The following is a 62,602-nucleotide window of genomic DNA, read 5'->3' as shown; positions in this document are numbered from 1 at the left end:
AGGAGCATCTCCTTCAACAACAGTGCTGGGGACTTTGTGTCTTTTGATGAGAATGGGGAATTGGCAGCTGGATTTGACGTTATTAACTGGGTTACTTTCCCCAACCAAACCTTCTCACGAGTGAAAGTAGGAAGGACAGAACCAGAGGAATCACACTATGTGGACTTCAGCATGGTTGAAGAAGCCATCACATGGCACAAAACATTCAATCAGGTGCGAGTGGACTCTTGGTTTTCAAAAAGGGGAGCAGTTTTCTAACATTATGAATACAAATACAAAAATGAGGTCCGATATTAATAACATACTTAAGTCCAGTAAATGCATGAAGGGGTTCTTACAATAGAGTAAGCTCTCCTGCCAAGCTTAGCTAGGTCACATTAATGTCAGAGTAAAGGGGAAGGGAAGGTCAAGGACCCCTGGAAGGTTAAGCCCAGTCAAAGGCGACTATGGGGCGCAGCACACATCTCGCTTTTCAGGCACAGGGGCCTGACATTTGTCGGTAGACATCTTTCTGGGTCATGTGGCCAGCATGACTAAACTGCTTCTGGCGCTATGGAACACTGTGACTTCAGAGCGCACAGAAACACTGTTTACCTTCCCACCACAGTGGTACCTATTTATAAACTTGCACTGGTGTGCTATTGAACTGCTAGGTTGGCAGGAGCTGGGACAGAGCAACAGGAGCTCAACCCGATAGAGGGATTCAAACCACCAACCTTCCAATCAACAAGCCCAGGAGGCTCAGGGGTTTTGACCACAGCATCACCCACATCCCTAATGTAGGAGTAAATCAGTGATCTTTCCCTGTCCTCTTTCCATCCACTGTCTTATACAGATGAAAAATTAAGTTTCCCTTCTGCTTCTACCCCAATATTTATATTACAATTTATTCACACATAAACCACCTTTCTGGAATAAGATGAATCTGCCAAATGATCTCATCTCTTTGGTTCAAACTGTGTTCTTTACCATGCAAAAGGGAGATTCCTCTTCTCCTCTCTTTCTGGCTAGGTGCTGCCCCTTGGTTTGTGCAATGATCGGTGCCAGCCAGGCTACAGCCGGAAAAAGAAGGAGGGACTGCCATTTTGTTGCTATGACTGTGCTTCATGTCCAGATGGGATGATTTCAAATCAAACAGGTAGGAGACATCATCTGCTCTTTTATAATTTGCTTTCTAGTCTAGTTCAACATTTTTACCTTATTAACAATTCAGTGCTCCTAAACAGGACAGCAGTTGCACTCAGATCTGGAAAAAAGAAGAGAAACACAGAGACTGAGGCAAACTAGAGCCACATCTTTAACATTGAGCAAGTAGATCTGTGAAAATAGGTGTGGATCATGTCCAGTGTTCTCTGCCTGCTCCCCACCTGCCACAGCTTGCGAAGTCAGGGAAGTCTTGCCTCACCCTCCATCCCCATAGTTTTAGGGCTGAGAGCCAGAAACACAAAATGAAATTCTGCTGCTCCAAGATATCATAGTTGGTTTTTCACTTTTCAGCAGACACGAGTCTTTGCTCTTTCAATGACACCATATGTACATTCGTCAATACATTGCATCTGAAACTCCTGGTGATGTGATTGATACCACCTCTATGGTTTATGAAGATAATCTACCCGTTGCATTTTACTGGTTTAGACTTATCTTTGATATTTGTTTCCAATTAATTAGTGGCTCAGAATTGTGTGTTAGGAGCAGAAGCAATATTTCTTTCAAAGGAAAGTTGAAAGGCCATTGGAGATGGAAGAATCCATTTCATTACAAAAAAAAAGGTTGACTTGTTTATTCAAACTCATATATCATTTATTTGACTTTTTTAGATGCGGATTATTGTTTCAAATGCCAAGAAGGTCAATTTCCAAACCACAACAGAGATCATTGCATTCCCAAGACCCACAATTTTCTTTCCTACGCAGAGCCTTTGGGAATCACATTAGCTGCCTTAGCTCTGCTCTTCGCTCTGGTCACAGCCTTGGTCCTTGGCGTCTTCTCTAAGAACAGGGACACTCCCATTGTCAAAGCCAACAACCGGGACCTCACCTACACTCTGCTCCTTGCCCTCTTGCTCTGCTTCCTCTGCTCCTTGCTCTTCATTGGCCAGCCTCACCCAGTGAGCTGCTCTTTACGACAAACGGCCTTTGGCATCATCTTCGCCATTGCGGTGTCTTGTGTCTTGGCCAAAACCATCACGGTGGTTCTGGCCTTCATGGCCACCAAACCAGGATCCAGGGTGAGGAAATGGGTGGGGAAATCTCTGGCCAACTCTGTTCTTCTGGGTTGTTGCTCACTTCAAGCCAGTATTTGTGCTGTTTGGCTCTGTACGGCTCCTCCCTTCCCAGATGTGGACATGAACTCTCTGGCGGAGGAAATCATCGTGGAATGCAACGAAGGCTCTGCCCCCATGTTTTATTGTGCCCTGGGGTACCTGGGATTCCTGGCCATGGTCAGCTTCACCTTGGCTTTCCTGGCCAGGAAGTTGCCCGACAGTTTCAACGAAGCCAAGTTCATCACTTTCAGCATGTTGGTGTTCTGCAGCGTTTGGCTGTCCTTTGTTCCCTCTTATCTGAGCACCAAAGGAAAGCAGATGGTGGCTGTGGAGATCTTCTGCATCTTGGCCTCCAGTGCAGGCTTGCTCGCTTGCATCTTCTTCCCCAAATTGTACATAATCATTCTGAGGCCCGACTTGAACAGCAAAGACCACTTGATTCTGAGGAGCAAATAAGAGTCAACTTGCGTTGATGCCTTTAATTGTTGCATTATGAGAAAATACAGACATTTGTTGGAAGAAAACTGGCCAAGGAAATCCCTTGTGTGTCCCAATTCTTATCTTTTCCATACTCAGTTTTTTCAGCCCTCTCTCATCATTTATATACAGCATTTTTCACAATCTGTGCTCAAAGTGGTTCGCAGAGAAATCCAAGTCTAAAGACAGTAATACATAAGAACATAAAGATAATTTGCTGGATCCAGCCCATGATGCATTTAGTCCAGCATCCTGTTCTCACAGGTGCCAACCAGATTATCATTAATATTATTATTTTTTAAATTTGTATACCATCCATCATTTATGGTTATAGTTATGGTTATGGTTACTGTTCCCCGTCCCTTTGATTGGGTTGTCCCAGGCACTCTTGGTGGCTTCCAACATATATAAAAATATAATAAAACATTACACATTAGAAGGCTTCATGATACTGGGCTACCTTCAGACGTCTTCTAAGGATATATGGATATTCTTCTCCTTGACATCTTACAGTAGGGCATTTCACAGGGAAGTGCCACTACTGAGAAGGCCCTCTGCCTGGTTCCCTGTAATCTCACTTCTCATAGCACCAGGGACTCAGCAGAGGAGGAATGGTGGAGCCTGCCTCCCTATCCTGACCCCTCCAGGGAGGGGGGAGAGGAAGAAAGTGTAGATTTGCAACAGGGGTTTGAGGGAAGTCACAGCTCAGAGGCAGATGAGGGAGAAAGCTGGGAAATAATGGGAGAGGATGAGGAGGAAGCAGCAGGGGGTGACAGCTGATGGATACAGTGTCTTTAGAAAGTATTCCAGACCCACTTCTCTCCCAGAACCTGGCGAGTCTTGAACGTAGGAGAGCAAAGAGCTTTAAAAGACAGAGGGCACTTGGTAGCACCTGCAGGAGAGAAAAATGAGAAAGTGGGAGAAACAGGGGTGGAGATTCACTCAGGACAACACCATTATCCAAGAGGCTGGGTTCTATAGCCTCTCTCTGTAAATACTGAAGATGGTAAGAAACATTCCCTTGTCTTTGACCGTTCCTGGCAACCAGCTGAGAGTTGCTGACAGCAGATGGACATGCAATGAGGGAACTGCCAGAAGGCTCTCAGAGCTGGAGCTCAGTGTCCAGGCTGAACAGTGGAGGCTATATAATAACATTAAGAACAACAACAATCCAATTATCTCCCCTTCCACAACACATTTAAAAGGGCTCTGGAGGTCAACCAGCCTAAGGCCTGGTTGAAGAGGAAGGTTTTTGCCTTCTAGTCTAACCTAGAGGTTACCAGAGCAAAGGCAACATTAGTTAGGCTTTGCCTGGCCATGAGCTGAAGCTGATGAAAGACGCTCTGCACCATGGAGGCCACCTGAGCCTCAAGCAGTAGTACCCCGGAGCTGTGAACCTGCTCCTTCAGAGGGGATTCAGCCCCCTCAAGAGCAGACAACCTCCCATCCATCAGGTCTAAGGAACCACCCACAAACTGTGCCTCTCTTACCTATCTTACCTATCTTAGCATTGTTGTTGTTTAGTCGTTTAGTTGTGTCTGACTCTTCGTGTCCATGGACCAGAGCACACCAGGCACTCCTGTCTTCTACTGCCTCATGCAGTTTGGTCAAACTCATGCTGGTACCTTCAAGAACACTATCCAACCATCTCCTCCTCTGTCGTCCCCTTCTCCTTCTGCCCTCCATCTTTCCCAACATCAGGGTCTTTTCCAGGGAGTCTTCTCTTCTCACGAGGTGGCCAAAATATTGGAGCCTCAGCTTCACAGTCTGTCCTTCCAGTGAGCACTCAGGGCTGATTTCCTTAAGAATGGATACGTTTGATCTTCTTGCAGTCCATGGGACTCTCAAGAGTCTCCTCCAGCACCATAATTCAAAAGCATCAATTCTTCGATGATCAGCCTTCTTTATGGTCCAGCTCTCACTTCCATACATCACTACTGGGAAAACCATAGCTTTAACTATACGGACCTTTGTTGGCAAGGTGATGTCTCTGCTATTTAAGATGCTGTCTAGGTTTGTCATTGCTTTTCTCCCAAGAAGCAGGCATCTTTTAATTTCGTGACTGCTGTCACCATCTGCAGTGATCATGGAGCCCAAAAAAGTAAAATCTCTCACTGCCTCCATTTCTTCCCCTTCTATTTGCCAGAAGGTGTTGGCCCAGTGGCCATGATCTTCGTTTTTTTGATGTTGAGCTTCAGACCATATTTTGCACTCTCCTCTTTCACCCTCATTAAAAGGTTCTTTAATTCCTCCTCACTTTCTGCCATCAAGGTTGTGTCATCTGCATATCTGAGGTTGTTGATAGTTCTTCCAGCAATCTTAATTCCGGTTTGGGATTCATCCATCCCAGCCTTTCGCATGATGAATTCTGCATATAAGTTAAATAAGCAGGGGGACAATATACAGCCTTGTCGTACTCCTTTCCCAATTTTGAACCAATCAGTTGTTCCATATCCAGTTCTAACTGTAGCTTCTTGTCCCACATAGAGATTTCTCAGGAGACAGATGAGGTGATCAGGCACTCCCATTTCTTTAAGAACTTGCCATAGTTTGCTGTGGTCGACACAGTCAAAGGCTTTTGCATAGTCAATGAAGCAGAAGTAGATGTCTTTCTGGAACTTTCTAGCTTTCTCCTTTATCCAGCGCATGTTTGCAATTTGGTCTCTGGTTCCTCTGCCTCTTCTAAATCTAGCTTGCACTTCTGGGAGTTCTCGGTCCACATACTGCTTGAGCCTTCCTTGTAGAATTTTAAGCATAACCTTGCTAGCGTGTGAAATGAGTGCAATTGTGCGGTAGTTGGCGCATTCTTTGGCAATGCCCTTCTTTGGGATTGGGATGTAGACTGATCTTCTCCAGTCCTCTGGCCACTGCTGAGTTTTCCAAACTAGCTGGCATATAGAGTGTAGCACCTTAACAGCATCATCTTTTAAAATTTTAAATAGTTCAGATGGAATATCATCACTTCCACTAGCCTTGTTATTATCTTAGCATATGAAACCCCTATACCGAACATTTCACCCTCTCCCATCCCAGCTGGCTGTTTTCTCCTTGCTCGTTTTATCAGCCAGTAGGGGCAAGGGGCAAATATAAATGGAACACAAAACTCACTGTTAGAGGTAAATGTAACTGTTCTTGGAAAATGCAACTGTGTAAAGTGTAACTGGATAAAGCATGAAACTACTGAAAGGGCAACTGCAATAACTAGACTGGAAAATGTAAAAACAGTAATAACCAGAATGTATCCTTTCTGCAATAGGATTGCAATCTGTCAGCTTTGACAAATTTGACAGATGTGCAGTGCCACCTACTGGGTCTACAGTAAAAGCCACCAATTATAAAGCCAACTGCTTTATTGAATGGTTCATTCAGAAAAAAGTGCAGTTCATTCATAAAGAATTGGCAGTTCATTCATAAATATGTCTGCTGTATTATCGCAGCTACAGAAACTAGTAGGGAACACCCAGGCTCCTTGGTTTTTCTTTCTTCTCTGAATGAAGGGCCACATGCACATCCATCAGGTCTGTCCCTGCAACCACAACACAACACAAACCTCAGCATTCCTCTGGGAGTTGGCTTTCTGTTCTTCATGGAAGGTTCATAAGAACCCAGGTTAGGAACCCTTGCTTAGGAGCCACACTGAGAAGAGCTCAAGAGAACTTCTAACACCTTGCCAACCTTCTGTTCCCCAGTTAGAGCCTTTCCCTTGGCTGCTTCCATCACCAGGGACATCTTACTGTCTGCAAACCCAATAATGTTGGACCACGCAAAAATGGAACTGCTCCAAGAATGCTCATATGGAACCCGAACCTCACCCTTCTCGGTAACCGTGAAAGCCCCAAAAAGATCTTGTATATAATGTCCCCTTGCCCCATAAACAGGTAATTATTAGAACTTAAACCTTCAGATTGTCTTTGTCGCTCACTTTCAAAAATTGCAGAATCTCACTGGCTTTTCCATTCTCATATGCCACAACCACATGTCTCTTATGTTTCAAGTTGCACCCCTGCATTTAGGCCGTCATTGTCACCTGCTGGGTCCCTCACGTTGCTCTCCTATTTAGATGACAAAATACATTTCTCCATATGCATTTCTCTACATCTTTACATGTAACTAGTCAGATTAAGCTGTTAGTTCATGCAAGAAGGGTTTTCTGACGTGTTTAGCAACACAAATGTCTGGCAAACACTAACCATTTTTCTATTTTGTGAATAAATGTAATACCCTGTATTGCACATGTAACTGGAGTCTGCATTATTCTGTTTCCTCCCTCCCCTAAGTGCTGTACAAGGATACACCAATTGTTGTTGTTGTTTTTGCTGCTGCTGCACCTGTTGTTACACCCCTAAGGTCCAAAATCTTAAAAATCAGGTCTATGTTGGTGACACATGTACACTTGAGGAAAATGGGGCATGTGGGATTGAGGAAGAGATTTGGAAAAACTAGGTAGCTCCCTTCAGATTACCAGTTTGCAGGTGGGCTGCATGCTTTCTTGTGACTTGCCATTCCCAGTGCACGGCTGAACAAGAAATATGCATGATTATTTTGCTCTTATTATTTTGTCTCACAGAGCACAATGCTCAACGGAGATAACTTCAGAACCAGTAATTATCTCAAACTGATGGGTTTCATCATCCATCCTGCCAAATCCCATGTCAGGCCATGAACACAGTAGTTTCAGAGTCCAAAAGCATATATTACGTAAACCCTGTATCATTCAGAGCTTCAGTCAGAAATTCTAAACAAAGAGGGTCTCATGGGTCAGATATTTGGCGCTTCCCTTTATCAGAATAATCTAGATCCATTAAACCTAATGCAATTCATGGTGGATGAGAGATATATCAGGCTTTCTGCATAACTGTTGATCAAGATGAGAGGAACATTTCTGCAGCTGCTCCTTCTCTTCCTGTGGCTCCAGATGCCTCCAACTAAGTGCAAGGAAGACTCTGAAAGATGCACCATGATGGATCCTTTCCAGCTTCCATTCCAGTATTATCAGAGAGGGGATCTGATCATTGGAGGAATTGTTAATACTTTTGCCTATGCATCTGAAGAAATAGATTTCCAGGAACATCCAAACATGAAGTTTACAGATGAACTTTTGTAAGAAAATCACTCTCTCCTTCATAGTGTACACTTCTATATGCTGCTATAGGCTACAACTACACCACACAAACCATGGCATGCTCGGAAAACATTTGACTTCTTGACTTTTTTCCATGTATGAAGGTTAAAATTACATTTTCTTCTCTTTAAATTGTGATCATGGCATTTTCTTCTGTGTTGCTTTATTCCTCATCTGGAGGTTTCTGTCTTCTGCCTCTTCTGCTTTCTCCTCACCTTATCTCATGCTTGATCCTCTTCCTCCCTCTGTGTTTCCTTTCACACCAAGGATGGATGGTTTTACTTTGCAGCAAACTTGATCCCCACATTCACAATCAGCATCATTCAATCTGAAAGTCACAGATGCTGTGAGACAGGAATATTATATATTCTGGATTATATTCCCAGCTGTACCATTTAAACAATATTGGGTAAAAATCACTGAAGTGCTGCAAACTTTTTTTTTTAAAAAAAGTATCTAACTGAGATATATGTGAAGTAGACCAAGTGAAATTAATACCTCTAAGTTTGTCTGATCTATTAATCATAAGTGATATGAGAATAACTTATATTTTTGTGTGTTGCAGGATGTGAATGTTCTGCACAAAATTAAATGCCTTTTATATGCTATATTCCTAAAGCTGACTGAATACAGACCATGGATTTCCACTAACAAGTGTTAGGAGTTACAGTGCATATGGGTTTTTTGCTTATTTGTGTTATTTAATCTTTCGGAATTTGCTGGAAAAAAGCCAGAAAAGATGAATGCCTCTGACACATTGTACAACTCTTTTATTAGTTCAACACTGAAGGCTTACCAGAATACCCTCTCCCTGGTGTTTGCTGTGAAAGAAATCAATGAGAATCCTAACATCGTTCCGAATATAAGCTTTGGGTTCCACCTCTATAATAGCTTCTTAAATGCAAGGATGACTTATCAGAACACCCTGAAACTTCTGTCCACCACAGAAAGGATTGTCCCCAACTTCAAATGTGACAAGAAAAAAAATATGATGGCTGTAATTGGAGCATTTGAGTCTGACATCTCCCTTCACATGACTACAATCTTAGGCATCTACAAGATTCCACAGGTATGATGATGATGATGATGATGATGATGATGATGATGATAACAATAACAACAACAACAACAATAACAACATGCAAGGAATGTAGTCTGATAAGCAGCCTCAACTTAAAGCAAGGGCTGCAAGATCTAGGGGAAAGTGAGTTGTTAGTAAGACTAAGGACTCAGCTAGATTGGTAAAGGAAAAGCGTTCTATATTAATTGTATATGCAATATAAAACTGTGACACCAGATGGCACTGTGGAGTCCTGTCTTTCCCTACTAGATTTCCCTGTATGAGTTTACAATGTGTTTAACTGAATTGCTTCTTTGACGCTTCTAGATCCAGCCTAAGGGCACTCAGTTGGGGGCAGCATGCTTGCCTGTGACACTCACAATTACCAGGGCACAGTTCAATAACAAATGCATATGATTATTTTGCTCTTACTGTTTTCTCTCACAGAGCACAATGCTCTAAGGAGATCACTTTGGAACAAGTAATTATTTCAAATTGCTGGGTTTCACCATCCATCTTGACGAAGCCCACATACATTCTATCAGGCCTTAAACACAAAGTGTTTAAAAAATAAACCCTGTGTGAATCAGACTCCCAGTGAGAAATTCTGAACATGCAGGTTTTCTTGGATCACATATTTGGCACATCCTCTTTATCAAAATAATCCAGAGCCATTTAACCTAATGCAATTCTTAGTGGATGACAGATAAATCTGCTTTTATGCATAACTGTTGGTCAAGATGAGAGGAACATTTCTGCTACTACTCCTTCTCTTCCTCTGGCTCCAGATGCCTCCAACTGAGTGCAAGGAAGACTCTGAAAGGTGCACCATGACGGATCCTTTCCAGTATCCATACCAGTATTATCAGAGATGGGACTTAACCATTGAAGGAATTGGAAAATATTTTTTTCTTTTCTTTATATTGTGTTCTCGGCATCTTCTTCTGTATTGCCTTATTCCTCAATTGGACGGTTCTGTCTTCTGCCTCTTCTGCTTTCTCATCACATGATCCCATGTTTTTCTCCTCATGCTTTATCCTCATACTCCCATTGTGTTTCCTTTCACATCAAGGATGGATGCTTTTACTTTGCACCAAAGCTTGATTCCCACATTCACAATCAGCATCATTTAATCTGACTGTCACAGATACTGTAAGATCATAGATTTTGGATAATATTCCCTACTATAAAATGTAAACAATGTTGTGCAATAAAAACAGCAGTGTTGCAACCCTTTTTTTTCTTTGCACAACAAAGGTTTATATCTAAGCCATATCCCGAGTAGGCTCACTGAAATTAATACAACCATCCTCTTGTCCAGTAGCACACAAGGAAGCAATTGCTGTTTGCTTTAGCAACCTGTGAGGGGCCATGATTTAAACCTCCTGTGGTCCACCTCCACATAAGAGAATAACATATGTACATGTGTATCTTGCAGGATGTGAAAGTTCTGCACAAAATTAGATGCTCTGTTCCTAAAGCTGACTGAATATTTTCCATGGGTTTCAATTATCAACTGTTAGGAGACACAATGCATATGAATTAAAATTAAATTGTCTTTTTGATCTGAATATATTGCTTGAATCCCTTTCCTAAAATTTTCACCAAAGTTCATTTCCTCTAGAATTTTTTCCATGAATTTCCATGACACATTATCAAATGCTTTCTCGGCATCTAGAAACATCAACGCTGCCTGTTTTTCATTTCTTACTTCCAGGTATTCTATAATATCTATAATATTTCTGATATGTCCTTCATTTGTCTGCCTGGAAGAAACCCTGCCTCACTGTCCATGGGTTTCAATTATCAACTGTTAGGAGACACAATGCATATCTGTTGTTTGCTTATTTGTTTTATTTAATCCTTTGGAATTTGCCTGACAAAGCCAGAATATAACGTGTGTACTTAAAAAGTAGAGGAGGAGGATATCTCTGACACATGGCACAACTATTTTATTAGTGGAGCACCAAAGTACTACCAGAATATTCTCTCCCTGGTTTTTAGCTGTGATCGAAATCAATGAGAACCCTAATATTGTACTGAATATGAGCTTTGGGTTCCACCTCTATGAGAGCTACTTAAATGCAAGGATGACTTATCAGAACACCCTGAAACTTCTGTCCACCACAGAAAGGATTGTCCCCAACTTCAAATGTGACAAGAAAAGAAATATGATAGCTGTTATTGGGGCAGTTAACTGTGACGTCTCCCTTCACATGACTACAATCTTAGGCATCTACAGGATCCCACAGATATAGTGAGTGTGTGGGCAGTGGAGCCTTTCTGGCTCTGGTACAATAATTCTCTTCTGGGTTCTCCATACTTTCTTTTACTTTGGTTCCCTTTTCTGAAAAAGAAGAGAGAAAAATATGTAACTGATAGAAAAGCATCTGGCTTTGCACATTTTTTTCAGTAAAACGTCCTACCTGCAAAGATACAGAGTTTTTACTGATATTCATGGTGTACCGGTACATGTTGGGCAGGAAGCTATACAGTCCTGGCTGTAGGGAAAGGGCTTGGATGACTGCCTGACCTCCTGTCACCTGTGTCCCTGCAGCTTGTCTGTAAATGGAGAGGGATAGGGAAGCGGGAGGGAGGTTAGTACAGTGCAAATGCACCAGTAGGAGTTCTCCTCCCAGTAAGCTGCATTTTGGTTCACAAATTGTTTCAGGAATTGTGAACTAGGAATAATAATAATAATAATAATAATAATAATAATAATATTAATAATAATTTTATATGCTGTCCATCTGACTGGGTGCCCTCAGCCACTCTGCTGAGCTACCAACAAAAAAAATCATCATGAGTTCCACTTCAGGTAAATCTAATATCACTTAAGAAATATTTCACTTTCTACATACTTCATGGTAAATGATAAAGCTGACCAAGATGTTGTCATTGATGGGTAACGGAGGTGTATGTTATAACACCTCTAAAACAGGGAACTTGTGCTTACATTCATTCAAATTCGTCCAATATACAAAACTCAAAAAATTATTTTTACCTTCAATAAATTCTCATGGGTTCCACTTCAGTCAGTTATGCAGGATGAATCCTAACAGTTTGCTGTAACTCTCTCACTGCTATCAATTGTGAGATTGACTTCTTCCTTAGATTGCTTATTGTGTATTGGCTCCAGTGAGGAGGACTGAGTTGCAGCTCCAAACCTTCTTCCGGACGGTGCCCAATGAGAAATATCAATATGCAGGGATTGTCAAGCTACTTCTTCATTTCCAATGGACGTGGGTCGGACTTGTTGCTTCAGATGATGAGAATGGAGAGACGTTTATGCAAATCTTGGAGCCAATGCTTTCCCAGCATGGAGTCTGCACAGCCTTCAATGAAAAACTACCATCCTTATCTCAAGGGATAGATAATCTCATCTCACTTGATCTCATTCAGACTAAGTTCTCTTTCCTGATGGACTCAGACGTCAATATATTAGTGCTATGTGCAGAACCTCAAACTACTGCAGCTGTGAAGTGGTTGACATATTTTTATTCATTAGATGAAGAAATTGCAGAGAATTCTAAAGGCACAGTGTGGATTTTGACAGCCCAATGGGCCTTCTCATCAGAAACAATGCAAAGGTATTACGATATTCAAGTTTTTGATGGTGCCCTCTCTTTTGCAATCCACACAGAAAAAGTCCAGGGATTTAAAGAATTCCTTCAGACACTAAATCCCAACTCACCAAATGGAGATGGGTTCCTCCAGGCTTTTTGGGAAAAGGCATTCAACTGCTTATTTTCTGTTTCCAATGACCCCACTGAAAGCAGAGAAACATGCACTGGGAAAGAGAGTCTGGAGAGCCTTCCTGGGCATATTTTTGAAATGACCATGACTGGTCAAAGTTACAGTACCTATAATGCGGTTTATGCCATTGCATATACTTTGCACAAGGTTCTCTCATCCAGACCAAAACACAGAATTACATCAGGCAGAGGTGGACTTGATCCTCCCAAACTGCAACCTTGGCAGGTAAGATTTCATATTCAGGATAAATCTTTGCTTGTTGTTGTTGTTGTTTAGTCGTTTAGTCGTGTCCGAATCTTCGTGACCCCATGGACCAGAGCACGCCAGGCACTTCTATCTTCCACTGCCTCCCGCAGTTTGGTCAAATTGATGTTTGCTTAGGCTAATCTAATGGAAGAAAAACACATGGAAGAAAAACGCCTCTTACAGCTTTTACCTCTCCCAGACATAACAAATGTTCTTTTCAGTGCTTCCCTGTTTTCCCTTGCCTTCAAGTTGGAGCCAGAATAAACATATTCCCTGTACTTCCCCTTCAAGTTGCAGAGGTGGAAGTATCTCCTCCTGCTCTTCCTCACACAGAAATGCCACCTCTTTGTAGAACTCAACAATGTTGTGGAAGGAGCTGCATGTTCTGCTGTCCTATGTGTTTGTGATGCTGATATGTCAGGAGTGGTGAAGAAAGAGGCATGCTAAACTGGGAGTCATGATGTGTTAATATCAGAAAGATGGGAAGTTTTTATCCAGGAAGAACGTCTCCAGTACTTTCCTCAGACAGCATCTCACCCTTTGACATTGCACAAACCACTGATGTTTGTCTCTCAGCACTCCATAATAATATTAAAACTCCAACATTAAAAACTTCCCTGCAATATGAGTACTTAAAAAACCCCTGAATAGATGCCAAACATCATAATGCATTCTATATAAAAGTGGTTCTGAAACTAGACTGGTTTCATTATCCATATGATAATGTGCAAAGTCAGGCAAGAGAAGGAGAACTATCAAGAATGCATTTGAAAATATTTAGGTTTGTTTCTACCCCTGACTGCCAAAACATTCTGTTCACCAACAACAACTATCTTCTAGAGCCTGCAGTTGTTTCTGCACAAAAGAGGAACATATATGGCTATTTTCAAGTGTAATTGTCTGGTCAATTTTGTAACATGCTGCTAGAATGTTATTTACAGGGGTCCCACAAGTTACGTTCACTTTACATATGGGATTGCAACCGCATGTTGGTCGGGGAAAAGTAAATAAAGAATAGACAGCAGGGAAAGCTCACCATTGCTGTTGTTTAGTCGTTTAGTCGTGTCCGACTCTTCGTGTCCATGGACCAGAGCACACCAGGCACTCCTGTCTTCTACTGCCTCATGCAGTTTGGTCAAACTCATGCTGGTACCTTCAAGAACACTATCCAACCATCTCATCCTCTGTCGTCCCCTTCTCCTTGTGCCCTCCATCTTTCCCAACATCAGGGTCTTTTCCAGGGAGTCTTCTCTTCTCATGAGGCGGCCAGAGTATTGGAGCCTCAGCTTCAGGATCTGTCCTTCCAGTGAGCACTCAGGGTTGATTTCCTTAAGAATGGATCGGTTTGATCTTCTTGCAGTCCATGGGACTCTCAAGAGTCTCCTCCAGCACCATAATTCAAAAGCATCAATTCGTCGGCGATCAGCCTTCTTTATGGTCCAGCTCTCACTTCCATACATCACTACTGGGAAAACCATAGCTTTTACTATATGGACCTTTATTGGCAAGGTGATGTCTCTGTTTTTTAAGATGCTGTCTAGGTTTGTCATTGCTTTTCTCCCAAGAAGCAGGCGTCTTTTAATTTTGTCGTTGATGTCACCATCTACAGTGATCATGGAGCCCAAGAAAGTAAAATCTCTCACTGCCTCCATTTCTTCCCCTTCTATCTGCCAGGAGGAGATGGGACCAGTGGCAGTGATCTTCGGTTTTTTGATGTTGAGCTTCAGACCATATTTTGTGCTCTCCTCTTTCACCCTCATTAAAAGGTTCTTTAATTCCTCCTCACTTTCTGCCATCAAGGTTGTGTCATCTGCATATCTGAGGTTGTTGATATTTCTTCCGGCGATCTTAATTCCGGCTTGGGATTCATCCAGCCCAGCCTTTTGCATGATGAATTCTGCATATAAGTTAAATAAGCAGGGAGACAATATACAGCCTTGTCGTCCTCCTTTCCCAATTTTGAACCAATCAGTTGTTCCATATCCAGTTCTAACTGTAGCTTCTTGTCCCACATAGAGATTTCTCAGGAAACCTGCTCTCTATTTCTTTCCCCCCTTCCCCCTGCCCTCCCAGAAGGTCTTCCTTTCATACCAGACTCTCAGCAGGTCCAGGGAGGGTCCTGGGTGTGCAGCCCTCCCCCTTGCTTGCTGGGCTCTGGGAAGGAGGCATGAGGGCGCTTCCCTCCCAAGGCCAGGTGAGCAGGGCAGTGCATTCCATGCCAGCCTCAGGGAAGGAGACACAAGGCCACTGGGTGCATCTGACAGACCAGCAAAGAAGGTGCCCCCTTGTTTATCAGGTTGTGGGGAGGTCATGACACGGCTCTGAGAGCATCCCAGGGTCCTTTATATCTGCTCCAAAGGTGGACCACACATTGTGTGACATACATTGATTGATACTTTTTCCTTTGTAAAACCAATAAAACCAATAAACTACTTTATCCTTTCTAAAACCAATAAAGCTCTCCCTTCTTTACTTTTTGAACCAATAACTTTGCACGATTTTACCTTTGCACATGGAACCCCAGAACTGAACCCTCAAATGCTTAAATATCAGGCTAAGTGGACTTTATAGAAATCCATATGTGCTCCAAAGGTGGACCACACCATTTTTGACTCCTTGCCATTGTGTGACATATATTGATTGACACTTTTTCCTTTATAAAACCAATAATGCTTCTCCCTTCTTTACTTTTTGAACTTTGCCTTGTTTTCTTCTGTCTAGCTTTCCTCTTTCCTGAGGAGCATCTCCTTCAACAACAGTGCTGGGGACTTTGTATCTTTTGATGAGAATGGGGAATTGGCAGCTGGATTTGACGTTATTAACTGGGTTACTTTCCCCAACCAAACCTTCTCACGAGTGAAAGTAGGAAGGACAGAACCACAGGAATCACACTATGTTGACTTCAGCATGGATGAAGAAGACATCACATGGCACAAAGCATTCAATCAGGTGGGAGTGGACTCTTGGTTCTTTTCTTAAGGGAGAAGGTTTTTTTTTAACATTATGAATACAAATTCAAGAATAAGGTCTGATATTAATAACATTCCTAAGTCCCGTTAATGAAGGGGTTTATACAATAGAGGAAGCCCTCCTGTCAGGTTTAGCTAGGTCACATTAATGTCAGAGTAAAGGTAAAGAGAAGTTGAAGGACCCCTGGATGGTGAAGTCCAGACAAAGGCAACTCCTCTTGCTTTTCAGGCAGAGAGAGCTGGCATTTGTCCTCAGACATCTTTCTATGTCACGTGGCCAGCATGACTAAACTGCTTCTGGTGAAATGGAGCACTGTGACATCAGAGCGCACAGAAACACCATTTACCTTCCCACCACAGTGGTACCTATAGACTTGCACTGATGTGCTTTTGAACTGCTAGGTTGGCAGGAGCTGGGACAGAGCAATGGGAGCTCAACCCAATAGGGGGATTCAAACCACCTACCTTCCGATCAACAAGCCCAAGAGACTCAGGGGTTTTGACCACAGCATCACCCACATCCCTAATGCATAGCTGTCAACTGTCCCTTATTTGGCAGGAAACTCCCTTATCCCAGTGCCGTTTCCCACTGCCCTCCCTGATTGATGATGTCCCTTAAATTTCCCGGGTTTCAAAGGAAGCAGGTCCTCTCCCTCCCTCCCTGCCGGCCAGGAAGGAGGGAGGCCCCAACTGTGTTGCTTGGCTGCATTGCTCACCCAATAAGGAGTCTAAGAATGACTGTGGGGTGAAGCTTGTATGCCTTGTGCCCGGCTGTGTTGCCTAGGGACTCGCCTTTGCTCAACGCTTCCCAACGGAGAGGTGACGGTGGTTTTCCTTGCTGCATCCCCTATGCCGGGTTGCTGCACTGTGGGAACCACCGCTTGAGGCTTCGTTTGGCTGCTGGCTGGGCTTTCTGTCTTTGGCTCGGAGGGGCTCAGAAGCTGAACATACCTGTGCTCAGAATCGGATGGATACATCATCGACAGCCCACTCACCCTTGCCGGGGAAAAGGTCTGTCTGGAGCGTGGGCACATGTGGGGGGAAAGGAAAGGCGATCTTGTGGGAGGGGGGATTTGGATTTGTTTTGGAGGCTCCTTCGGTTGACTGTTATGGGGAAAAGGAAAAGAGCGGGTGGCGATCTCGTGGTGAGGGGGGAGGCTGTGTGTGTGTGGTTAGTTAATGCAAGCTGAGGGGGTTTTTTAACGCTGGGGAGGGGAGGCAGTGGAAGACAGGAGTGCCTGGGACAGGTGAGGCTGCTGATCCCTTATTTTGGCTGCTGATCCCTTATTTCTGAGGCTGCTGGTTCCTTATTTTCAAATCTGTAAGTTGACAGCTATGCCCTAATGTAGGAGTAAATCCTATGGAACCAAGCAAGATTTATTTCTCAGAAGACAAGGAGGGGGTAAATTACCCATTTGTGTTGAAGGAAGAGTATTTGTCTTGTAGTGTCTCTCTGAGCTTAATGTATATGCTTCCCATTTTGCCTTCTCTGCCAACTCCCTGTAATTCAGAATCTGTTGTCTTTTCAGTTTCCTTTCTGCTTCACCCCCAAAATTTATATTACAATTTATTCACGTACACACCACTTTTCTGGAATAAGATGAATTTGCCAAATGATCTCATCTCTTTGGTTCAAACTGTGTTCTTTACCATGCAAAAGGGAGCTTCCTTTTCTCCTCTTTTTCTGGCTAGGTGCTGCCCCTTGGTTTGTGCAATGATCGGTGCCAGCCAGGCTACAGCAGGAAAAAGAAGGAGGGGCTGCCATTTTGTTGCTATGACTGTGCTTCATGTCCAGGTGGGATGATTTCAAATCAAATGGGTAGGAGACATCATCTATTATTTTAAACAATGCTTCCTAGTCTATTTAAACAGTTTCCCCTTATTAGCAGTTCAGTGCTCCTAAACAGGACAGCAGTTGCACTCAGATCTGGAAGAAAGAAGACAGACACACACAGAGAGTGGGGCAAACTAAAGCCACAACTTTAACCTTTACAAAGTAGACCTGTGGAAATAGGTGTGGATCATGTCCAGTGTACTCTGCCTGCTTCCCTCCTGCCACAGCTTGCGGAGTCAGGGGAGACTTGCCTAATCCTCCATCCCCATAGTTTTAATCAAATTCTGTTGCTCCAAGATATCATAGCGGGCTTCTTACTTTTCAGAAGAGACTACAGTTTGCTCTTTTAATGGCACCATATTAACAGTCATCAATACGTTGCATCTGAGATTCCTGGTGATTTGATTGATAGCACCTACATGGTTTATGAAGAAATAATACCCGTTGCATTTTTGTGGTTTCCACTTATCTCTGATACTTGTTTCCAACTAACTAACATCTCAGAATTGTGTTTTGGGGACAGAAGTAGTATTTCTTTCAAAGGAAATTTGAAAGGCCATTGGAGATGGAAGAATCCATTTCATTACAAAGAATGAAATATGCCAGAAGAAAAAGGTTGCCTTGTTTGTGGGAACTCATACATCATTAATCTGATTTTTGTAGATGCGGATTATTGTTTCAAATGCCAAGAAGGTCAATTTCCAAACCACAACAGAGATCATTGCATTCCCAAGAGCCAACATTTTCTTTCCTACACAGAGCCTTTGGGAATCACATTAGCTGCCTTAGCTCTGCTCTTCGCTCTGGTCACAGCCTTGGTCCTTGGCATCTTCTCTAAGAACAGGGACACTCCCATTGTCAAAGCCAACAACCGGGACCTCACCTACACTCTGCTCCTTGCCCTCTTGCTCTGCTTCCTCTGCTCCTTGCTCTTCATTGGCCAGCCTCACCCAGTGAGCTGCTCTTTACGACAAACGGCCTTTGGCATCATCTTCTCCATTGCGGTGTCTTGTGTCTTGGCCAAAACCATCACGGTGGTTCTGGCCTTCATGGCCACCAAACCAGGATCCAGGATGAGGAAATGGGTGGGGAAATCTCTGGCCAACTCTGTTCTTCTGGGTTGCTGCTCACTTCAAGCCAGTATTTGTGCTGTTTGGCACTGTATGGCTCCTCCCTTCCCAGATGTGGACATGAACTCTCTGGCGGAGGAAATCATTGTGGAATGCAATGAAGGCTCTGCCCCCATGTTTTATTGTGTCCTGGGGTACCTGGGATTCCTGGCCATGGTCAGCTTCACCATGGCTTTCCTGGCCAGGAAGTTGCCAGACAGTTTCAACGAAGCCAAGTTCATCACTTTCAGCATGTTGGTGTTCTGCAGCGTTTGGCTGTCCTTTGTTCCCTCTTATCTGAGCACCAAAGGAAAGCAGATGGTGGCTGTGGAGATCTTCTGCATCTTGGCCTCCAGTGCAGGCTTGCTCGCTTGCATCTTCTTCCCCAAATTGTACATAATCATTCTGAGGCCGGACTTGAACAGCAAAGACCACTTGATTCTGAGGAGCAAATAGGAGTCAACTTGCGTTGATGCCTTTAATTGTTGCATTATTAGAACATGCAGATGTTTATTGGAATAAATCTGGCCAAGGAAATCCCTTGTGTGTCCCAATTCTAATTTTTATCATACTCAGTGTTTTCACCCCTCTCTTGTCATTGTCTATTTATTTACAGCATTTTTCACAATCGGTGTCAAAGTGGTTTGGACAGAAATCTAAGTCTAAACACAGTAATACATAAGAACATTGGGAGAATTTGCTGCATCCAGCCCATGATGCATCTAGTCTAGCATCCTGTTCTCAGAGGGGCCAACCAGACTATCAATAATATAATTATTTATTCAATTTGTATACCACCCTCCATTTATTATTATAATTTCTTCTCCTCCTCCTCCTCCTCCTCCTCCTCCTCCTCCTCCTCCTCCTCCTCCTTCTTCTTCTTCTTCCCCATCTGATTGGGTTCCACCAGCCACTCTTGGTGCTTCCAAAATATATAAAAACATAATACAGTGGTACCTCGGGTTACATAGGCTTCAGGTTACATATGCTTCAGGTTACAGACTCCGCTAACCCAGAAATAGTGCTTCAGGTTAAGAACATTGCTTCAGGAAGAGAACAGAAATCATGCTCCGGCAGCACGACAGCAGCAGGAGGCCCCATTAGCTAAAGTGGTGTTTCAGGTTAAGAACAGTTTCAGGTTAAGTACGGACCTCCGGAACGAATTAAGAACTTAACCAGAGGTACCACTGTAATCAATACTTTATTGCGGTCCAAAGACCCATAAAACATAAACCATAAAACAATTTCAAAACTAGATAAAGTTAAAACAACTAGACAGACAGATGGTAGAACCAAGGCAGTCATTTTGTTTCACATAGGGCATAATGATCTTTGTTTCTTACAATCTCCGATAGAACCTTTGCCACGGCCAGTGTAATATCATTTGACCTGTCTTCCAAAAGATATTTAATATGGGAGGCTTCAGATTTTCCCTGCAAATTTGCCAGTAAAGGTTTGATCAGTTGGCCCCTTGCTTGCTCATGTTGCCCACAATGCAGTAGGATATGCTTCATACAATTGATGTCCTGGGAAGGTAAACAAAGCCTATTCTGGTAGGGGATGCCTCTCACTCTGCCATTTAGAACTTCCAAGGAAAATACATTTAGTCTGGCTTTGGTAAATAAACGCAGATAGGTAGGTACAGACAAATTCCTAAGGTATGAGGATATCTGAAAGTCGTACCTGTATTGGGTTCCAGCTGCAACTGGGCTACAAATTACACAAGATCGGGATTGCAGGTCACTATGTGAGATGTCTCAAAGCCTTTGCCTCAGGGATTCAAGGGGAGTGTCGTAGCCCAGATGATATAAGAGGTATGATGGCACCCGTCCAACTTAGGAAATGAGTCATTGTACCAGATGTTTGAAGCATAGAGATGTTGGGAAACAGATTTTGCATTAAAAACCCTTATGGTTGATGGCCTCCCCTTGTTAAAAAAAAAAATCTGAGTATAGCTGTCAACAGTCTGAGAGCAATTTCTTTGTTAAGAGGGAAACATAAAAGGGAGAAAAGTAATGTACAGTAAGTCTGCCTAAGATCTTTGGCTATCATTATTGTTCTCGGAAGTTAAACACATTATCAGAAAAGCTTCTAAGAATAAGCTTCACATGGAGGTAGCAACTCCTTCCAGCTTATTTATAGCAGAAGAGACTCTTGCCAAAGGAGCTGCGCTGAGAGGGCCTTGCAGAAGAGGCTGTCAGGAAACAAATCCTCCATTATCTGAAAAGAAAGGAGAAGGGAGCATGTGAGCTGGGAGTATTGAGGTTGAGCAGCTTCTGGGCAGGATGAGGCCCACCCTACTCCATTGCTATGACAAAGCCGCTGTCCCCTATTTTGGCTTCCCTTGAATTTGTCTCTGAGCCCATGAAGTGAAATGGGTTCAGCTCACAAGAGGCCCCTGCAACCGTTAATCCTCATGGCCTTGAAGAAAAGGATGGTGCCAGAGATGATGCCAAGGATATCAAAGGCCAAGCCAGGGCACCCAGCACATTCTCCATCATCTCTGGGATGGGAGAGGGCGCCTTGGAAACTGGGATGGAGAGAGAGAGAGGACAGGGCTAAGGAGGGACTCTGTTTCTCTGTGTGTGTTCAGCAGAAGAAAGAACCCAAGAGTCCTGACACACTCACCCTACACCCTTTAATATACACTTTTAAGTTAAATTGAGGGACAATACCTTGAAGGGAGCTGAGCACCTTATTTTGTCCTATGGCTAGAAAGAGCAGAATGAATTATGCAAAAGTGCAAGTATACTTCAATTGAATAAATTGCTCTGATAATCAGAACTTGCTTCTTATGAGCTAAAAATCTGGGTTTGTGAGTTCAAGTCCCAGAGACCCTTCAGGGCTCCGGTCCTTGGCGGGGCGAGGAGGGGGGTTGCCCAGAGGCAGCAAAGGGCTCTTCCTCCTCTTCCTGGACCGAGGCGGGTGAGGGGCGATTCAAGCCCGAGTGTCCCTTGCCCCTTCCTCCTGGATGCTCGTCCTCCAAGGGGCTGTGGGGGGCGGGGACGGCCAGGGGGTGGTTTGGCGGAGCAGAATAGTCCCTGCCACCTCGGCCAATGAACAAGCGCCCTGGCAATGACCAGCCTGTCTCCAGGTAAACCATCCCCAGGCAGGAGCCTCAGCCGGAGACGGAGCGAAAAGAGCAGCTGGAAAAGGGGAACTTTTTTGCGGGGGGGTGCATCTTCCCAAGAGGGGAGGGGTCTGTTGCAGGGAATGGGCTGCGGGGGCTCCTCTCTGTCTCTCCCCCCCCCCCGGGTGTTTGTGCCTCCTCAGACACCAGCACCAGGGATGTTTCTTGCAAAGGGGAGCTGGGGGCTGGAGGGGGCTTTTATTTGGTGGGTGGGGGTCTCCTTATTAGGGGGCTGCCAGGCCTCCTTAGGATGCAGGTTGGTGGGCGAAGGGGGGGAGCCCCGACCTCAGCAGATAGTTATTCCCCCTTGAAATCGAAGAAAGGGGGGCTCTGATTTCCCCTGTAAAACCTGGCCCTTCTGAGCCTGCGATGACACACACGAAACTTCCTTCCTCTGCCTTCTGTCTTGCTGCATCAATTGACCTCCTCCCAGTTTGGATCCCACTTGTCTGCTGGCCAAGCCATTGCCCCAGTTTCTTGCTTGCAGGGAGGTAATTTTCTTCTCCTTCACATTGGAGAGAGGGCAGTAAAAAGATGCTGCTGCAGCTACAGTGAAACAGTCCTTTCTTCCTTTCTCTCATGTCGACATGGGAGCGGTTGTGGAATATAGATCTGAAGTCTACGGGAAGTTATGGTTTGAGGGAAAACTATATGAAAATGATGTATAGATGTTATTTGATGACATTCATGTTGATAATACTGCATAAGCAAATGGGGCAAATAATTTAAAGAGATGAACCCATAATCACGATGCATCTGAACCTGGAATTTCCCTAGGCTGTGATTTACCTTTAACTCTAGGCCTTCACATTTTGTGGGGAAATGAAGGCTTGCTGGATTATGCCCAATATCAGGGATGTGTTCCATCATTCTGCCCGGACACTGAGGTCCAGCTCCAAGGGCCTTCTGGCGGTTCCCTCGCTGCGAAAAGCCAAGTTACAGGGAACCAGGCAGAGGGCCTTCTCGGTAGTGGTGCCCACCCTGTGGATTGTCCTCCCACCAGATGTCAAAGAGAAAAATAACTACCAAACTTTTAGAAGACATCTAAAGGCAGCCCTGTTTAGGGAAGCTTTTAATGTTTGATAGGTTATTGTATTTTAGTGTTTTGTTGGGGGCCGCCCAGGGTGGCTGGGGGGGGGCCAGCCAGATGGACGGGGTATAAATAATAAATTATTATTACTATTTCCTCTAGTTCTGGGCAGGTGAAGTTTGGACCTTCTGAGCTAAGTGCCTCCTCCTGCTAATTACTCTTCAAAAGAAATAATAAGATTCATAGGATTCCAAGTTGGGAGGAAGACTCCTCACAGGTTCATCATGCATGATGCAACTTCCAAAGGAAGGAACACCCTGGGGAACAGATAATCCTCCCCATCATTAGCAGAATTGCTAGTTTCCATCCTGAAAAACACAAAGTGCTTCCAGAGCTCTTCAGCTACATCAACAATCACCATCTCAAGTTATAAAGATCTCACATTATTTAGAACTAGATTTGGGTCTAGGCAGGACTCTGTATCATTCCTGTTATGATCATTTCCCCTCTGTTTCTTTGAGCATTTGTCTTTGGCCACTGGAAAATTGGACCTCATTCTGTGGCTCTTAATTAACACACATATCCAAGCAAACTGCTTCATCCTAACTGACCCCACTTTCTTTTAGACAAACTGATTTGCAAGGTTGCACCATTTCCCCCTCTTTATACACCAGTGCTGTGATAACTGTTGCTCTGTATGAGGATTTTTAAAACAAAAAGAATTATTTTAGATGTTGTTGAGGTCAATCCTGATGAAAGTGGTATGTGATGCTGCAGAGGCAAAGATGGGAGGCTGCATTTCATGGCTCTGTTCTTCCAACAGAATCATGCTGGTTGCAATGCTTCTGCTTGTCTTGCTGTGTCATGTTGTGGGCCAGAAACATTCCATTAACTGTAGCATACAAGATGATCCCCTCCCGATCCCTCATGAATTTTACCATCCTGGAGACCTGGTCATTGGAGAGATTGTTTCTCAGGTCTTCTTCCTCCATAATCTCCTCTCTTTCCTGAAACAGCCGACACAGATTGTGATTAATGAGCCAATGTAAGACACCATCTCTCCCTCTCACTCATGCTGCTTATTTAATAAGTTCCAAGTATAGTTGCTGAGAACTTATATTTAAGGAACAATTGGGTTTGTTCATTTCTGGAGTGAGAAAAGTGGCACCTACAGCATATTGGTGGCAGAAAGCATTCATAGTTTTCTCTCAAAAGTGTTCTTGAAATGTATGGAAGTTGTGCACTGTATTGGAATTAGGTTGGTGTTTGTGCTGGGAAACTGAGGCACTCTGCTCAAGAGAAATGAGCAAAACCAGAAATAATAGAGGGAACAAAGGGGCAGTGGAAATCCCCCCCAAATGCATAATGAAGGCGGCTTATCAAAGGTTATGGTTAGCTCCTACATAAAGGTGAGTCAAGCTGGGAGCAAACAGGTCATCAAGCTGTATATGTGACAGTATAAAACCATATGTGTAACCTGCAGCCCCCGTAGTCTCTTGTCTGCGCCATGAGATGGATGAGCCACCATTCTTGCATAAGAATAAAGCCTTTTTGCTTTGCTACCCATTGCCTGGTGATAGTCTCTGCCACACAACAAATCTCAATGTGGCCGAGTCTCACAAGAGCACTTCCACCAGCCTTGCACAGAATATCTACATGGAGGATTTTGCTCCAGCAAGCTCCTTCAATGAAGACAGGAGTGAGGAAGCATAACTAAATCTGGGTGATATTAAAGCTAGTTATTCCCTCCTGCTGTCAAATATTTTATTGCTTTAAGTACACTGGAGATGAACCAGCAATCAAATATGATGAGAGAATGTGTTGGCTAGATGCATTTGGAAATATAGTCTGGACCCCTCTGTATAGAATGAAGTAACGAGATTGTCAGCGGAGAGTTGGCAAAAGGGTCTGATTCTATATTACTTCTCTCCTTATAGTTTCCTTTTAAAATACTAGGAAACACATCATCCCTGAAACACAGTCCTAAACTGGAACCGAGGAAGGAAATAATGATCAAATGGGGAGGGGGGAACCTGGGAAAGTGTGTGCCCATAGTGGCATGAGAAAAGTTAGGATAGAGGAATCACATAGGTTCTCTCTATACACGAATTTAAGGGGAAATTGTGCTAAGGTAATGGTGCAATGAGTTAAAACAATAATAAATAGAATAAATAGGAATTAAAGTGATTTTGGGAAATGCCAGTAAAAGGATGAAAATTGTAATCATGTGGCTGATTAGCAAGATGAATAATGAAAGAAAATGGGAGTAGGTTAGGTATATAAAACTCAGGGAGAAAAGGTAGGTTATACATTTAATAACTAATAATGAATAAACATACTGATCCATGAGAAATAAGATTAAAACTAAACAAAATATTTTATGTACCTTGTGAAAACATGTAAAGAAAATCTTACTTTTATACTCAGTTGATTGGCAAAGGGAATGACTCAACTGAGGTTCAAACTGCAAGTCAATCTTGGAAACAAGCAGATGAGAGAAGAAGAGTATGAATGTCCTTTGGTTGCTTCTGTTACTGTTGTTTGTCAACAGCTATAACATCTGTAATTTCCATGACAGTTCGGTGCCAAAGAACTACCAGCACATCCTGGCCTTGGCATTTGCTGTCCAAGAGATCAATGAAAAGCCTGACATTTTATCCAATGTCTCTCTGGGATTTCACATCCTCAACAGCTACTACACTGCCAGGATGACCTATAAGGCCAGCCTCAGCCTCTTTTCTGCACAACGGAGGTTTGTCCCCAACTTCCAGGGTCACAACCAGAACAAAGTGATAGCTCTGATCGGAGGATGCATCTCCGAAACCTCTGCGAATGTGGCCATCATTTCAGCAATGTACAAGACTCCACAGGTAAGCCTGTTCCTGAGAGAATAGAGAGAACACATCATGGTGGGATCATCATGATTTCAGAAAAATTCCCTGTCATCCTTTGGATAAATGCAGGTTTAATGATACTGCTATCAGGTTTATCGACAGTTCATTGGCCAACTGTGCTGATCGACAAGTTTTAAGCAGGGCTTTGTCCTTTCTCGGATCCTGTTCAACCTTTTCATCCATGACTTTGATCACTAGTTGGGAGCTGTATGCTGTGAACATTGTCTGACATAGACAATGGGGCGACAACCTCGGAGGGAAAGGTGTGGGGCCTGGAGAGGAGATCAGAAGACCTGAGGATCTGGAGGAACCAGTCCTGTCCCAAGGCCACCAGAAGTGCCTCTTAACATAGAGGACTCTCCTGATCTCCCTCATAGCCTCTCTCACAATATGAAAGTCCTGCTTTCATCCCAGATGGTGACAAAATGTGTTAAAAATGAGCAGAAGAGGGAGCTGGGATCAAGCTTGCATGTTTGCACACAACCTGACACCTTACTTGCATGAGCCTAAATGTGTACCAGCTCTCTGTGGTCTGCCTGGCATATTTAGGTGATGATTTATTAATACCCTGTGTCCTTCATTGGCATTAAACAACGGATTTACAGAATGTGCACAAAAAGACCCTTTTCTTTATTTGTTTCACAATTATTATCTATAATCCACAAAACTCCCAAAGATTTACTTCACATCATAATATCATGCAAGTAAATGAAGATTAACATAAAATTAACCCATACCCTATAAAAATTAAAAAGTTAATCGAATTTGCTTAGCAGGAGATAATTATTTTCTTGGCCAGTTGGATGGGCAGGGTATAAATAATAAAATTGTTGTTGTTGTTGCTAGCCACTAGTTTCCCTACAATTCATTTATATATTTACTTGCCATTTGCACTCTTAAATAAAATGTTACTGTTTGCATTTTAGTCAAATCTGAATCTTTATTAAGCATTCTTTCTAGGGAAAGAAAAAAGTAATATTTCCATTTTGAGCCAATAACATTCTTGTAGCTTTTAACAATTAGGATGTAAATTCCTTATGTTTTCTGGGTGATCCGCATTAAAGTCCAACTCAGTGACAGCATTTTTGAGTTAGTGCTCAACATTTTCAGCTTAATAGGCTGAAGGTTGGCAGTAGAGTCAAGATCACTGTTGATATACCAGCTGCGAGCAGTGGCGGACTTGGGTAATTTGGTATGTGTCCCCCCCCCCAGGTTGGTAAGGAGAAGTCAAGCTTTAGGAAGGAGGAATAAGGGCTCTGGCAGGGTCCTGGAGCCCACCCAGCTCCTCCCCAAAGCAGGGAAAGCAGGGAAGGAGGATGGGGACTCTAGGACCCTGACAAAATCTTTAAAATGGCACCACCTTTTCTCAGCACCCACTGCTCACAAAACCCTAAATCCAGCCCTGGATCCACCCCTTTGACATGATTCTCGATTCCAGTAAGATCCTCTGTTACAGATGAAGGCAGCATATGACCGACCTTAAGCAACACATTTAAATACTTCAAATATTTTCATGACTACCACATAGCAGAGACCCCCTTTTCTACACTCCCAGAAATAAGCACTAGTATAGGGAGTAAGAGTACTTAAACCTAGCAATGCAATTACTTGCAGATGTTTGTTATTCTGATATTCCACAGATAAAATGGGATACAAGTCTACTGGAATAGAATCATTGAACATGCTCTTTTGAGTAATATTTATGCATTTTATTTCAGCTCACTTATGGATCATTTTTGCCAATACAACATGCCAACACTTTATACCCCTTTTTGTACCAGATGGTCCCAAATGAAGCCCAACAGCACATCGGGGTCGTGCAGTTACTCAAACATTTTGGATGGACATGGATTGGGCTTGGTGCTGTGGATGATGACAAAGGGGACCAGTTTTTGCAGACAATGGTCCCAATGCTTGATGAAAACGGCATCTGTTATGCCTTCATCATGAGAATACCAAAATGGAATTATGTGGATGAGATTATAAAATATGTTTGGCAACGTGTAGAATACTATTCAACTGTCTTCAGGGAGAAAGCCAATGTGTTTTTTGTATATGGAGAACCGCCATCCTTTCAGGCTTTGAGAGTGCTGTTCTTTGTAGCACCATTCATAGAATTGCCACCTCTTGGAAAAGTCTGGATTGTTACATCTCACTGGGATTTTGCATCGTTCTCTATTCAAAAGAACTGGGATTTGCAAACCTTCCATGGGTCCATATCTTTCACAGTTCACTCAAATCAGCCTGAGGGTTTTCAAAAGTTCCTTCAGATGGTAAGACCTTCATGGTTCAAAAGAGATGGCTTTATTCAAGACTTCTGGGAACAGGCTTTTGACTGTTTCCTAACAACGTCCAAGGAGTGGGAAGGAGAGGAGAATAAAACCTGCACTGGGGAAGAGAATCTGGAGAGTCTTCCTGGAGGTTTGTTTGAAATGAAAATGACTGGCCACAGCTACAATGTCTACAATGCTATCTATGCTGTGGCACATGCTCTGAATGCTATATTCCAATTCAAATCCATGCATAGAAGATTGGAAGAAGGACGAAAAACGGCATTTCAGAATGTGGAACCATGGCAGGTAATAAAATTAAAGAAACTTAAGTTGAGACTTACTATAACTATGTTTAAGGTGTGGCTACCCAGAGCGGTACTGTTAGCCCCAGAGCCATCACCCCTCCAGTTCCCTTCATGATCTCATGCAGCCTGTTCTTGTTGTAAAAGATGGGATGATGCCTGAATTGGAAACCAAGTTATAAAGGCCAGTGTGATCAATGTGGGAACAATTTATACTCTTAGGTGCAGAGTGCGCTAGAGGCATGGTCTCACCAATCTATAGAAAGCTTGTTGAACACAAAGTTGGTAGCATTGACCTGGGAGCAAGACCCTGGGGGTGCTATCGATGAGGCATGTGGGAGCAGTTTTCTTTTGGTTTCTTTTTGCAAATCCACTTGGATAAGCAATGGCAGTCTATTGAATTGTTTGTAAGTCATAATCTGCCACCCATGTGGAGGCAGGGAAAGGAAAAGAAAAATCAAATGATCCCATATCATGTACAATTCAAGAGTAGGACATGACAGTCCGATGAATGAAGCCCCCACCTGTGCCAGGTGTGGGGAACGCCCAGCTCTCCATATGTTGCTGAATTGCAACTCAATCAATTGTGGCTTATAGAAGTTGTAGTTCAGCAACATCTGAGGGCCCAGAGGTTTCTGCACCTCTGACATCTGCTGTTTAAAAAACTCCTGATATGTGCCTTTGTGAAATGGCTGTCCTCTTTTTGTGTTATCCTTTAATCCAGGTCCATTGTTTTCTACGGAGCATCGTTTTCAACAACAGTGCTGGAGATAGTGTGCACTTCAGTGAAAATGCAGAATTAGTTGTAGGTTTCGATGTTACAAACTGGAGGATTTACCCCAATGGTTCAGTGGTTAGAGCCAAAGTTGGAAAACTGAACCCTCAGGCTCCTTTCGGCAGGGAGTTAACCATTCATGATGATCAGATTGAGTGGCATAAAAGCTTTAATCAGGTGAGACATAGCTGTGTGAGAGACCAGATACTGCCATGAAAATCAACCTTGGCTCCCAAAGGTTGTTGGCCTACAACTCCCATCATCATCAGACAGGTTAGCCAATAATCAAGGAGGATGGGAGGTGTAATAAAATGCACCAGTTTCTGGGAGCTGAAGCCTGAAGGACAGGTATTGATATCAGCTTCAAAAATTTCAAAAATTCCTTCTCATGTTGCAGATTTAATTTTGGTAAAATCCCACATAATCTTTTTTTTTTCCAATTGCTTGATTTCTGGTGTGGTCATGGTCATGCTGACGTCTATCTCCTTATTAAGAAAGCCAATTAAACCAGGAGCTCAGAATTTTTTCCAGTCCTTTGCCCACATTCTCTTAGGGGACACCATCCAGGGATCATATGCCGGTGGTGGGTGGGGAAGAGGGAAGTGACTGCGCCCAAAGAGGGTGAAGTAGCAGGCATGACTCTGGCCTGTGTTGAATAGGCTACATTCCAGCAATTCCAAACACAGAGGCTTCTGGATACATCACAGTATTTCTCGCTATTCTCCACAGAGGCAAGCAAGTGGATTATTGCTGTGCAGGGCCACATTCTAGCCAAGCAGAAGAGCTTGAGGAGGTGCAGAGCAGGGCTGGTGGGGGGAACATGGAAAGCATGACTTGGGATGAAACCTGAGGCATGAAGAGAAGCACCTTCACGACCACATGCCCCAGCCCCCCAGCCTGGCATTTTCTCCCCAGGAATGATTATTATTGGTTACATTTCTATCCTGCCCTTCCTTGGTAATACCAAAGTAACAAGCAAAAACAATACCCCCCTGGCCCAACCCAACCCAAAGTGAGAAAGATACAGAGGAAGTACCACCTTAATCTGCCCATCTTAAATTCTCATTAGGTGTCAATAAAGGAACTTTGCTAAGCTTTGGGCCTTAACAATTCAGTTGAATTTGTTCTATTTAAACTCTCTCTGGACAGAAGCAATATGGTTCAATTGAGGGATATTTCCCTATTACCAAAAATATTATTATTATTGTAAAAAAAACAAAACCCCAAAAAACCCTACCCCTTTTCTCGGTTATCCCTATTATACATGCAAAACATGGACTGACTGCTTTGGCAGGCAGGATTGGTCCTCTGCACCATCTCCATCAGATCAAGGGGCCTTTGGGTGCCAAAGCATCTGAGCCCCACAGAGCCACCAAGGGATTCTGTTCAGGGATGCTGAGGGTTGGTTAGAAAGGCTATATCTGTGCAAAGCCCAGATGATGTCAGGGCCCATGACTTCCTGGTTGTCTCTCATGGTTCTGGGCTCACAGCTGCCAGGCTCCATGAGCATCTGCTATCTATAGGCCATTGGCTCCTTAACCGGCTATGAAGACAAGGGCAGGAATACTGTAGAATAATGTGAAAGAGAGAGGATGGCAGTCCTTCACATCTCACTCTGGGGTGGCATTTGTTCAGTGCACAGGTGGCAGCTGAGCTACGACATTGGAAAGAGGCAGAGAATATGATTAGCCTCCATAAACCTCTCTGCAATGCTTTATTCAGATCAGCCCAGGCTTCCTTCCGAAGCCAGCTAGGATTCCACATCCTTGGGATTCAGCCAGCCCTCTTCAGGCGCTCGCTCCTCACACAAGTGGAGTGATCTGACAGGGGGAGCTGTTGACTGTCGCCTCTCCATCAGGACCATCCCTGTCTCCTTCCGGGTGTTGAGCTCTGAATGCAGGGTCCTAAAACTGTTCTGAAAAAGGATAAATGTAGAGGACACTCCCTGCTACAGATATCGAGCCCTCAACATGTGGAGGAAAGCTGGAACATCTGACTGCTCCATGCTCACTTTCCTCAGCACATAATCCTAATCATGCGACATTCGAATGACGGATAATATGCTCTTGCTAATCTTCCTTTCATCTTTTGGTGCAGATGCTGCCTGTTTCTCTATGCAATGACAACTGCTATCCTGGCTACAGCAGGAAAAAGAAGGAGGGAGAGAAATTCTGCTGCTATGATTGTGTTCCATGTCCAGAAGGGACCATCTCTAACCAGAAGGGTAGGAGCAATACTTTGTTTCCAGAAAAATAGGTGACGGTACTCAACATGAACACATTTAACAAATTATACTTGGCAATTATTGGTTACCCCAATAAATCATAGGACAATCCTGGAAGAGAGATTATGATGCTAGTTCCCACCTTCCATGGCCGTGGGTCTGGGGTGTGTAGATCTTCTTTTAAGCCCATTAAATATTTTTACCATTTACTTCAGTCTCCCTGGTTGCTCTCAATTCCTTATTTGAAAAGATCTTTTGTCATGACATCTTCTTCTGGCTTTGAATGCTAAGTGCTTGAAAATGTTAACAGGCTCTATGCTGAAAACAATTTCTTCCTTTTACCTTAAGAAATGTATTTCAGCTCTGGTTTCTTTGGAAGTAAAAATATTTGAGTCAAAATGAGCAGCTGCCAGGTGAATCATGGGGTATCTCAAACAAAGCTCAGCTGAGGGTATCCTAGGTATTCAGGAAGCATGGGTATGTGGGAAGGGTTGTAGAATAAAGGAAAGCACATCTAAAAACCCCAGCAACCAGGAAAATAAATATGTGCAACAAAAGTCCTGCACAACACTTACAGAAATTTCACCAAACTTTCCTTTCCCCTTTGGAATAAAGTTAAATTTATGGAAACTTTCAACAACAACAGGAATAGTCACAACAAAATAATAATAAGTATTGGAAAAATACATCAGCCTAGTGCATTCGTGGTTTTCAATGAGAGCAGAATTTACTATTTCATGGAAAAACTATCTAGCAGACCAGTTCAGCATCCTCCAAACTTTCTCCCTGAAATCATGAGTGTCCTTTGGTTGGTCAAAGAACGGCATGAACACAAAAAGCACTTTCATTTCTTTTAAAAATAAGATTTTATCAAAGCTTTTTCACAATACAATAATACAAAAGAAGCTGCTCTACATGAAAACAAAGAGATAGAGATAGAATGCCGAGTCCTCCCTCCAAAGCTGCTCTTGACTCTGGTCTCACTCAGGAAGTGGGGGCCCTTCTAGCTCTCACCTGAGAGCTTTCATTTTCCCAGTCCCTCACCTTGGGAGGTTTCCCTTCCCTGCCTCTCACTCAGGGTCCTCCCACCAACCATCTGCCCCCCATGTGTGCACAATCCCCCAACAACAGCCCACAACAAAGGAAACCCAAAGAAAGTGTTAAATGTTTGGAAAAAGCCCAAGGCAGTATAAGTTCCTCAACTACGTTTATTTCACATTTGTCAATGACAACAGCTCACTCATAGGAAAACAAGAACCGAACTGACTGAACAACATAATAATAGTGCCAAGCATGAACTGACTGTTGACAGTTGAAAGTGCATGCGCTTATTTGCCATTAGACTGTTCATCTACCAACGCTTATACGATTGGTTAGAACGCGCCTTCTAACATAAAATGTGTTACACCCAATACATAACAGAAAGCAAAAGAAAGGGGGAAAGGAGGGGAGGAGAGGAATTTCACTGCCTGCCATAACTGATTCCCTCAGGAGATGTAGGTCATTATCGTGACATTTTTAATTGTTCCATCTTCTCCCCCTCCACCCTCCAGATATGGATGCCTGTGTCAAGTGCGCAGAAGAAAACTACCCAAACCAGGACCAAACAGGGTGCATTCCAAGGGGCCTGAGCTACCTCTCCTACCAAGAAAAGTTAGGGCTCAGCTTAGCTGTCTCCGCTCTGGCTTTCTCCCTGATCACCACCTTCGTGCTGGTGACTTTTGTGAAGCACAAGGACACTCCCATCGTCAAAGCCAACAACCGCAGCCTCACCTACCTCCTCCTCATCTCCCTCCTTCTCTGCTTCCTCTGCTCCTTGCTCTTCATTGGTCAGCCTGGAAAAGGGACCTGCCTCTTCCGACAAATGACTTTCAGCATCATCTTCTCGGTGGCCCTTTCCAGTATTCTGGCCAAAACCATCACCGTGGTTCTAGCATTCATGGCAACCAAGCCAGGATCCAGAATGAGGAGATGGGTGGGGAAGGGGCTGGCCAATTGTGTGGTCTTTTCCTGCTCTTTCCTTCAAGCTGGCATTTGCACCCTTTGGCTGAGTGCTTCCCCTCCATTCCCAGATACAGACATGCAGTCACTGAAGAGTGAGATCATCCTGGAATGCAATGAGGGTTCAGCTGCCATGTTTTATTGTGCTTTGGGCTATATGGGTTTTCTGGCCGTTGTGAGTCTCCTTGTGGCTTTCCTGGCCAGAAAGTTACCTGACAGTTTTAACGAGGCCAAATTTATCACGTTTAGCATGTTGGTTTTCTGCAGTGTTTGGCTGACCTTTGTTCCAACCTACCTGAGCACCAAAGGGAAATACATGGTAGCCGTGGAGGTCTTCTCCATCTTGTCCTCCAGTGCTGGGTTACTGGGTTGCATCTTTTTCCCTAAATGCTACATCATTGTGCTGCGGTCTGACCTGAACAACAAGGAAAGCCTAATAAGGGGAAGAAAATAAATAAGGGGCATATCCTTCACTGACATTAAATGGAGAAATATCATGATCTTTGATAAATTTGTGTCTCGTCTCTTTTGCTCTCTGTTGTATTCATATTTTTTAGCCGCTCCAGACATCTAGATGATTTATGCTCATCATGTCCACAAAATATTCCAGGGTGGTCAAAGTTTCAATTCCATTCAGTGCATATCACATAATTTCCTGCAACTTATTCTCTCATAAATGTTTTGGTATATTTGTGTCCTGCTTTGCTTGCACTACTGCAATAATTTAGTTGCACAGGCAAAGTATCCCTGAAAACACTGAAGCAGAATAGAGATACAAATAATGCACCATTGCATTAAGAACATGTCATAAAATACCCTACAATAAAACACCAGTCTGGATGGCTTCCTTTTTTCATCATCATCATCACCATCATCATATATGCCTTCCATCTGACTAGGTTGCCCCAGCCATACAGGGCAGCTCCCATGAAATTTTTTTAAATACAATGAAACATCAACCATAAAAAACTTCCCTGAACATGACAGCCTTCAAATGTCTTCTAAAAGTCAAATAGTTATTGATCTCGTTGACATCCGATGGGAGGGCGTTCCACAGAGAGGGCACCACTGCCAGGAAGGCCTGGTTCCCTGTAACCTCACTTCTTGCAGTCAGGGACCCATCAGAAGGCCTTTGGAGGTGGACCTTGGTGTCCAGGCTGGATGGTGGTGTCTCCACAGATGACTTCAGAGAAAGAGTTTTCTTGTTTCCTCAGCATATGCAGGCTCTCATATGACCTCCCAGGGGATTTGGACTAGCAAAGTTGAGAAAGAATCTAGACTGAAAAACTAAGAGAGCCATCACTTGTCACTATATTGAGTTTTGTAGGTCCTGAAGATATTTTTTAATGGGTTTAAAAATCCAGCTGATAAACCTCCTTACAAACACCTACATATGGTCAAAATATAGATTCTAAGATGCTTGGGCCCCAGACTTTTTGACCCCCGTTTTTATTACATCATTCATATTACTAATACTGCATAAATGAATTCTTTTGACCATAAGATATTATAGGTAAAAAATATTAGAACAGATTTGTTAAAGGAGATGGTCCCGTCATCATGATGAAACTGGGCCTCAAATTTCCCCATTGAATAGAACCTCAAATTTCCCCAGACTGTGATTCTACCTTAAAATCTGGGCTTTCACATTATAGCAAAAATGAAGACTTGTTGGGCAATGCCTAATATCAGGGATGTGTAGTTAAATTTACTCTAACTTGAGGAGAGGCAGCTTGGACCTACTGAGCTAAGTGTCACATATTCCTAACTATTCTTCAAAAGAGAAAATATGAGTTGTAGGACTCCAGGGAGGCGAAGTGGGTGGAGTCCTCACAGGTTCAATAAAAATGCAACTTCAAAAACAAGGGGCACCCTGGGGAATAGTCACCCCTATCATTACCAGAATTGCTGGTTTCCATCCGATTGACAACAAAAAGTGCTTCCAGGGATCTTTAGCACATCAAACATCAGTTTCTGAAAGAAGTTACAAAAGCCTCATATTTTTTAGAACAAGAGATAGGCAAGAGTCTGTATAATTCATTAAGCATCATTCCCACTTCATATGTTGATGTATTTCTCTTTGGCTGCTGTATCTTCCACTTCCCAGATTTTATTTGAAATCCTGTTTTGGCATTATTTCTGGTCCTTTGCACAAACTGATTTGCAAAGTTTGACCCTTTCTGCCTGCTTTCACATCAGGGCATTGATAACTTTAGCTGTATATGAGGTATTTCCCCCTTTTTAAGTAATTACCACTCACCCCTAAATAATAAAGTCAACAGAAAAATGGTTTGATCCACATTATTTTCATGAAAGCTAGCTCCTGCTGAAATCAATCCTGATCAAAGCCACATGCAATTCTGCAGAGGGAAACATGGGAGGCTGCTTTTCGTGGGAAGACCCTTTTCACAGAAGAATCCTGCTGGTTGTGATGTTGCTGCTTGTGCTGCTGTGTCATAGTGTTTGCCAGGCATATTCCATGAATTGCAGCATACGTTTCGATCCTCTCCCTATTTCTCATGAGTTTTACCTGCCGGGAGACCTGGTCATCAGTGAAATTGTTTCTCAGGTCTTCTTGCTCTACAATCTCCTCTCTTTCATGGAACAGCCGACACAGATTGTGATTGATGAGCCAATGTAAGTCTCTTTCTCTTTCTTTCTCTCTTTCTTTCTCTCTTTCTCTTTTTCTCATTCTCTCTCTCTCTCTTTCTTTCTTTCTTTCTCTCTTTCTTTCTCTCTTTCTCTTTTTCTCTTTTTCTCTTTTTCTCATTCTCTCTCTCTCTCTCTCTCTCTCATAAACACACACACACACACACTTGTTGCAAAGTATATTCAGAATATAATTACTGGGAATATATCTTTAAGGAAAAGGGTTCATTTTTGGAGTGAGAAAAGTGTCATGTCAGAAGCTTGTTCATATCTATTTAGCCTTCTACATTATACTGTGGAAAGCATTAGTAAGTTTTCTCACACAAGTGTCATTGAAGTGTAAGGATCTTCAGTAATTCCACTGGACTTTCGCAAACCATAGGTGGAGGAATTTGCATGTATTTGTTTTTCTCCACACTACTTCTTCTTACTTTTTGTTCCCTTCCATCCTTGGCCTTCATCTGTATCCCATCTCATTGTCTTTCAGTCATCTGGTCTTTTAAACTTTCATTTCATACTATTTTGGTCCAGGCATACCACCCTATTCCATCCTTCCTCTTGATTTCATCCTGCCCTTCCTTCAGCCTACTCCAGATTACATATGACCAATTCCACTTGATTGCTGCAACTGTAAATACATTGGACCCAAAATCAAATCTGATGAGAGTATGTGTATGAGAGGAGCATTTGAAATATTCTCTGGATGCCTCTTCTGGTGCATTTAAATAGGTAGAGATAATATATTATGGGGTGTGTGTGCATGTAATTTTTAAATTGGTCATAAGACATATTGTATTACACTGTTTGCAAATATATAGACTAAGAAGAGGCTTCCAGTTGTACCTCTCACTTGCTGTCTTCTCTGATTTCATCACGGAGTGGGAGACACTCTTACGTTACCTTGCTATATCCAGATAATAAATAAACCATTCTTGATGCAATTTCATCTTATTTATTGTTTGATTGTAATAACTGAAAGATGAGCTGAGAGATGAAGAGGACACACATATTTTTCTTGCTTCTCTCAGTATTTGTGTCATCTACTACTTTTATTACAGTTCAGTGCCAAAGAACTACCAGCACATCCTGGCCTTGGCATTTGCTGTCAAAGAGATCAATGAAAATCCCAACATTTTATCGAATCTCTCTCTGGGATTTCACACCCTCAATAGCTACTACACTGCAAAGACGACCTACAAGGCCACCCTCAGCCTCTTTTCTGCACAGCAGCGCTTTGTCCCCAACTTCAAGTGTCACAACCACAACAACCTGATAGCTCTGATTGGAGGATGCATCTCTGAAATCTCTGCCAACGTGGCCGTCATTTCAGCCATCTACAAGACTCCACAGGTAAGCTGTGTGCAAGCAAGTACAGATAGTTCAGAGTTGTGGCACAATATCATGATTTCAAAAACATGGCCTGTGATATTTTGGATAGCCAACTAGTTAAATGCAGTCCAAGTGATAATCCTATCAGGTTTATTCACAGCTCATTGGAAATGGTGCTGATCATGAAGGTAAATCAGACTTGAGATAAATTTGCAGTGAAGTGGCTCAGGGCTTTGTCACTCCAGAGCTGGGAACTCTCAGGATGCTGTGGGACACAGAGGCTGGGGAGAACTCTTCTGAGGGAAAGATGTGGGGCTCTGCAGAGAAACCCAGGACAACCAAATATCTGGAGGAATCAGCAATGGTCCTAAGGCTCCCTCAAGTCCCTCTTCACATCAATGACTCACTTGGCCCACTAATCGCCTCCTTCCCAATATTAAAGCCTTGTCTTATTCCCTGAGTTCCCCCTTTGTCTCATGGACCTAAAGTTGGATGGTGGCAGCTAGAGATGGAAAAAATTTTAAAATCATAGAATCATAGAGTTGGAAGAGACCACAAGGGCCATCGAGTCCAACCCCCTGCCAAGCAGGAAACACCATCAGAGCGCCCCTGACATATGGTTGTCAAGCCTCTGCTTAAAGACCTCCAAAGAAGGAGACTCCACCACACTCCTTGGCAGCAAATTCCACTGTCGAACAGCTCTTACTGTCAGGAAGTTCTTCCCAATCTTTAGGTGGAATCTTCTTTCTTGTAGTTTGGATCCATTACGCCGTGTCCACTTCTCTGGAGCAGCAGAAAACAACCTTTCTCCCTCCTCTATGTGACATCCTTTTATATATTTGAACATGGCTATCATATCACCCCTTAACCTCCTCTTCTCCAGGCTAAACATGCCCAGCTCCCTTAGCCGTTCCTCATAAGGCATCTTTTCCAGGCCTTTGACCATTTTGGTTGCCCTCCTCTGGACACGTTCCAGTTTGTCAGTGTCCTTCTTGACCTGTGGTGCCCAGAACTGGACACAGTACTCCAGGTGAGGTCTGACCAGAGCAGAATACAGTGGCACTATTACTTCCCTTGATCTAGATGCTATACTCCTATTGATGCAGCCCAGAATTGCATTGGCTTTTTTAGCTGCCGCGTCACACTGTTGGCTCATGTCAAGTCTGTGGTCAACCAAGACTCCTAGATCCTTTTCACATGTACTGCTCTCAAGCCAGGTGTCACCCATCTTGTATTTGTGCCTCTCATTTTTTTTGCCCAAGCGCAATACTTTACATTTCTCCCTGTTAAAGTTCATCTTGTTTGTTTTGGCCCAGTTCACTAATCTGTCAAGGTTGTTTTGAAGTGTGATCCTGTCCTCTGGGTTGTTAGACACCCCTCCCAGTTTGGTCAGAAGAGGGAGGTTTGAGGAAGTTGCACACTTTTTTTTACAGAAGCAGATCTCATTTCTTAACAATAATCAACCAAACTACCCCCAAAATAACTTTGTATCACAATGTTACCTAACTAAATGTAAGTATAATATTTATTCAGGAAAAAAATAAAAATGTACTTTTTCAGGAGATAATTATTTCCATGGCAATATTGTATAAAGGACCTCCAGTTTTCCCAGCATCTATTTCTATATTAATTGCCACTTTTGAGATAAAATAAAATGTTCCTTTTTTTTACCGTTCTTATCAAATCCCAAAACTTCATCAAACCATTCTTTCCAGGAAGTGAGAAAAGTAACTTTCCATTTTAAAGCTCATACCACCCCTGTAGCTATGATAGGTGACATATAGCTCAACAACATCCATGGCCATCGTACCCACTAAGGGCCAAACTGTAGTATCTACATGAAGCAAACCAGCATAATGAAAACCGTGGGCACTAAATGAGCAGAGACATAGCAGGGAGCCCTATTCCTACTGTAGCCAAATCTGTGGGAAGCTGAATCTCCTTGCCACCAGAAGGCAGTATCAAGCGAGGAAGGCAGGGCAGTGTCTACCCCGGAGGATGATAAAAATCCAGATACAAAAAAAGTGTTTCAGGAGATGGTGGATGGGGACTTTGCTCTTATTGTAGATGTAATCTTCTCTGTCTGCTCTGGACACTACCTAAATTAACAGCTCTGTACTGAGATCTTTCCTTTCCAACCCTCTGCCTCAGCTCACCAATTCTCTGTTTCAGCTCTGACTGCCAGAGATGGGTCTGGTCATGCTCTGGAACATTTGTATATAAACATTTGTATATAAACTTCTGGGGGTGACGTGATAGTGGCTAAATGGTTTGGTGGCAAAACAGAGAAGACCATGTGAAGAATACTTGTGCATTTTATTTCAGCTCACTTATGGATCATTTTTGCCAATACAACATGCCAACACTTTATTCCCCTTTTTGTACCAGATGGTCCCAAATGAAGCCCAACAGCACATCGGGGTTGTGCAGTTACTCAAACATTTTGGATGGACATGGATTGGGCTCTGGGCTGTGGATGATGACAAAGGGGACAGGTTTTTGCAGACAATGGTCCCAATGCTTGATGAAAACAGCATCTGTTATGCCTTCATCATGAGAATACCAAAATGGAATTATGTAGATGAGATGATAAAATATGTTTTACAACGTGTAGAATACTATTCAACTGTCTTCAGGGAGAAAGCCAATGTGTTTTTTGTATATGGAGAACCACCATCCTTTCAGGTTTTGAGAATGCTCATTTTTGTAGCACCATTCGTGGAATTGCCATTCCGGGGCAAAGTCTGGATTGTTACATCTCACTGGGATTTTGCATCACACTCTATTCAAAAGAATTGGGATTTACAAACCTTCCATGGGTCCATATCTTTCACAGTTCACTCAAATCAGCCTGTGGGTTTCCAAAAGTTCCTTCAGATGGTAAGACCTTCGTGGTTCAAAAGAGATGGCTTTATTCAAGACTTCTGGGAACAGGCTTTTGACTGTTTCCTAACAACGTCCAAGGAGTGGGAAGGAGAGGAGAATAAAACCTGCACTGGGGAAGAGAATCTGGAGAGTCTTCCTGGAGGTTTGTTTGAAATGAAAATGACTGGCCACAGCTACAATGTCTACAATGCTATCTATGCTGTGGCACATGCTCTGAATGCTATATTCAAATTCAAATCCATGCATAGAAGATTGAGAGACGGACGAAAAACGGCATTTCAGAATGTGGAACCATGGCAGGTAATTAAATCAGATAATTTTTTAGGTAACTAAGTTCCCACCCCTACACTCCAGAGCTGTGTATTGGGTGGAAGGAGGAGAGGAGAGAGGGGCAGTGATGGAGAGGAGAAGTGGAGTAAAGAGGGCTGGTTTTCAGATTTGGCTCTTTGCCATTCCTGTCAGCAGATAGTGGGTTGCCTGCAGAGGAGGGAGCCCAAGATGATCAACGGTTGAGGGAGTTGCGTACATTTAGCCTCGATAAGAGAAGAGTGGGAGGAGATGCGATGGCCATCTTCAGGTATCTCAAGGGCTGTCCCATGGAAGATGGAGCAGATTTGTGTTCTCCTGCTCTGGAAGGTAGGACCGAAACCAAAGGTGTCAAGTTACAAGAAAGGAGATTCTGAAAGAACATCAGGAAGAACTTTCATTAGTAGTAGTAGTAGTAGTAGTAGTATTTATTAGGTTTTTCAAAAACGTTAAATCAATTTACTTCACATACTCATTATATATATATATATTTACTTCCCAACCCTCCCATGTTGCTGTTTTTATTCTTATCCTTCATTGCTATATTATACTTGTCAGGAAGAACTTTCTGACATGAAGAGCTGTCATGGATGCTTAAGCTGAGATTCTTGCATCACAGGGGGAACTCTCTTGCCATCTATCTAGAGGACAAAACAGAAACAAAGGGAATAAGATTTGAAGGAATAATGATGTGTCCTTTGGGGTCAGCTAGGATGCCTATCATTACCAACTGTTGCAGTTTTTTTATTTCATTTGCCTTTTTTTACTAGATAGATGATAGATAGATTAGATAGATGATAGATAGATGAAAGAAAGAACAATAGACAGACAGACAGACAGACAGACAAACAAACAAACTGAATTCATAAAACCGACTACTTGCCCAATTTTCTGAATCTTATGTAACAGCCTTGGTATGTTGACCAGGGGTTCTTCAACTGTTATCACAAGGTTGTCCACAAAAGCTTTCAGTTTATATGCTTTACTCCCCACCATAATTCCTTTTATTCCTTCATCTGCTCTTACATTTCTTGCTATGATCTCTTAGACTAGTATAAGCAGTAATGGTGACATGGGACAACTCTGTCTCGTTCCCTTTGTAATTCCACATTTTTCAGTTACTACATTATTCACAATCAGCATGGCTTTCTGCTCAGAATATATAGTGTCAATTCCTCTAAGGAATGGCTCTCTAAATTCCATCATTTCTATTGTCTTTTTCATAAAAGTCCAAGAAACGTTATCAAAGGCCTTCTCTGCATCAATAAACATCAAAGCCGCTTGCTTTTCATTCCTGGCCTCCAGATACTCTTTTATGTCTATTATATTCCTTATATTATCTTTGATCTAGCGGCCAGGTAGAAAGCCAGCTTGATCTTGGTGGATTGTTTCTTTTAACACTGTTTTCAAACAGTTTGCCAAAATATTGGCAAATAATTTGTAGTCATTATTCAATAGTGAGATCGGCCTGCATTTTTAACTAAAAGTAAATCTGAATCCTGTTTTGGAATTAATGTAATATAAGCAAGAATCTGACAATTTACTCAAATTCATTATCTTATTCATTACATCTTTCAATGGTTGTGCCAACTGATCTTGCAGTTTTTTGTAATATTTAGCTGAAATTCCATCTGGTTGTGGCAATTTCTCTGTTTTAGCTTGTCCTGTTGCTTGTTGCAGTTCCATCATCATTATTGGTGCATTTAAAAGATTTATCTTTTCTTTTGGAATCTTTTGTAGGTCATTCTACTTTAAATATGGATCAATTTTATCTTCATTTTCCAATCCAACTTCCTTGCTTTTTTTTTTAAACTGCCATGCTAGCAATTTTCCTCATTTGTTTGCAAACTCAAAATTTGTGTTTTATCAATTTTATTTTCCATTCAATTTCTTGTTTTATCAACATTGAAAATTAGGTTTGTGACATCTTTATATTCTGTTTTGTTGATTCATTTCCTGGTTTTTTAATTATTTGTTTTTCGTGTTTAATCAGTTCATCTAGTAACTCTTTCTTTTTCTTCTCTCTTCTCTCTCTCTTTTTTTGCAGAGTATTTTTTTGTATAAAAAACCCTCTCATTACTGCTTTACTTGTGCCCCAAACTACATTTATATCCATAACTTGCTTCAAATTTAGTTCAGAATAATCTCTCAGGGTTTTCCCCTGCTTTCTGCAAGGTAATTTTTATTGTCTAATAAGCCTTCATTTAGTCTCCATCTGAAAGGTGAGTTTTCTACTCTTCTTAATTCCAACAGTAATGAATTATGCTCCAAGAGTGTCCTAGGTTGTAGTTCCACTTTTTTAGTTCTTAATGTTAGTTCATTAGATATCCACACCGAGTTTATTCTTCCCACAGATCAATTTGGCTCCGAGAAAAAAGTAAATTCTCTGTCCAACAGGTGTTTGAATCTCCAGTTAATTTAAGATTTTCTACCATAGACTGTTTTTTCTTCAATCCAGGTCCATAAATTTCTACGGAGCATCGTATTCAACAACAGTGCTGGAGATATTGTGCACTTTAATGAAAATGCAGAATTAGTTGTAGGTTTCGATGTTACAAACTGGAGGATTTACCCCAATGGTTCAGTGATTAGAGCCAAAGTTGGAAAACTGAACCCTCAGGCTCCTTTTGGCAAAAAGTTAACCATTCATGATGATCAGATTGTGTGGCATAAAAGCTTTAATCAGGTGAGATGTAGCAGTGTGAGACCAGAGCTGGATGTACACTGACCTTTTTAATGTCATTAGAATGATTTTAACTATATCGTTCTAAAATATATTTGCTTTAAAAAGCGTTCATTACTTCCAAAACAGCAGTTCCCCTCACTGCCTGGTTACTGGTTGCTCTGCAGCAACCTCTGGTGTCCCATTTTAATAATGCATTATCAACGTTCTAAGCTAAAGGTAATGTGGCTCTTACGTTTTGAAAATCTTTCCTTAACCCTTTCTTAATGTTATAAACCATGAGTGTAGATCCATCCCTGATATTGTAAAAACAACAGCAACAACAAAACAATGCTGGGTCCCCTAATGTTGTTGGACTACGACTTCCATCACCATCAGGCAGGATAGCCAATGATCAAGGATGATGGGAGGTGTAGTATAATCTGCAAACATCTGGAGAATGGAGACTGAATGACAGAGAGGCAAACAAGTTTCAACACTTTTGAAAGTTTCTTCCTTTTTCCAGAATTTGTTTTGGTCAAATCCTGCATTATCTCTTTTCTTGTTTAATTACTTTATCTCTGCTTGATATTTCCATATTCTGGGCATGATGACAGTAATCCATTCCACGTTAGGCAGAGTAAATAATTCACACGACTGAAACCTGGCCCCCTATTCTCTTGTCAGAGACCCCTATTTATGCTGTTTTCACCTGCGGCTCCTTTGGAATATCCTGGGGGCCTCCAGGGGGCTATATGGCTCCTGCTTGAGAAATGCTGATTTAGGATCCACAGACCCAGGTGGCCCATGCACACTCTCTACATCATGAGGGTTCATATATTCCTACTAAGCTCCTGTTTGTGTTTCTGTGCAGGGGCTGCCAGTTTCTGTGTGCAACGACAACTGCTATCCCGGCTCCAGCAGGAAAAAGAAGGAGGGAGAGAAATTCTGCTGCTATGATTGTTTTCCATGTCCAGAAGGGACGATCTCTAATCAGAAGGGTAAGAGGCAACGTGGACAGAGATATCAAGACACTTACTTAGCATAATATGCCCGCTCCTCCTTTCTTTGGAAAATACATGTCCCCTTGAATGCATTCTGCAATACATATGTTAATGAAAACTAAACAAGCAACTTTATTTTTAAAATTATGTTTTAAACAAACAATGACATTTTGACCTTATGCCAGTCACTATTTTACCAAACAGGATTATTGTGAAGATCTAATGAGGGGAATGATATATGCCGCATTCAGATAATTGGAAGAAAGGCAGGATTAAATAACAATATATTTTTCATTTAAAACAGACTATTAAGGGGTATTTAAATCACACACATCAGCAATGTGATCAATCATACGGATATTTTAAAAATGGAAAAGCGGGATCCATTCTCTGGGGGTTCCACACCTAAAGAAAAGCCCTTTACTGAAACTTTGTCAGTCTCTGTATTCAGAGACCTCAGGTCACAAATAGATTCAGGTGGCTAAAAGGCCTTTGAAGTGTAGCTAGGTTCCCCCAAAGTGAGACACAATGGTAACAGCAAGAACCTTTATTGAACTAACAGAACTGGACCACAGGGGCATAGCAACTGCTTATATACATTCCTGAAGGGCTAGGCCACTCCCACTCTCAATGTAATTGGCTGTCTAAACTCCCAAGCTGTGCATCATAACTTAGAGTTTAAGGGCCAATGGCAGTAGCCCAAATCCTGAAACGTTCTATGATTGGACATCATGTATCGAATCAGAACACAGGGGCTCATTAATTAATTATTTTGTAATTAATTTATGGAGATTTTCAATAACAACAAGCAGATACTATGGGAATAAGGGAACTTCCTAGTGCATTCTTGGTTTTAGATGAGATCTGCATCTACTAGACCCTCCAAGTGTCCTTATTTTCCAGGGACAGTCCTGGTTTTACAGAAGCCATCCTGGTTTCTGATTTGATCCCAGAATGCCTTGCTTTTCCTTAGGAATTCCCTAGCTTGATTGGGGAAATGTTAGCGGCTATAAAATAATCTGACCCCTGAGCCATCTGAAGGCAACCCTGTATATTTAATGTTTTCTGAATGCTTAATGTTTTATTATGTTTTTATAAATGTTGGAAGCTACACAGAGCAGCAGGGCAAAGTATAAATAATAAAAATATTTTTATGTAACTGGACATCCCTATTTTCATTGGAGAAATGTTAGAGGATATGAATGTACTAGACCAAGCTCAGCAACATTCAAACCCTCCCCCTAAAATTATGGTTGTCCAATCTCTTGCAGTTTGTCAAACAATTTCTAGAACACTTTCACTGCCTGCCGTAACTGATTCCCTCAGGAGATGTAGGTCATTATCGTGACATTTTTAATTGCTCCATCTTCTCCCCCTCCACCCTCCAGATATGGATGCCTGTGTCGAGTGCGCAGAAGAAAACTACCCAAACCAGGACCAAACAGGGTGTATTCCAAGGGGCCTGAGCTACCTCTCCTACCAAGAAAAGTTAGGGCTCAGCTTAGCTGTCTCCGCTCTGGCTTTCTCCCTGATCACCACGTTCGTGCTGGCGACTTTTGTGAAGCACAAGGACACTCCCATCGTCAAAGCCAACAACCGCAGCCTCACCTACCTCCTCCTCATCTCCCTCCTTCTCTGCTTCCTCTGCTCCTTGCTCTTCATTGGTCAGCCTGGAAAAGGGACCTGCCTCTTCCGACAAATGACTTTCAGCATCGTCTTCTCGGTGGCCCTTTCCAGTATTCTGGCCAAAACCATCACCGTGGTTCTAGCATTCATGGCAACCAAGCCAGGATCCAGAATGAGGAGATGGGTGGGGAAGGGGCTGGCCAATTGCGTGGTCTTTTCCTGCTCTTTCCTTCAAGCTGGCATTTGCACCCTTTGGCTGAGTGCTTCCCCTCCATTCCCAGATACAGACATGCAATCACTGAAGAGTGAGATCATCCTGGAATGCAATGAGGGTTCAGCTGCCATGTTTTATTGTGCTTTGGGCTATATGGGTTTTCTGGCCATTGTGAGTCTCCTTGTGGCTTTCCTGGCCAGAAAGTTACCTGACAGTTTTAACGAGGCCAAATTTATCACGTTTAGCATGTTGGTTTTCTGCAGTGTTTGGCTGACCTTTGTTCCAACCTACCTGAGCACCAAAGGGAAATACATGGTAGCCGTGGAGGTCTTCTCCATCTTGTCCTCCAGTGCTGGGTTACTGGGTTGCATCTTTTTCCCTAAATGCTACATCATTGTGCTGAGGTCTGACCTGAACAACAAGGAAAGCCTAATAAGGGGAAGAAAATAGTGTCTGTCTGTGTGTGTGTGTGTGTGTGTGTGTGTGTGTGTGTGTGTCCCCATATCTTAGAGCTTGAAGAGTCCTGGGATATCATTCACTCTGACCTCTGATCTTGATCTTTGAATAAATTTGTGTCTCATCAGTTTCCTCTTTGTTGTTTTCTTATTCTTGACCAGCTCCAGTCTAGAGAAATCTATTTTCTGGACCTTGATCATGATCTGGGTTTGGATGCAGTGCAGGGCAAATCAGGTTTGGGTTAGTTTGGCCCCTATAGAGTCTGATCCAGATTTCTAAATCAGGACCAGAAACTGTGCATAGCTCTGCCATAAGCTTAGATTGAGCAAAAAATATTTGAGGGGTCCATTTGAGGTTCAAATGATGTTAGTGCACCACATCTTGTATCAATTATGTGGGGTGGGGCTTACCTGCCCCCCCCATATTTTATTCAAGTTGGCATCTCTGGAATTTAGAGTGTGATGCAGGCAACAAATTTAAGTAATAACAACAACCTCTCTCTAGGACAAAAGCAGCCTTCAACTTCCTCATCAAGTGCCACTGACTACATATATCTCAAAGAAGAAAATAATTGTTGTAGGGTTCAAAAAGGAAAAGAGAAGAAAAACTCTAGCCATTCATTATGCAACTTCAAATGACATCAGTACACAAGGAAAATTATAATAACACCTATGCATGCCGAAATTACTAATTTAGATATTCTTGTGCATTATGCAAACAAATGTCATAGCAATATAAACCATCAGAATTGGGGAAAATATCCCTCAAGGGCCCCATGGGAGGCGCTGGTAACACCATGGATGTCAGAAGCCACCACTTGGGTGCCCATTGCTTTAAGCCCAGACTTTTGAGTGTGTGTGTACAACTCACCTGGAAATTTTATGAAGAAATGCAATTGTCCAGGACATTTGCCCCATTTGGTTACATACAATTTCTTAGCCACAAGCTTAGCATGAGTCAACAGTGTGACGCAGCAGCAAAAATAACAGCAACACCACCACCTAATGCAATTCTAGACTGCATCAAGAGAAGTCTAGTGTCCCATTCAAGGGAAGCAATAGTCCCGCTCTCCTCTGCCTTGGTCAGACCCCACCTAGAGTCCTGTGTCCAGTTCTGGGTGTCACACTTGAAGAAGGATATTGGCAAACTGGAAGGTGTGCAGAGGAGGGCAACCAAGATGATAAAGGGTCTGGAAACCAAGGCTGACAAGGGACAGTTGAGGGAGTTGGGTATGTTTAGCCTAGTAAAGAGGAGACTGAAAGGAGATATGAGAGCCATCTTCAAATATCTGAAGGGATGTCACATGGAGGATGGAGCAAACTTGTTTTCTCCTGCTCTGGAAACCAAGCCTGATGAGGAATGTTTGAGGCACTTAGGTATGTTTTCCTTGAGAAAAGTAAAAATAGCCATCTTCAAATATCTAACAGGAAGATGAAACAAGCTTGTTTTCCACTGCTTCAGTAGGTAGGATCCAAACCGATAGATTCAAATTAAAAGAAAGCAGATTCCAACTAAATATTCAGAAGTCCTTTCTGGCAGTAAGAGCTGCTTGACAGTGGAACGGTCTCCCTTGGGTGCTGGTGGAGTCTCCTTCATTGCAGGTTTTTAAAAAGAATTTGAATGGCCATCTGTCAGGGTTTCTTTAGCTGTGTTTCCTATATTGCTCTAAATGGCCCTTGGGGTACCTCCCAATGCAAAAATTATATGATTCTATGATTCCATATCGTTTGCCCTTGTATATACGATATATAGCTATCTCTTCAAAGGCAGATTTCAAAGGCTGCTTGTTCTTCCGCTTGTTGATTGTTTTGCAAAGTGCAAATTATGTGGGTTCCCTTTAAATGCAAACTGAAATGAATTTCTCTCCCATCTCTAGCTGTATCTGAGGTCATAGATGCAGAACACTGATAATATAATACTAAGAAGTGTTTTATTTGTGGTAACTAAGGATGCCAGGTTGAAGCTACATGTTGTTAAGGTGAAGGTGTCAAGTCTGTATTTCCCAAAATTCACTTATGTTTCCAATATGTTGCATTTTTATTGCAACAACTAAAAAAATAAGAAACAGCAAGGTAATTTTTTATTCACATCCAACCAGTTGGAAAAGGCATCTGCCAAAACAATTTGCTCTAAATCTTCAGTATTTCTGTTTGGTAAAACCTATAATTAGTGGTTAATTGCATCCTTCTAAGTCCCAGAGCATTCTGAATCTCATGCAGTCAGCATGACATGGCCTGGGATACAGGAGTCATCCTAATCCAATACACAAACCAAGATGTATCCATTAAATTAGACTCGTTGAAATTAATTAACTTAATGAATTGTGGCTATTGATTTGAAAGCATTTAATCTGAAAATGTTAATGTTTGATATAACCCTAACACACATTTTCAAGAGAATGACAACATCAATTTCAGGATCGAGGATCCAGGGTGAGAAGATGGGTAGGAAAAGGGCCGGCCAATGCTCTGGTCCTTTCCTGCACCTCCATTCAAACCGGAATTTGTGCTCTGTGATTAAGCACTTCCCCTTCATTCCCAGATAGGGACACACACTTATTGAAAGGGAAAATCATCCTGGAATGTAATGAGGGATCAGTTACCATGTTTTACTGTGTCTTGGGCTATATGAGCTGGCTAGCCTTTGTCAGCTTCTTTGTGGCTTTTCTAGCCAGGAGGTTGCCAGATAGTTTCAATGAAGCCAAGTTCATCACCTTCAGCATGTTGGCATTTCGCAGTGTTTGGTTATCATTTCTCCCAACTTACCTAAGCACTAAAGGGAAATACACAGTGGCTGTGGAGATCTTCTCCATCTTATCATCCGGTGCTGGATTACTGGGTTGCATCTTTTCTCCAAAATGCTACATCATTCTGCTGAGGCCTGAGCTGAACGACAGGGAGCAGCTCATAAGAAAAGCAAAACGAATGAGTATGGCCATCTCTTCATTGTGCATCTAGACAAATGCTGATGGTGGAGATCTCGAGCGAATTTGGCTATGTGTATTTGCTTAGGGAAACTCCCGTCAGCATGGTTCTGCTGGTCCTATCACTCAATGTGCCACAAATACCCCTATTCCTACTTCTATTTTGGCGCTTTCCAGAGAGATTGGAATACGACCCAAAGCTGATTCTTCTATTCAGGGTTTTTCTCATCCTCATATAGCTCAATTCATGTTGGGAATAAATTAGGAGTGAAAGGCACCTCAAATCCTGATGGCAGTGTCAGAGGCCAGGCCTGCATTCTGTTACTCAGGCTTTCTCATCTCAAACCAACCATGCATCCTGCCATAAAACTATAAAATCTTAAGACATAAAGACATAAAGCCTTGGTTTCACGAACATCAATTACATGCAGTAAAACCACAGCCACAGTGAAGTCATTAACTACTCATATTCTGAATTGTCAGTTGAAGTCAATTAGGTATTTTTGCCAATTCAGTGAAAATCAGCCCGGATGCCATTTCGCTGCCCAGTTCCCGGATTAGTTTGGGGGAACCCAGATGTATGGCAGCCCTAAGCAGTGGCCATTGCTTCGGTACACAGTGCAGGGTTCTATATAAGTCAAATTGAGGTTGTAGCTGTGGTTATTTAAATCGGACAGTGGATCATGATGTGAGAGAGACATTTCCAGGATTTGGACTTCTTACACTTTTTATATACGGAGCAAGAGTCCCTCTGATTGATAAATGTAAAATGAAGTCAGCTGGTATAGAATACGAATTTCCTGGTCTCCAGATTTATCACTTTCTATGCTTTCCTGGACAAAATGGAGATTTAGAATCAAGGTGTTTGGGCACCCTCAAAAGAAAAGCACACACCCAAAAATAAATGTTAGAAAGGGACAAGATTAGATGCGGATAAACAAGGCATTTTTGTTATTTTAAAAAAATCAAGACTCCTTGTGCTCCCCTTCCCCTTTCTCCCCACCCAGGGGAGCCCTGCCCTCCGCCTGCCCCTCAAAGTCAGTGCATCTTGCGGGGTTGGCCTGGGCAGCGACAGCCTCTCCTCCCCGCCTGCTCCCAGCAGCTGCTGTGAGCTGCCCAAGGGAGGAGGCCAGCAGCGGCAGCCATGGAGAGGCAAGAGGAGGCTTCCTGGCCACCTCCACTGTTGCCACCACTCAGGACAAGCCCTGGCTCATCTTCCTCCCTGCATTGGTGCTGGCAGAACTGGCTTGGGAAATAGGGACAATCCAGGATCAAATCAGAAGCCATGATGGCTTTTGGAATTATGGAACTGTCCCTGAAAAATCAGAGTTTAGACTTAGACTTTTGTGCGAACCACTTTAAGTACAGATTGTGAAAAACGCAGCGACAAAAGAGGGGTGAAAAAACTGAGTATGAAAAAGATAAGAATGGGACACACAAGAAATTTCAGTTTTATTCCAATAAATGTCTACTTTTTTAAATAATGCAACAATTAAAGGCATCAATGCAAGTTGACTCTTATTTGCTCCTCAGAATCAAGTGGTCTTTGCTGTTCAAGTCGGGCCTCAGAAGGATTATGTACAATTTGGGGAAGAAGATGCAAGTGAGCAAGCCTGCACTGGAGGCCAAGATGCAGAAGATCTCCACAGCCACCATCTGCTTTCCTTTGGTGCTCAGATAAGAGGGAACAAAGGACAGCCAAACACTGCAGAACACCAACATGCTGAAAGTGATGAACTTGGCTTCGTTGAAACTGTCTGGCAACTTCCTGGCCAGGAAAGCCATGGTGAAGCTGACCATGGCCAGGAATCCCAGGTACCCCAGGACACAATAAAACATGGGGGCAGAGCCTTCATTGCATTCCACAATGATTTCCTCCGCCAGAGAGTTCATGTCCACATCTGGGAAGGGAGGAGCCGTACAGAGCCAAACAGCACAAATACTGGCTTGAAGTGAGCAGCAAGCCAGAAGAACAGAGTTGGCCAGAGATTTACCCACCCATTTCCTCATCCTGGATCCTGGTTTGGTGGCCATGAAGGCCAGAACCACCGTGATGGTTTTGGCCAAGACACAAGACACCGCAATGGAGAAGATGATGCCAAAGGCCGTTTGTCGTAAAGAGCAGCTCACTGGGTGAGGCTGGCCAATGAAGAGCAAGGAGCAGAGGAAGCAGAGAAAGAGGGCAAGGAGCAGAGTGTAGGTGAGGTCCCGGTTGTTGGCTTTGACAATGGGAGTGTCCCCGTTCTTAGAGAAGACGCCAAGGACCAAGGCTGTGACCAGAGCGAAGAGCAGAGCCAAGGCAGCTAATGTGAATCCCAAAGGCTCTGTGTAGGAAAGGAAATTGTGGGTCTTGGGAATGCATTGATCTCTGTCCTTGTTTGGAAATTGACCTTCTTGGCATCTGAAACAATAATCTGTATCTTTAAAAAAATCAAATTATTGATATAAGAGTTCCATCATACACGGCAACCTTTTTCTTCTGGCTTGGTTCATTCTTTGTAATGAAATCAATTCCTCCATCTCCAATGGCCTTTCAAATTTCCTTTGAAAGAAATATTGCTTCTGCTCCCAAAACTAAATTCTAAGCCATTAATTATTTGGAAACAAGTATCAGAGATAAGTGGAAACCAGTAAAATGCAATGGGCATTTTTTATTCATGAACCATATAGGTGGTATCAATCAAATCACCAGGAATTTGGGAAGCAAAGTATTGACAATTGTTTATATGGGACCATTGAAAGAGCTAACGGTCATCTCTGTTGAAAAGTGAGAAGCCCACTATGATATCTTGGAGCAGCAGAATTTGATTTTGTGTTTCTGGCTCTCAGCCCTAAAACAAATTGTGGCAGGTGGGGAGCAGGCAGAGAACACTGGACATGATCCACACCTATTTCCACAGATCTACTTTGTCAAGGTTAAAGTTTTGGCTCTAGTTTTCCCCACTCTCTGTGTCTGTCTTCTTTCTTCCAGATCTGAGTGCAACTGTTCTGAGTGCTGTTCTGTTTAGGAGTGAGCACTGAACTGTTATTAAGGGGAAACTGTTGAAATAGACTAGGAAACATTTTTTAAAAAGAGCAGCTGATGTCTCCTACCCGTTTGATTTGAAATCATCCCATCTGGACATGAAGCACAGTCATAGCAACAAAATGGCAGCCCCTCCTTCTTTTTCCGCCTGTAGCCTGGCTGGCACCGATCATTGCACAAACCAAGGGGCAGCACCTAGCCAGAAAGAGAGGAGAAGAGGAAGCTCCCTTTTGCATGGTAAAGAACACAGTTTGAACCGAAGAGACGAGATCACTTGGTAGATTTACATTATTCCTGTTATGTGTGAATAAATTGCCTTATAAATATTGGGAGTCAAGGAGAAGCGAAATTGAATATTTCATCTGTATGAGATGGTGGATGGAAAGGAGACTAGGAAAGACAACAGATTATGAATTACAGGGAGTTGGCAGAGATGGCAAAATAGAAAGCATATACATTAGGCTCAGAGAAACACTACAAGACAAGTACTCTTCCTTCATTGAGAGCCAGTGTGGTGTAGTGGTTAAGAGCAGAGGACTCATAATCTCGTGAACTGGGTTCACTTCCCCGCTCCCCCACATGCAGCTGCTGGGTGACCTTGAGCTAGTCACACTTCTTTGAAGTGTCTCACCTCACAGAGTGTTTGTTGTGAGGGAGGTAGGGAAAGGAGAATGTTAGCCACTTTGAGACTCCACAGGGTAGTGATAAAGCAGGATATCAAATCTAAACTACTACTACTACTACTACTACTCCCCTTCTTCTTCTTCTTCTTCTTCTTCTTCTTCTTCTTCTTCTTCTTCTTCTTCTTCTTCGCAAGTGGGTAACTTATACTTCTGAGATATGTGTGTTGTTTGGTAACACAGGATTTACTCCTACATAGGGACTCAGGTGGTCCCGTAAGTCTAAACAACTGAGCTCCTTGTTGATCAGAAGGTCAAAGATTCAAATCCACACAACAGGGTGAGCTCCTGTTGCTCTGTCCCAGCTCTTGCCAACCTAGCAGTTTGAAAGCATACCAGTGCAAGTCAATAAATAGGTACCACTGTGGTGGGAAGGTAAACAACGTTTCCGTGCACTCTGGCATTCGTCACAGTGTTCTGTTGTGCCAGAAGTGGTTTAGTCATGCTGGCCACATGTCCTGGAAAGCTGTTTGCAGACAAAGGCTGGCTCCCTCAGCCTGAAAAGGGAGATGAGCGCTACAACCCCATAGTCCCTTTTGGCTGGAATTAACCATTAAGGGGTCATTTGCCTTCCCTTTTACCTTCAGTCCTACATTAATGTGACCTGGCTAAGACCGGCAGGAGAGCTTACTCTCTTGTAGTATTCCCTTCATGCAATAACTGAACTTAAGAATGTTATTAACACCGGACCTTATTCTTGAATTTGTATTCTTAATATTAATAAAAATGCTACCTTTTTTGAAAACCAAGAGTCCACTCCCACCTGATTGAATGCTTTGTGCCATGTGATGGCTTCTTCATCCATGCTGAAGTCCACATAGTGCGATTCCTGTACTTCTACCTTTCCTACTTTCACTCGCAAGAAGGTTTGGTTGGGGAAAGTAACCCAGTTAATAACGTCAAATCCAGCTGCCAATTCCCCATTCTCATCAAAAGACACAAAGTCCCCAGCACTGTTGTTGAAGGAGATGCTCCTCAGGAAAGAGGGAAGCTAGACAGAAGAAAACAAGGCAAAGTTTAAAAAGTAAAAAGGGAGACACTTTATTGGTTTTAGAAAGGAAATCAATCAATATATGTCACACAATGGAAAGGAGTCAAAAATGGTGTGGTCCACCTTTGGAGCACATATGGATTTCTAGGAAGTACACTTGGCCAGGCACTTATATACGGCTTCCTTTCTGGGGGTCCATGTGCAAAGGCAAAATTGTGCAAAGTCAGGAAACCCTTGAAGTGCCCTCCACAAGGTGGGGAGGGGCATCCTAGGCTCTGGGAAGGTTGTAGGAGGGATGCTCCCAGGGATGCTCCCAGAGCCCTGTCATGACCTCCCCACAGCCTGGGAAGCAAGGGGGCACCAAGGTGGCATGGAATGCACTGCCTTGCTCACTGTCAGCATCTGGGGGTCAAAAGGCCAGCAGTCTATCCCCCAGCTGGATTGTCTCCTTCCAGCCGTGCCACTGCAAGGATACATCGACCTCATATGGCTCCGACATAAATCAGTGACTCAAGCCTCTCGGACTTGAGCACACTATATTCAGCAGTGTAAACCGCACAAACAGAAGAGGCTGATACTATGAACTATGGATTTATTAATCATAATTCAAGACAAAGAAACGTGTCGTCTCTCCTTGCCGACTTCTCAGAGAGAGAGAGTCAAAACAAAAGCAATACAGCAGAAGTTCTGCTTACGCCAGCGAACTGTGCTGGAATGTAAACAGACATGTGCCATGTAACAATCCCATGTCTGCCACTAAAGGTGGAATGGAAACTCCCAACATTCACCTGGCTTTGGGAGGGAAGCACAATTACATTTAAAATAGCTGTATAAGTGCCTCTTTGGTTCAGAAGGAAATGCAGGCTCTAATAGATAGACAGAATGCTTTGGCAGTCAGGGGTAGAAACATAGCTAAATAATTTCAAATGCATTCTTCATTCTTGATATTTGTCCTTTCTCTTCCCTGACTGCGCATTATCACATGGATAATGAAACAAGTCTAGTCTAAGAACCATTTTTATATGGAATGCATTATGATGTTTGGCGTCTATTCACTTTTTAAAGTACTCATATTGGAGGGAAGTTTTTAATGTTGGGGGTTTTTCAGTGGTTTTATAGAAAAATGTTATTATAGGGTGCTGAGAGACAAACACTAGTGGTTTGTGCAATGTCAAAGGCTGAGATACTGCCTGAGGAAAGTACTGGAGAGGTTATTCCTGGATAAAAACCTACCATCTTTCTGATATTAAAACATCATGAGGCCCACTTTAACATGCCTCCTTCTTCACCACTCCTGACATATCAGCATCACAAACACATAGGACAGCAGAACATGCAGCTCCTTCCACAACATTGTTGAGTTCTACAAAGAGGTGACATTTCTGTGTGAGGAAGTGCAGGAGGAGATCCTTCCACCTCTGCAACTTGAAGGGGAAGTACAGGGAATATATTGATTCTGGCTCCAAATTGAAGGCAAGCAAAGCAGGGAAGCACTGAAAAGAACGTTTGTTTTACACATCTGTAAGAGGTGTATTCATTCTAGGGATGTGTGTCATCATCCAATATACTAGCCCCAAACAACATTCCGAATATGAAGTCTTACCTGCCAAGGGTGCAGTTTGGAAGGATGGAGTCCACCTCTGCCTGCCATCATTCTGTGTTTTGGTCTGGATGAGAGAATCTTGTGCAAAGTATATGCAATGGCATAAACTGCATTATAGGTACTGTAACTTTGACCAGTCATGGTCATTTCAAAAATATGCCCAGGAAGGCTCTCCAGACTCTCTTTGCCAGTGCATGTGTCTCTGCTTTCATTGGGCTCATTGGAAACAGAAAATAAGCAGTTGAATGCCTTTTCCCAAAAAGTCTGGAGGAACCCATCTCCATTTGGAGAGTTGGGGTTTAGGGTCTGAAGGAATTCTTTAAATCCCTGGACTTTTTCTGTGTGAATTGCAAAAGACAGGGCACCATCAAAGACTTGAATATCCCAATACCTTTGCATTGTATCTGATGAGAAGGCCCATTGGGCTGTCAAAACCCACACTTTCCCTGTATAATTCTCTGCAATATCTTCAGCTAATGAAGAAAAATAAATCATCCATTTCACAGCTGCAGTAGTTTGAGGTTCTGCACATAGCACTAATATATTGATGTCTGAGTCCATCAGGAAAGAGAACTTAGTCTGAATGAGTTCCAGTGAACTGAAATGATCTACCCCTTGAGATAAGGATGGTAGTTTTTCCTTGAAGGCTGTGCAGACTCCATGCTCTGAAAGCATTGGCTCTAAGATTTCCATAAACTTCTCTCCATTTTCATCATCTGATGCAACAAGTCCGACCCACGTCCATTGGAAATGAAGAAGTAGCTTGACAATCCCTGCATATTGATATTTCTCATTGGGCACCGTCCGGAAGAAGGTTTGGAGCTGCAACTCGCTCCTCCTCACTGGAGCTAATACACAATAAGCAATCTAAGGAAGAAATCAATCTCACAAAAATGGGAGAGTTATAGCAAACGGTTAGGATTCATCCCATGCAACTGCCTGAAGTGGAACCCATGAGAATTTATTGAATGTAAAATTATATTCTTTTGTTTTGTATATTGGAGGAATTTGAATGAATGAAAGTACAAATTCCTTGTTTTAGAAGTGTTATAACATAAAACCACTGAATCCATTATTCATCAATGACAACATCTTGGTCAGGTTTATCATTTATAATGAAGTATGTAGAAAATGAAATAGTTCTTATGTGATATCAGGTCTATGAGGCTGCCCTGTGGAACACCCTCCCATCAGATGTCAAGGAAATAAACAACTACCTGAATTTTAAAAGACATCTGAAGGAACCCCTCTTTAGAGAAGTTTTTAAAGTTTGATGTTTTATTGTATTTTTAATATTTTGTTGGAAGCCATTATTATTATTATTGCTCAAATCTTTAGTTCTCTTCTTCTTCTTTATTTTGCATTCCCCCTCCCCAAAGAAGGTGAAAAAACAAGGCCTCCACGTTTTCCTATACTTTGTCCTGAAATACACCACTAAACTAGTGCAAGCTATGGACATTTTCCTACAAGTTCTGCTTCTTTGGAAGGAAGGAAGTAAAGCTCAGCAAAACTGTGGATGGGTTGTGTGTCCAGAATCTCTTTTGTACCTGGAAATCATGGTTCACTACATGAGCGAGGAAGCTTTGGCCCTTCAGAGCTTCCTGGACCCCAAGTGGTCACCCCTGACCATTGAGTTATAGTGGCTGGGGCTAGTGGGCAAAATACGGACAAGCAACATCCCTTTCTGATGAGACATGGCAAGGGATAGGAGAAAAATTCAGTCGGGTTCACATTTGAATGCAAATTTACCTTACTCAGAATTCCATAAACAATTTGTGAACCAAAATGCAACTATCCTTTGACCTTTGTCCTTTTCTGTATTTTGCATTTCCCTTCTCCAACCAAAAATAAATGCTTATATTAAGAGACACTGGTCATAAAAGTGCCAATCTTAGTCAAAATAAAATCCAAAAATATACTACTATGGAGAAATTGCTGGTAAATATGTGGATTAGGCAAAAATGCTTACAAAAATGAACACTGAAATGCTGATTTATTATTTTGAGGCCTTTTAGAATGGGGGGCGGGGCACCACCAATTTTGTGGTCACCCTTTCAGATTGGAAACAAGAGGAACTGAGAGCAACTGACATTCATAGATAAATTAATGCCTGCATAGATCAAACCAGCTGGTTGGGAGGGGCCATCACAGTCATTCCTTCAACATCCTTGTGGAACAGAAAAAAAAGCAAAAAGGAGGGGGGGATCCATTTATGGATGCATGTTGATCTCACCATAAAGGTAAAGGTAAAGGGACCCCTGACCATTAGGTCAGTCATGGCCGACTCTGGGGTTGCAGCGCTCATCTCACTTTATTGGCTGAGGGAGCCGGCGTACAGCTTCCGGGTCATGTGGCCAGCATGACTAAGCCGCTTCTGGCGAACCAGAGCAGTGCATGGAAATGCCGTTTACCTTCCCGCTGGAGCGGTACCTATTTATCTACTTGCACTTTGAGGTGCTTTTGAACTGCTAGGTTGGCAGGAGCAGGGACCGAGCAACGGGAGCTCATCCCGTCGCGGGGATTCGAACCGCTGACCTTCTGATCGGCAAGTCCTAGGCTCTGTGGTTTAACCCACAGCACCACCCGCATCCCAGATCTCACCATAACCTAGTGCATATCTCCAGCAGTAGTTGGGTAGCATCGTTTCTCTGCCCTCTCGCAACTGGTGTTGTGCAGCTTCCTGGGAAGAGGATTCGTACTGCTGCCTGAATATCAGTGAGTGAACTATTTATTTTTCCAGGTATGATTTTTTACCGAAAAGCCAGACACTTTTGTATAAGTTTTGTATTTTTCTTTCTCACTTCTTTTTTCAGAAAAAGGACCCAAGGTAAAAAGGAATTATGGAGAACCAGAGGCAGAAAAACTTCACAGCTCACATATTCAGTATTTACCGCTATGAATACTGAAATACCCTCTATGTGGGGCTGCCTTTGAAGGTGGTTCAGAAACTGCAATCAGTCCAGAATGCAGCAGCTAGACTGGTGACTCAGAGTGGCTGCTGAGACCTTATAAAACCAGTCAGAAAGTATCTACATTGGTTCCCAGGACGTTTCTGAGCACAATTCAAAGTGTTTGTAATGGCATTGAATGCCCTAAATGGCCTCAGCACAGTATAAGTAAAGGAGCATCTTCACCCCATCATCCATCCCAGACACTGGGGTCCAGATCCGAGGGCCTTCTGGCAGTCCACTCACTGTGAGAAATGAAGTTACAGGGAACCAGGCAGAGGGCCTTTTCAGTGGTGGCACCCACCCTGTGGTACACTCTCCCATCTGATGTCAAGAAAATAAACAACTGACTTTTAGTAGACATCCAAAGGCAGCCCTGTATTGGGGAGTTTTTAATGCTTGATGCTTTGCTGTGGTTTTATAACTTAGTTGAAGCTATCCAGAGTGGCTGGCTCAACCCAGTCAGATGGGTGCCATATTACTATTACTATTGTTATACCTGTGGAATCTTGTAGATGCCTAAGATCGTAGTCATGTGAAGGGAGATGTCAGAGTCAAGTGCTCCAATAACAGCCATCATATTTCTTTTCTTGTCACATTTGAAGTTGGGGACAATCCTTTCCGTGGTGGACAGAAGTTTCAGGGTGTTCTGATAAGTCATCCTTGTGTTCACAAAGCTATCATAGAGGTGGAACCCAAAGCTCATATTCGGTACGATGTTAGGATTCTCATTGATTTCTTTCACAGCAAACACCAGGGAGAGGGTATTCTGGTAGTACTTCAGTGCTGAACTAATAAAAAGGTTGTACAGTGTGTCAGAGGTATTCATTTTTTCTGGCTTTTCCAGCAAATTCCAAAAGATTAAATAACACAAATAAGCAAAAAAACCTCATATGCATTATGGCTGCTAACACTTGATAATGGAAATCCATGATCAGTATTCAGTCAGCTTTAGGAATATAGTATCTAAAGTGAGGAGGAATTAAAGAACCTCTTAATGAGGGTGAAAGAGGAGAGCGCAACATCAAAATACTAAGATCATGGCCACTGGTCCCATCACCTCCTAGCAAATAGAAGGGGAATAAATGGAGGCAGTGAGAGATTTTACTTTCTTGGGCTCCATGATCTCTGCAGATGGTGACAGCAGTCACGAAATTAAAAGACACCTGCTTCTTGGGAGAAAAGCAATGACAAACCTAGACTGCATCTTAAAAAGCAGAGACATCACCTTGCTGACAAAGGTCCGTATAGTTAAAGCTACGGTTTTTCCAGTAGTGATGTATGGAAGTGAGAGCTGGACCATAAAGAAGGCTGATCACCGAAGAATTGATGCTTTTGAATTCTGGTGCTGGAGGAGACTCTTGAGAGTCCCATGGACTGCAAGAGGATCCAACCTATCCATTCTGAAGCAAATCAGCCCAGAGTGCTCACTGGAAGGACAGATCGTGAAGCTGAGGCTCCAATACTTTGGCCACCTCATGAGAAGAGAAAACTCCCTGGAAAAGACCCTGATGTTGGGAAAGATGGAGGGTGCAAGGAGACGGCGACAACAGAGGATGAGATGGTTGGACAGTGTTCTCGAAGCTACCAACATGACTTTAACCAAACTGCGGGAGGCAGTAGAAGACAGGAGTGCCTGGCGTGCTCTGGTCCATGGGGTCACGAAGAGTCGGACACGACTAAACTACTAAACAACAACAACATCTAAAAAGCATTTTGTGCAGAACATTCTTGTAACACACACACAAAAAGAAATTTTCTCTTATCTCTTGTGATTAATAGATCAGACAAACCTAGAGGTATGAATTTCAGTTGGTCTGCTTTGCATAAACCTCAGTTAGATACTTTGGGGGGTTTTGGGGGGGGAGAAGTTTGCAACACTTCAGGGGTTTTTTTATCCAACATTGTTTAAATGGTACAACAGGGAATATAATCCAGAATCTATGATATTCCTGTCTCACAGCATCTGTGACTGTCAGATTAAATGATGCTGATTGTGAATGTGGGGACCAAGTTTTGCTGCAAAGTAAAACCATCCATCCTTGGTGTGAAGGGAAACAAAGAGGGAGGAAGAGGATCAAGCATGAGATCAGGTGAGGAGAAAGCAGAAGAGGCAGAAGACAGAAACCTCCAGATGAGGAATAAAGCAGCATAGGAGAAGATGCCATGATCACAATATAAAGAGAATAAACTGTATTTTTAACCTTCATACATGGAAAAGAAGTCAAACATTTTCTGAGCATGCCATGGTTTGTATGGTGTAGTTGTAGCCTATAGCAGCATATAGAAGTGTACACTATAAAGGATATAGTTATTTCCTTACAAAAGTTGATCTGTAAATTCTGTGTTTGGATGTTCCTGGAAATCTTTTTCTTCAGATGCATAGCCAAAAGTATTAATAATTCCTCCAATGATCAGGTCCCCTCTCTGATAATTCTGGTATGGAAACTGGAAAGGGTCCGTCATGGTGCATCTCTCAGAGTCTTCCTTGCACTCAGTTGGAGGCATCTGGAGCCACAGGAAGAGAAGAATCAGCAGCACAAATGCTCCTCTCATCTTGACCAACACTTATGCAGAACGGCAAATTTATCTCTCATCCACCATAAATTTCATTAGGTTTATTGGCTCTGGATTATTTTGATAAATGGGATGTGCCAAAAATCTGACCCATGAGATCCTGTGTGTTCAGAATTTCTCACTGGGGCTCTGAATTTCACAGTGTTTATTTGATATAAGCTTTACACTCTGACTGTGTTCATGGTCTTAGATGAGATTTGGCAAGATGGATGATGAAACCCAGCAGTTTGAGATAATTACTAGTTCCGACGTTATCTCCGAGGAGCATTGTGCTCTGTGAGACAAAATAATAAGAGCAAAATAATCATACTTCTTTCTTGTTGAGTGGTGCACTGGGAATGGCAAGTCACAGAAAAGCAAGCAGTAATCTGAAGGGAGCTCTCTAGTTTTTCCAAATCTCTTGCTCAATCACACATTCCCCATTTTCCTCATGTGTATGTATGTCACCAACAGAGGCATGATTTTTAGGATTTTGGACCTCAGGGGTGTAACACCAAGACCAGCAGCAGCAGCAACAACAACTGGTGTATCCTTGTACACCGGTTAAGGGGAGGGAGAAAATGTGGCCAACTTTGCCAAGTGGAAGGTAGCTTGCTCTCGATGAGCTGCTAGCTCCAGGGACAACAGCACAGTAGTGTGAGAATCCACCCCAGACACCAGGGGTCTTCCATCAATGGTCTGTACTTCCAAAGGATTTGACAGTTTCTGCATGGGTATGCCCTGTTCCTTAGCAAATTCAACATCAAGAAAATGTGCTGAGGAACCTGAGACGATGAGGGCTCACAACTCTGCTGCTTCCTCTGATCGAGCCTCAAGGCCGCTTGCATCAACGCCTCCAGGGAACTGGGGGAGTCCATTCTTGCCAACTCACCCAACAGGGTTTCACTCAGCCCTGTATGGTAAATAGCCATCAAGGCTTCCTGATTCCACACTAGCTCCTGCAACAGCAAATTGAACTCTGTACTGCACCCCATTACTGAGTTAGACCCCTGCTTCAGCTTCAATAACTTTTGTGTACCTGCAGATTTCTGCTTCGGGTCCTGGAACATGGACTTGAGGTGAGTCATAAAGCTGTCCAATCTCAACAAACAAGGATGCTGATTAATCAATAAATCACCTGGCAACTCCTTCCAGAAGATTAATCACACCAAAAAGCATTGCTGGTCTGTCTGAAAATCATCTTCCCTCACCTTGAAAAACATGTTCATATTTGCTTTAAACCCAAGGAACTCATATGTCTCTCCATTGAACTTTGGGG

At 42.8% G+C, this 62,602-nt stretch overlaps 3 protein-coding genes across 3 annotated transcripts; all 3 read left to right on the top strand.

Annotated features, from left to right (window-relative positions):
• The first annotated feature begins 27,597 nt into the window (after positions 1-27,597).
• LOC128401977 (extracellular calcium-sensing receptor-like) lies at positions 27,598-31,496 on the top strand. The gene is made up of 3 exons (XM_053365659.1): positions 27,598-28,469; positions 29,190-29,417; positions 31,338-31,496. The coding sequence occupies exons 1-3, from the start codon at positions 27,672-27,674 to the stop codon at positions 31,494-31,496; spliced, it is 1,185 nt and encodes a 394-aa protein (XP_053221634.1). The 5' UTR covers positions 27,598-27,671.
• A 1,435-nt stretch (positions 31,497-32,931) lies between these two features.
• Positions 32,932-33,929, top strand: LOC128401864 (vomeronasal type-2 receptor 26-like). The gene has a single exon (XM_053365412.1). The coding sequence runs from the start codon at positions 33,020-33,022 to the stop codon at positions 33,917-33,919; it is 900 nt and encodes a 299-aa protein (XP_053221387.1). The 5' UTR covers positions 32,932-33,019; the 3' UTR covers positions 33,920-33,929.
• Positions 33,930-35,839: 1,910 nt separating this feature from the next.
• LOC128401976 (vomeronasal type-2 receptor 26-like) lies at positions 35,840-46,591 on the top strand. Its single transcript, XM_053365657.1, has 8 exons — positions 35,840-36,102; positions 37,173-37,464; positions 39,832-40,471; positions 40,795-40,906; positions 41,987-41,993; positions 43,094-43,321; positions 44,172-44,298; positions 45,690-46,591. Exons 1-8 carry the CDS (start codon positions 35,840-35,842, stop codon positions 46,589-46,591), a joined length of 2,571 nt encoding a protein of 856 aa, XP_053221632.1.
• Positions 46,592-62,602: the final 16,011 nt, after the last annotated feature.

This window comes from Podarcis raffonei, chromosome 14 (genome assembly GCF_027172205.1).
Source record: "Podarcis raffonei isolate rPodRaf1 chromosome 14, rPodRaf1.pri, whole genome shotgun sequence".
Classification (NCBI taxonomy): Eukaryota; Metazoa; Chordata; class Lepidosauria; order Squamata; family Lacertidae; genus Podarcis; species Podarcis raffonei.
Note: the sequence above shows the minus strand (reverse complement) of the source record. Positions and strands in the feature narration are given on the sequence as shown.

Coding starts and splice junctions, on each gene's coding strand:
- LOC128401864 (XM_053365412.1), top strand. CDS start 33,020: ATGGATGCCTGTGTCAAGTGCGCAGAAGAAAACTACCCAAACCAGGAC.
- LOC128401976 (XM_053365657.1), top strand. CDS start 35,840: ATGGGAGGCTGCTTTTCGTGGGAAGACCCTTTTCACAGAAGAATCCTG. Junction 36,103..37,172: donor ATTGTGATTGATGAGCCAAT/GTAAGTCTCTTT, acceptor CTTTTATTACAG/TTCAGTGCCAAAGAACTACC. Junction 40,472..40,794: donor TCTGGAGAGTCTTCCTGGAG/GTTTGTTTGAAA, acceptor TCCTGTCAGCAG/ATAGTGGGTTGCCTGCAGAG.
- LOC128401977 (XM_053365659.1), top strand. CDS start 27,672: ATGGTCCCAAATGAAGCCCAACAGCACATCGGGGTCGTGCAGTTACTC. Junction 28,470..29,189: donor AGAATGTGGAACCATGGCAG/GTAATAAAATTA, acceptor CCTTTAATCCAG/GTCCATTGTTTTCTACGGAG. Junction 29,418..31,337: donor GGCATAAAAGCTTTAATCAG/GTGAGACATAGC, acceptor CTTTTGGTGCAG/ATGCTGCCTGTTTCTCTATG.